Source organism: Pseudophryne corroboree, chromosome 5 (genome assembly GCF_028390025.1).
Source record: "Pseudophryne corroboree isolate aPseCor3 chromosome 5, aPseCor3.hap2, whole genome shotgun sequence".
Taxonomy (NCBI): Eukaryota; Metazoa; Chordata; class Amphibia; order Anura; family Myobatrachidae; genus Pseudophryne; species Pseudophryne corroboree.
Genome location: NC_086448.1, coordinates 520688709 through 520760797, shown reverse-complemented (window position 1 = coordinate 520760797; position 72089 = coordinate 520688709). Strand labels below are relative to the sequence as shown.

Genomic DNA, 72089 nt, shown 5'->3' with positions numbered 1-72089 from the left:
GCTTGTGGCTACGCCAGTGGACTGCAGATGCGGATTCCAGGAAAGGCGTGGAAAACCTACCATTCACAGGTGAGGCCCTTTTTGGAGATGAACTGGATAAGTGGATATCCAAGGCTACAGCGGGTAAATCTACGTACCTTCCTTCCACAGCACCCCCAGCTAGAAAAACCTATTCTGCTCCAACTTTGCAGTCCTTTAGTACAGCGAGAGTCCAAAGGTTCTTCTACACCCTTCAAAGGTAATAGCGGTAAACCCAGTAAAGCAGCAGCTGCAGGTTCTCAGGAACAGACCTCCGGGTCTGCTTCCTCAAGGCCTTCTGCATGACTGTGGTCCGCACTGCCTAAAAGACAGGCAGGTGGGAGCTCGGTTATGTTTCGGCAACATCTTGGCAGGATCCCTGGGTCACAGACCTTATCACCCATTGGCTACAGACTGGAGTTTCAGGAACTCCCACCTCACAGATTCTTCAAATCAGGCTTACCAGCTTCTCCAGAAGCAAGTATGACTTTACGGGAAGCAATTAAAAAACTGGTACAGACTCAGGTCATTGTCCCAGTTCCACTTCAACTACAAAACAAGAGTTATTACTCCAAACATGTTTGTGGTACCGAAACCGGACGGTTCGATAAGGCCCATTTTAAACCTCAAATCACTGAACCCGTATTTAAGGGTGTTCAATTTCAAGATGGAGTCTCTGAGATCGGTGATCTCAGGTCTGGAGGAGGGGGAATTCCTGGTATCTCTGGACATGAAGGATGCGTACCTTCATATTCCGATTTGTCCGCCTCATCGGGCTTATCTAAGGTGTGCACTACAGGACTGTCACTACCAGTTTCAGGCCCTGCCATTTGGCCTCACCATGGCACCGAGGGTATTCACCATGGTAATGGCAGAGATGATGCTTATCCTTCGCAAGCAGGGAGTGAACATAATACCGTACCTGGACGACCTGCTGATAAAAGGGCCTTCCAGAGAGAGGTTGTTGGACAGCATTGCCCTCTCAACCCAGCGACTTCAGGATCACGGATGGATTCTGAACCTACCAAAATCCCACCTGGAACCAACACAGAGGCTTCCATTTCTGGGGATGATACTGGATACGGACGAACAGAAGGTATTCCTTCCATTGGAAAAGGCATTGGTGATCCAGTTGATGGTGCGGGATGTCCTAAAACCAGACCGGATATTGGTGCATCTATGCATTTGCCTTCTGGGGAAGATGGTCACCTCTTACGAGGCTCTGCAGTACGGAAGGTTTCATGCGAGGCCCTTCCAGCTGGATCTGCTGGACAAATGGTCCGGATCGCATCTTCACATGCACCAGAGGATACGTCTGTCACCAAAAGCCAGGATTTCTCTTCTGTGGTGGCTTCAGACTTCTCACCTGACTGAGGGTTGAAGGTTCAGGATTCAAAAATGGGTTCTGCTAACCACAGACGCAAGCCTCAGAGGTTGGGGAGCAGTCACCCAGGGGGAACAGTTCCAAGGAAAATGGTCAAGTCAGGAAACCATTCTTCTGATCAACATTCTGGAACTAAGGGCCATATACAACGCCCTGCTACGTGCATCACATCTTTTTAAAAATCACGGCATTCAGGTTCAGTTGGACAATGTGACGGCAGTAACGTACATAAACCAGCAATGTCAGAGGTAACAAAAAATGCAAATTAACCAAAAGGTTAAAAGGTCAGGCGCTTACTATGGGCTGGTTCACTAATCAGCTGCTACCAAAGTGGGATTAGTCACTCCTACAAAATGTTTGCAACAGAAAAAAAGGGAAAAGTGGCAGCGCTAATAATTTAAGTAAAACTGGATTGTCTGTACCGGTGCATTTAATTTAATAAAAATTCATAAATACACATAACACATATACATAGAAAAATTAGAATTAAAAAGGTCACCCCAAATTGACGCAAATTGGCCAGTTGATTATTGGATGGCTTATCACTGCAAAGGACAGTTTTTATCTCCTTTAGAACTGATGGCACAGTCCATTATGTCATACCGACTGCATAACATCCGCTAGAGGATAATCCCAAGGATAAATTTAATAAGGGTCCTCACCAAAGCTACGGTTGTCTTCAGTATTGCAGTCTGTGGTAGATAGATGATAGGAGATGGTCCATAAATTGGTTAAGTCCAATCCAAAAAGAAGGTCAGCATGTACATCAATAGGGGATCCTCAAAATAAGGGTGACCAAATGCAAACCGACGCATTTCGCTGCCTGGCTCAGCAGCTTTTTCAAGGTGATATTTTGGCTCAGTAAACAGTGTATTTGTACCTTACTAATTATCTTATCACAAACACCTGACAGACCAATCCAGTACAATAAAATAACGTAATACACTTCAAATTCTTACATCCTTATTTAATATTAAGACTCAATAAAAGACAGACCGAACTCATTTACTAGTTTCTTAAAATTCATTATATTTACAAAGTTTATTTCGTAAAACTGAAGCATACTTCCGGGTGGTGAGACGCATATAAGCACGTGACTTCCGTTCGGTGACGTCATTTCCTTGGAAGGTCACGCTTTTACACTCACTCCCAAATAGTCAAAGCGTCCGTACGATCACGTGACTTCTGGCCGCTAAGATCACTTCCGGGGTGTGACACGCATTGCGCGTCTCACTCCTAACATTTACCGGAAGGCAGCATCTATATTTCCGTGTGCGCCACTTGTTTATGTAGCGCACCTATAGTTACGAGACTCTCGTCCAATGACGTCACTTCCGGACTTGGCACGCATTGCGTCTCAACACCCCAGCTCTTACCGGAAGTAGACAGATCATATATATGTTGTATCCATTCATCATACATATATAAATTATCAACAAAATCTATATAATAGACACAAAGTTTCTCCCTATTAATAACAGAAGACATAATAATAAAAGAATCCCAAAACGAAGTCAGGTGGCTTCAAATGGTTAAATTATATCCGGACCGTGACACACATCTTACATTTCAATAAAGGATTTTCTTTATCTATCTAATTTCAAGGTAAAAACGTGAGAAATATGTAAACATTCAAAAAATCTCACTAGCCTACATCCATTAGCATAACTAATCGAATAATTGTGTTCTCAACCCAGGAGGAGGGAGGGAGATATGCCGGCGGTCGGGCTCCCGGCGACCAGCATACCGGCGCCGGGAGCCCGACCGCCGGCTTACCAACAGTGTGGCGAGCGCAAATGAGCCCCTTGCGGGCTCGCTGCGCTCGCCACGCTACGGGCACGGTGGACCCCCACGAGGGAGAGTAAGTGTCGGTATGCCGGCTGTCGGGATCCCGGCGCCGGTATACTGTGCGCCGGGATCCCGTCAGTCGGCATACTGAAGACCACCTAGGGAGGGGTTCACTACGATATGGAGCCACGGAAGAAGCAGGGGGGAAGATAAAAAAGAGAAAAGTGGAAAACAACAGTTAGTACTGATCCTTAACCGGTCTTAGAGAACTACATTCAATTCTACAGATTCATTCAAGCCGGCAGGATATATACAATTCATCTTCAGCATCCAGAACACCTCTTGTTTACATAATTTTTCAGCAGAGGGTTCTAATAAACCTGTTCAGTTCCACGAACAAGTCAAAAATATTTGGGGGAGTAGATGGACAAAATTTAAGTCCCTTTCTTAATAACTGTAATTCGTTATCTGATAATTACCTAGATGATAAATTAAAAACATTCTTTATCTGGCCAGCTAGTTTTAATTTCTTTAGTTTCTTTTTAAAGAAAGAAAGTACTGGCACATAGCATTTCAAAGCATTATAATGATGTTCATGACAGTAACCCAAGATGTTTAAGATTGCTAGGTGTTGAACATATTCCCAAGACCTTTAGAGGTGGGGATCGTTATACGAAATTATGTAAACAAGAGGTGTTCTGGATGCTGAAGATGAATTGTATATATCCTGCCGGCTTGAATGAATCTGTAGAATTGAATGTAGTTCTCTAAGACCGGTTTAGGATCAGTACTAACTGTTGATTTCCACTTTTCTCTTTTTTATCTTCCTCCCTGCCTCTTCCGTGGCTCTCTCCCTCCCTCCCCCTGGGTTGAGAACACAATTATTCGATTAGTTATGCTAATGGATGTAGGCTAGTGAGATTTTTTTAATGTTTACATATTTCTCACGTTTTTACCTTGAAATTAGATAGATAAAGAAAATCCTTTGTTGAAATGTAAGATGTGTGTCACGATCCGGATATAATTTAACCATTTGAAGCCACCTGACTTCGTTTTGGGATTCTTTTATTATTGTCTTCTGTTATTAATAGGGAGAAACTTTGTGTCTATTATATAGATTTTGTTGATAATTTATATATGTATGATGAATGGATACAACATATATATGATCTGTCTACTTCCGGTAAGAGCTGGGGTGTTGAGACGCAATGCGTGCCAAAGTCCGGAAGTGACGTCATTGGACGAGAGTCTCGTAACTATAGGTGCGCTACATAAACAAGTGGCGCACACGGAAATATAGATGCTGCCTTCCGGTAAATGTTAGGAGTGAGACGCGCAATGCGTGTCACACCTCGGAAGTGATCTTAGCGGCCGGAAGTCACGTGATCGTACGGACGCTTTGACTATTTGGGAGTGAGTGTAAAAGCGTGACCTTCCAAGGAAATGACGTCACCGAACGGAAGTCACGTGCTTATATGCGTCTCACCACCCGGAAGTATGCTCCAGTTTTACGAAACAAACTTTGTAAATATAATGAATTTTAAGAAACTAGTAAATGAGTTCGGTCTGTCTTTTTCTGAGTCTTAATATTAAATAAGGATGTAAGAATTTGAAGTGTATTACGTTATTTTATTGTACTGGATTGGTCTGTCAGGTGTTTGTGATAAGATAATTAGTAAGGTATAAATACACTGTTTACTGAGCCAAAATATCACCTTGAAAAAGCTGCTGAGCCAGGCAGCGAAACGCGTTGGGGGGCATTTGGTCACCCTTATTTTGAGGATCCCCTATTGATGTACATGCTGACCTTCTTTTTGGATTGGACTTAACCAATTTATGGACCATCTCCTATCATCTATCTACCACAGACTGCAATACTGAAGACAACCGTAGCTTTGGTGAGGACCCTTATTGAATTTATCCTTGGGACTATCCTCTAGCGGATGTTATGCAGTCGGTATGACATAATGGACTGTGCCATCAGTTCTAAAGGAGATAAAAACTGTCCTTTGCTGTGATAAGCCATCCAATAATCAACTGGCCAATTTGCGTTAATTTGGGGTGACCTTTTTAATTCTAATTTTTCTATGTATATGTGTTATGTGTATTTATGAATTTTTATTAAATTAAATGCACTGGTACAGACAATCCAGTTTTACTTAAATTATTAGCGCTGCCACTTTTCCCTTTTTTAATGTCAGAGGTAACAAGAATTCTCCTCTGGGCAGAAAGACACGCGGTGGCGCTGTCGGTAATCTTCGTTCCAGGAGTAGACAACTGGGAAGCGGACTTCCTCAGCAGACACGACCTCCACCCGGGAGAGTGGGGCCTTCACCCGCAGGTGTTTGAGTCCTTAAAACGTCAGTGGGGAATTCCACAGATAGACATGATGGCCTCTCGTCTCAACAAGAAGCTAAAGCGGTATTGTTCCAGGTCGAGGGACCCGCAAGCAGTGGTGACTCCATGTGTCTACCAAATGGTTTACGTGTTTCCACCTCTTCCACTGATCCCTAGAATTCTCAAAAGAATAAAAAGGGAAAAGGTTCAAGCAATTCTCATTGCTCCGGATTGTCCAAGAAGGGCCTGGTACGCGGATCTACTGGGGATGCTCCTAGAGGACCCGTGGCCTCTACCACTTTAAGAGCATCTTCTACAACAGGGGCCGTTCGTCTATCAAGACTTACCATGGCTACGTTTGACAGCATGGAAGTTGAGCATTACATTTTAGCCTGGAAAGGCATTCCGAACAAGGTTGTTCCAACCCTGATACAAGCAAGGAAAGGGGTGACGTCTAAAATTACCCCCGTATTTGGAAAAAATATGTCTCGTGGTATGAAAACAGGAAATTTCCTGCAGTGGAATTTCAACTGGGACATTTTCTCCTTTTTGTACAGTCGGGTGTGGATTTGGGCGTACGTTTGGGCTCCTTGAAGATCCAGATTTCGGCCTTGTTCATTTTCTTCCAGAAAAAATTGGCTTCCCTCACTGAGGTTCACACATTGTTGAAGGGGGTTCTGCACATCCAACCGCCCTTTGTGCCTCCCACGGCACCTTGGGATCTGAACGTGGTGTTGCAGTTCCTACAATCGGAATGGTACGTGAAGCGGACAGCTCGTCACAGGAGATCTGACTCACTGTTTGTTCTCTATGATCCTAAAAAAATTGGGTGTCCTGCTTCAAAGCAGTCTATTGCTCGCTGGATCAGGCTTACTATCCAGCATGCTTATTCATTGGCAGGATTGCCGGTTCCTAAAGTACAAGCCCACTCTACTGGGTTGGTGGTTTCTTCCTGGGCGGCTGCCCGTGGTGTCTCGGCTTTACAACTCTGCCGAGCAGTTACTTGGTCGGGTTCGAACACGTTTGCTAAGTTCTACAAGTTCGATACTTTGGCCTCTGAGGACTTTCAGTTTGGTCAATCAGTTCTGCAGGAACCTCAGCACTCTCCCACCGGGTTTGGGAGCTTTGGTACATCCCTATGGTACTAATGTGGACCCCAGTATCCTCTAGGACGTAACAGAAAATACAATCTTAATTACCTTCCGGTAAATCCTTTTCTCGTAGTCTGTAGAGGATACTGGACACCCGTCCAGTTCTTCGTTTTTCCTGCACTGTTACTTTGTTAAGTAATGTTGTTGGTTCAGCTGTTGCTGTTCTTGTTCAAGTTGGTTAGTATGGCTTTCCTCTTGTGTGTGTGTGCTAGTTCGAATCTCACCACTGTTCTGTTACATCTTTACTCAGGATATGTCCGTCTCCTCGGGCACAGTTTCTAGACTGAGTCTGGTAGGAGGGGCATAAAGGGAGGAGCCAGAGCACACTATTGATTTCTTAAAGTACCCAAGGCTCCTAGTGGACCCGTCTATACTCCATGGTACTAATGTGGATCCCAGTATCCTCTACGGACTACGAGAAAATGATTTATCGGTAGGTAATTAAAATCCTATTTCTCTGACGTCCTAGTGGATGCTGGGTACTCCGTAAGGACCATGGGGAATAGACGGGCTCCGCAGGAGACTGGGCACTCTTTAAAGAAAGATTAGGTACTACATCTGGTGTGCACTGGCTCCTCCCTCTATGCCCCTCCTCCAGACCTCAGTTAGAATCTGTGCCAGGCCAGAGCTGGATGCAGTTAGTGGGCTCTCCTGAGTTCACTATAAAGAAAGTATTTGTTAGGTTTTTTATTTTCAGTGAGATCTGCTGGCAACAGACTCACTGCTACGTGGGACTTAGGGGAGAGAAGCAAACCTACCTGCTTGCAGCTAGCTTGTGCTTCTAAGGCTACTGGACACCATTAGCTCCAGAGGGATCGAACACAGGGCCCAACCTCGATCGTCCGTTCCCGGAGCCGCCGCCCCCCTTGCAGAGCCAGAAGACGGAAGATTCCGGAGAAAATCGGCGGCTGAAGACTCCGGTCTTCAATAAGGTAGCGCACAGCATTGCAGCTGTGCGCCATTGCTCCCACAGCACACCACACGCTCCGGTCACTGGTGGGTGCAGGGCGCTGGGGGGGGGGGGCGCCCTGGGCTGCAATTAGTATACCTTAAGTGGCAAAATGCACATAATACAGTTCTAAACTGTATATGTGCCTAATCCCCCGCCATAATTATTATTAAAAAAGCGTGAGAAGCCCGCCGCTGAAGGGGCGGGGCTATCTTCCTCAGCACAGCCAGCACCATTTTCTCTTCACAGCTCCGCTGGAAGGACGCTCCCCAGGCTCTCCCCTGCAGTATACACTACAGAAAGGGTAAAAAAGAGAGGGGGGGCACATAAATTTAGGCGCAAATTGTGATATAAGCAGCTATTGGGGGAAAATTCACTTTGTGTATAGTGTAAATCCCTCTGTTATATAGCGCTCTGGTGTGTGCTGGCATACTCTCTCTCTGTCTCCCCAAAGGACTTTGTGGGGTCCTGTCCTCAGTCAGAGCATTCCCTGTGTGTGTGTGCGGTGTGTCGGTACGGCTGTGTCGACATGTTTGATGAGGACGCTTACGTGGAGGCGGAGCAGGTGCCGATAAGTGTGATGTCGCCCCCTGCGGGGCCGACACCAGAGTGGATGGATATGTGGAAGGTATTAACCGACGGTGTCAACTCCTTGCATAAAAGGTTCGATGACGCAGCTTTGGGACAGCCGGCATCTCAGCCCGCGCCTGCCCAGGCATCTCAGAGGCCATCAGGGGCTCAAAAACGCCCGCTACCTCAGATGGCAGACACAGATGTCGACACGGAGTCTGACTCCAGTGTCGACGAGGATGAGACAAATGTACAATCCACAAGGGCCATCCGATGCATGATTACGGCAATGAAAAATGTGTTGCACATTTCTGACATTAACCCGGTTACCACAAAAAAGGGTATTATGTTTGGGGACAAAAAGCAGCCAGTGGCTTTTCCCCCATCTGATGAATTAAATGAATTGTGTGAAGAAGCGTGGGGTTCCCCAGATAAGAAACTAGTGATTTCTAAGCGGTTACTAATGGCGTACCCTTTCCCGCCAACGGATAGGTTACGCTGGGAGACATCCCCTAGGGTGGACAAGGCGCTCACACGCTTATCAAAAAAGGTGGCACTGCCGTCTCAGGATACGGCCGCCTTAAAGGAGCCTGCAGATAGAAAGCAGGAGGCTATCCTGAAGTCTGTGTATACACACTCAGGTACTATACTGAGACCTGCTATTGCTTCAGCATGGATGTGTAGTACTGCAGCAGCATGGTCTGATTCCCTGTCTGATAACATTGATTCCCTTGACAGGGACACTATTTTGCTAACCATAGAGCATATTAAAGACGTAGTCTTATATATCCCTCATATATAAGACTACGTCTTTAATATGCTCTATGGTTAGCAAAATAGTGTCCCTGTCAAGGGAATCAATGTTATCAGACAGGGAATCAGACCATGCTGCTGCAGTACTACACATCCATGCTGAAGCAATAGCAGGTCTCAGTATAGTACCTGAGTGTGTATACACAGACTTCAGGAATTAATGCAATGTCCATTTCTGCCAGGAGAGTATTATGGACTCGGCAGTGGACAGGTGATGCTGATTCTAAAAGGCACATGGAGGTTTTGCCTTATAAGGGTGAGGAATTGTTTGGGGACGGTCTCTCGGACCTCGTATCCACAGCAACAGCTGGGAAGTCGACTTTTTTACCTCAGGTTCCCTCACAGCCTAAGAAAGCACCGTATTATCAAGTACAGTCATTTAGCCTCAGAAAGGCAAGCGGGTTAGAGGCGCGTCCTTTCTGCTCAGAGGCAGGGGTAGAGGGAAAAAGCTGCACCAGACAGCCAGTTCCCAGGAACAAAAATCCTCCCCTGCTTCCACTAAGTCCACCGCATGACGCTGGGTCTCCACAGGTGGAGCCAGGTGCGGTGGGGGCCCGTCTCCGGAACTTCAGCGACCAGTGGGTTCGCTCACAGGTGTATCTCTGGGTTCTACAAGTGGTATCTCAGGGATACAAGCTGGACTTCGAGACGTCTCCCCCTCGCCGTTACCTCATGGTATCACTGGACATCAAGGATGCTTACCTACATGTCCCCATTTACCCACCTCACCAGGAGTACCTCCGATTTGTGGTACAGGACTGCCATTACCAATTCCAGACGTTGCCGTTTGGTCTGTCCACGGCACCGAGGGTATTTACCAAGGTAATGGCCAAAATGATGATACTCCTTCGAAAGAAGGGAGTTATAATTATCCCGTACTTGGATGATCTCCTTATAAAGGCGAGGTCCATGGAGCAGTTGTTGGTCGGAGTAGCACTATCTCAGGAAGTGCTGCAACAGCACGGCTGGATTCTGAATATCCCAAAGTCGCAGCTGGTTCCTACGATGCGTCTGCTGTTCTTGGGTATGATTCTGGACACAGAACAGAAGAAGGTGTTTCTCCCGGAGGAGAAGGCCAAGGAGTTGTCATCTCTGGTCAGAGACCTCCTGAAACCAAAACAGGTGTCGGTGCATCACTGCACGCGAGTCCTGGGAAAGATGGTAGCTTCTTACGAAGCTATTCCCTTCAGCAGGTTCCATGCAAGGATCTTTCAGTGGGATCTGTTGGACAAGTGGTCCGGATCGCATCTTCAGATGCATCGGCTGATCACCCTGTCCCCGAGGGCCAGGGTGTCTCTGCTGTGGTGGCAGCAGAGTGCTCATCTTCTCGAGGGCAGATTCGGCATACAGGACTGGGTCCTGGTGACCACAGATGCAAGCCTCCGAGGTTGGGGGGCAGTCACTCAGGGAAGAAACTTCTAAGGACAATGGTCGAGTCAGGAGACTTCCCTACACATAAATATTCTGGAACTAAGGGCCATTTACAATGCCCTAAGTCAAGCAAAACCCCTGCTTCAAAACCAGCCGGTGCTGATTCAGTCAGACAACATCACGGCGGTCGCCCATGTAAACCGACAGGGCGGCACCCGAAGCAGGATGGCAATGGCAGAAGCCACAAGGATTCTCCGATGGGCGGAGAATCACGTGATAGCACTGTCAGCAGTGTTCATTCCGGGAGTGGACAACTGGGAAGCAGACTTCCTCAGCAGGCACGACCTCCACCCGGGAGAGTGGGGACTTCATCCAGAAGTCTTCCAGCTGATTGTAAATCGTTGGGAAAGGCCACAGGTGGACATGATGGCGTCCCGCCTCAACAAAAAGCTAAAAAGATATTGCGTCAGGTCAAGGGACCCTCAGGCGATAGCTGTGCACGCTCTAGTGACACCGTGGGTGTACCAGTCGGTTTATGTGTTCCCTCCTCTTCCTCTCATACCAAAGGTACTGAGGATAATAAGAAAGAGAGGAGTAAGAACTATACTCATCGGTCCGGATTGGCCAAGAAGAACTTGGTACCCGGAACTACAAGAAATGATCTCAGAGGACCCTTGGCCTCTGCCGCTCCGACAGGACCTGCTACAGCAGGGGCCCTGTCTGTTCCAAGACTTACCGCGGCTGCGTTTGACGGCATGTCGGTTGAACGCCGGATCCTGATGGAAAAGGGCATTCCGGTTGAAGTCATTCCTACGCTGATAAAAGCTAGGAAGGATGTGACAGCAAAACATTATCACCGCATATGGCGAAAATATGTTGCTTGGTGTGAGGCTATGAAGGCCCCAACAGAGGAATTTCAGCTGGGTCGATTTCTGCACTTCCTACAGTCAGGAGTGACTATGGGCCTAAAATTGGGATCCATAAAAGTCCAGATTTCGGCCCTGTCTATTTTCGTTCAAAAAGAACTGGCTTCACTGCCTGAAGTTCAGACGTTTGTTAAGGGAGTGCTGCATATTCAGCCCCCTTTTGTGCCTCCAGTGGCACCTTGGGATCTCAACGTTGTGTTGGATTTCCTAAAATCACATTGGTTTGAGCCACTTCAGACCGTGGAGTTGAAATATCTCACGTGGAAAGTGGTCATGCTTTTGGCCTTGGCTTCGGCTAGGCGTGTGTCAGAATTGGCGGCTTTGTCATGTAAAAGCCCCTATCTGATCTTCCATATGGACAGGACAGAATTGAGGACTCGTCCCCAATTTCTCCCTAAGGTGGTATCAGCGTTTCATTTGAACCAACCTATTGTGGTGCCTGCGGCTACTCGGGACTTGGAGGCTTCCAAGTTGCTGGACATAGTCCGGGCCCTGAAAATCTATGTTTCCAGGACGGCTAGAGTCAGAAAAACTGACTCGCTGTTTATCCTGCATGCACCCAACAAGCTGGGTGCTCCTGCTTCTAAGCAGACTATTGCTCGCTGGATCTGTAACACGATTCAACTTGCACATTCTGCGGCTGGAATGCCGCATCCTAAATCAGTAAAAGCCCATTCCACGAGGAAGGTGGGCTCTTCTTGGGCGGCTGCCCGAGGGGTCTCGGCTTTACAACTTTGCCGAGCTGCTACCTGGTCGGGATCAAAACACGTTTGCAAAATTCTACAAGTTTGATACCCTGGCTGAGGAGGACCTTGAGTTTGCTCATTCGGTGCTGCAGAGTCATCCGCACTCTCCCGCCAGTTTGGGAGCTTTGGTATAATCCCTATGGTCCTTACGGAGTACCCAGCATCCACTAGGACGTCAGAGAAAATAAGAATTTACTCACCGGTAATTCTATTTCTCGTAGTCCGTAGTGGATGCTGGGAGCCCGTCCCAAGTGCGGACTTCTGCAATACTTGTATATAGTTATTGCTTAACTATAGGGTTATTGTTCTGAGCCATCAGTTTAATGAGGCTCAGCTGTTGTTCATACTGTTAACTGGGTATAGTTATCACAAGTTGTACGGTGTGATTGGTGTGGCTGGTATGAGTCTTACCCTGGATTCCAAATCCTTTCCTAGTAATGTCAGCTCTTCCGGGCACAGTTTCCCTAACTGAGGTCTGGAGGAGGGGCATAGAGGGAGGAGCCAGTGCACACCAGATGTAGTACCTAATCTTTCTTTAAAGAGTGCACAGTCTCCTGCGGAGCCCGTCTATTCCCCATGGTCCTTACGGAGTACCCAGCATCCACTACGGACTACGAGAAATAGAATTACCGGTGAGTAAATTCTTATTTTTTTACTAAAATAATGTGAAAATTGTTATTTTTACACCCTTTTCAAATTATTTAGTTTAACTAAAATGCATTAATTGGCTTTTGGAGCAATTTTTGTGAAAAACTACTAATTTTTTAATAATCAGATACATAGGGCAGTACGGATGGTGTAATGGTTACACCATCCGTACTGCCTCACGGCTGTAGTAGGGTATGCCGGCGGCCGGGCTCCCGGTGACCAGCTTACCGGCGCCGGATTCCTTACCGCCGGCATACCGACAGCTGGGTGAGCACAATTGAGCCCCTTGCGGGCTCGCTGCGGGTGCGGTGGCGTGCTACGCTCGCCACACTATCTATTCTCCCTCCAGGGGGGGTCGTGGACCCCCAAGAGGGAGAAAAAGTGTCGGTATGCCGGGTGTCGGGATTCTGGCGCCGGTATACTGTGTGCAGGGATCCTGACAGCCGGCAAATTGAAGACCACCCCTGCCTCACAGCACTGAGCTCATGGGTTCGATTCCCACCATGGCCCTAACTGTGCGGAGTTTGTATATTCTTCCCGTACTTGCATGGGTTTATTCCGGGTTCTCCAGTTTCCTCCTACAATCCAAAAATATACTGATCGGTTAATTGGCTCCCAACAAAATTAACACTAGTAAATGTGTCTGTGTGTACATGTGAAAGGGAATCTAGATTATAAACTCCACTGGGGCAGGGACTGATGTGAATGGGCAAATAATCTCTGTAAAGCACTGCAGAATCTGTGTTTGCTATATAAATAACTGGTAATAAATAAATTATAAATAATACTTGTAATGGGAAATGCAAACTGGCTGAAAAAAATTAGAAAAAATAGCGGAGGCATTCCTGTAATAATAATCTTCAGACAGTGTTGTCTTCAGGTTCCCAGCTTCGTTCTCTGCTCTGACAGGCAGAGCAGAGTCTGGATCTGGCGCTAGTGATCAGGGGTCCTGATCACACGGTGCGGTGATGAGGACCCGGTGAGCTTCTTGGTTCATTGGCTGATACTTTATCACAGTGTAATTTATCACTCTCCACGGCTTGATAAATCTGGGCCTAAATCTGGACAAACCAAGCATGAAGAAATTTTTGGACTGCTATAATCAAGCATTGACACCTGCACATTTTCACGCTTACTTAATGGACCCAAGTTACTGTGGTAGTTGTCTAACTGCAAAAGAAAAATATCCACATTCAAATACCCTTCTACTAACACTAGTCAAGTTCCAAGCAAAAGCAATCCCGTTTAATGACCTTTTATTTGACCACGATGTTGTATCAACAGTGGCACCAATCGTTCGGTGGAAAATGCACCTTGGTTCAGAAACGGTCCTGGTAATGACAATGGGTCATTCCGAGTTGATCGCTCGCTAGCTACTTTTTGCAGCGCTGCGATCAGATAGTCGCCGCCTATAGGGGAGTGTAGCCGAGCCGAGCAGTACAAAAAAGTTTTGTGCAGTTTCTGAGTAGGTTTGAACTTACTCAGCCGCTGCGATCACTTCAGCCGTGTCTGGAATTGACGTCAGACACCCACCCTGCAAACGCTTGGACACGCCTGCGGTTTTCCTAACTCTCCCAGAAAACAGTCAGTTGACACCCACAAACCTGTCAATCTCCTTGCGATCGGCTGTGCGAATGGATTCTTCAATAAATCCATCGCTCAGCAACGATCCGCTTTGTACCAGTATGATGCGCCTGCGCATTGCGGTGCATACGCATGCGCGCACCGCAGCGAAAAAACCTAGCGTGCGATCAGGTCAGAATGACCCCCTATATCATGGTAGCAGTAGAGCAATTGCTAACATGATGCTGCATCATGAGCTTCAGTATAAAGAATATTTTCCACATTTGGTTTGGTGCAGTCAGAACTGAGAAATCACTTGGGTACTGACATAGCTACAAATCTTGTGTTTCTTTTTAAGGTGTTCATTAAACCTAATGTGTAGGATTATTCAGATTTACAAATCAGGCAAGGCAATTGCCAACTATTGTAACTTTTTACCATCATTGCTGTTTCTTTCCTTTTGCAGCTTGTGTGATTTGTGTGTAGTTTGCTGTACCGTGCTCTGACTCAGGGTGACACTCTCAAGTCATTTAAATTAAATATATTAAAGTTATAGTATTTTAAATTAACTTTATATTATTGTTTTTTACGTGGTTTATTTGTTTACTTGATCATTTCGATAAAAATCCAATAAAAAAAAACCCAATTAAAATAAAAAAATATTTAAAAAAAATTCTGATTTAAATAAAAAAAGATCCCTTTTTCTTTTTTAATCATGATTTTTTTCACACCCTCATTCGCGGGGACAGAGCTTTCTCGCAAGCTCTGTCCCTGCTTGTGATAATTGATATATCCCTGCAATGTATTTAATTATTGCATTGCAGATTGGGGCAATTTTATCACATCACGGAGGTCATTCCGAGTTGTTCGCTCGTTGCCGATTTTCGTTATACTGCGATTAGTCGCTTACTGCGCATGCGCAAGGTTCGCAGAGCGCATGCGCTTAGTTATTTTACACAAAAGTTAGGTATTTTACTCACGGCATAACGAAGCTTTTTCATCGCTGTGCTGATCGTAGTGTGATTGACAGGAAGTGGGTGTTTCTGGGCCGAAAATGGCCGTTTTATGGGAGTGTGCGGAAAAACGCAGGCGTTCGAGTTGCAAAACGCAGGAGTGGCTGGAGAAATGGGGGAGTGGTTGGGCAAACGCTGGGTGTGTTTGTGACGTCAAACCAGGAACAAAAAGGACTGAGCTGGTCGCAATGGCTGAGTAAGTCTGGAGCTACTCAGAAACTGCTAAGAAATTTCTATTCGCAATTCTGCTAATCTTTCGTTCGCACTTCTGCTAAGCTAAGATACACTCCCAGAGGGCGGCGGCTTAGCGTGTGCAATGCTGCTAAAAGCAGCTAGCGAGCGAACAACTCGAAATCACCCCCCACATCTGCATTGGAGATGCGAATTGTGATAAAACTGCCCCATAGAGAGTAATGGATAGTTTCTCTACCCATATGCTGTTTGTAATACATTTTATATGTTTTTCACTATATATTACATACTTATATAGTACCTTGCCTACCGATACTGCATACTTGCACACAGCAGCAGCCTGATAACCTCTGTCCATATTCAAATAAAAGAGGACTTTGTTCTAGTTAGTTTCATAGCAACATACTGTAAAACACTCTGCTTGATGAAACTGTTGGCTGAGCTCTGAGCTCTAGTATTACTTACAGAGCAGCAAGCCACACAGCTATGTTGGTATGCAATTGGTGTACTAAACTTTTAGCGTTTTCTGTGTGTTTCAAACTTACTTTCTCTTACGTCCTAGAGGATGCTGGGGTCCACATTACTTCCATGGGGTATAGACGGGTCCACCAGGAGCCATTGGCCCTTTAAGAGTTTGAGAGTGTGGGCTGGCTCCTCCCCCTATGCCCCTCCTACCAGACTCAGTTTAGAAAATGTCCCCGGAGGAGCCGATCACAGCTAGGGAAGCTCTCCTGAGTTTTTCTAGAAAAGTTTTATTTAGAGTTTATTATTTTACAGGGAGGCTGCTGGCAACAGCCTCCCTGCTTCGTGGGACTAAAAGGGGGAGTAGTGTCCGCCATGCGGGGTCTGAGTCACTTACTCCGCTGACAGGACACTGAGCTCCTGAGGGGGTCAGATCGCTCCCTGCCGCAGGGGATTGCTTGCCCCAGCAGCATGCCGCCACCCCCTTACAGAGCTGAAGAATCGTTGGCGAGTGAGATACCGACTCCCCTAGCAAGCGAGGGGTCGGTGTGAAGATGGCGGCAGCAGGGTTGCCACGGACATTTAACTTATTTCTGCGCCCTTTTTCCCCTCTACAAAATACAGCCTGGCTAAATGCTTTGAGACTTCAGCAAGGAAAGGGTTAAGAACATTTTCTATGCTATAGCTGTCATGCGCTTGGACAGTTAACAGCCGTGTGCCGAGTCTGTTGGCAGTTGGGCGGCGGCCATCAGGAGGATGGGCAGAGTGAAACAGGACCTAGGAGCAGAAGGTGCTGAGCTGATTTGGTGGTGTACATGGTGACCAAAGGAGACTCCTTACCTGATCTTCAATAAATCAGAGTCCAGCAGCTGACAAAGAGAGTGTCTATGGAGTGGTGAGCAGACTACGTCAGCCCTGAAGCAAAATAGCCACTTCTAGTGAGATCCAGGAGCCCCATTGCAGACTATACATTATCACACTCCCTGTCACAGACTCCCTGGTATACAAGAGATCACAGTTTTATACAGTAAATTAGCCAGTTTCTATAGTACTAACACTCTTTATGAGACTGGTAAGAGCCATCAAATAGCAGTAAGCACCTCTGTGCAGAAGCAAACAGTCATGTGCTGCAGTTTTCTCAGCACACAGCCAGAACTTTGTAGCGCAGTAAGGAACAATACTGTCTTAGTTACACAGACAGCTTAAAGGATTCAGGACTCAATATCACAGGGGCCTGCAGCTGATGTACTGCTCTCAGTCAGACAGTGTAAATGTAACAATTGAGTACAGTAACCTTTTTGGAGTACAGGTCAGTAACCCTGTTTCACCAACTATTCATTGCAAGCCCTTCCAGATATAGAGAGACTGCTCATAACAGGGACAGAGACACCTTAGCTGCCTACAGAGCCGGCCATACGCATAGGCAAACTAGGCAATTGCCTAGGGCTTTTGATATGCCTAGGGGCATCAGCAGCTTCTGCTGATTAAAATGATATGCGGCATACCTATATTCTGTGTGTAGCATTTCATATGCAGATACAGCCACAGTCTCACACAGTATATAGGCATGCTGCATATCATTTTAATCAGCAGAAGCTGCTTGTGCATCCTAGCCACATACCAATGCAAATAAGATGCATTTTCATAAAAAAAGGTGCCAGATGTTAGCATTGAGGCAAGATTTATGAGGACATATCTGTAGCCAAGCAGAGGTCACAGTGTTAATGGCAGTGGGAGTGCTGTGTGCATGTGAGTGGGTTGGTTGTGCAGTAGTGTTCAGAATATGTGTAAGGAGCTTTATGTTTGTCATGTAAAAATGCATTAATAATGTGCAAGGGGCACTATGTGTGTCATTATGTGTATAAGGGCATTAATAATGTGCGGCATATGTGTAAGGGACATTATGTGTAAAAGGGCATTAATAAAGGTTGTCATAATGTGTAAGGTGCATTATGATTATAAGGCCATTAATAATGTTTCTCATATGTGTAAGGGGCATTACTGTGTGGCATTATGTGTATAAGGTGCTCTACTATGTGGTGTTGCGTATAGAAAGGGCACTACTGTGTCATCTAATGTGAATAAAGAGCAATAGGGTGTGGTGTAATGTGAATAAGGAGCAATTCAGTGTGATGCAGGGACGTGCGGTGAGCTAATTAGCTCAGGAGGCACTGACTAGCACCAGAGCCAGATTTACATACAATATATGAGCCAAAGCGTACATCTGCGCATTATACACAGGTGCAGCAGTATAAACTCCTTGAAATTTGGTGAGTTTTGATCAGAAATGTGCGGAAAAGTTAGTCAGGTGAGGCACTGCCTCACCAGCCATAGACTTTTTACTCCAGCATTTTGGCTATAAAAATTCTTAGAATAATGCAAAGAAGATATTTCAAACATATTCTTTGTATTTTTCATATACTTTATGCAGTCAAAACTCTGGCACAAACATTAGTATGACAGGAAAGGCTCTGCCTCACCTGCCTCACCCCACCGCACGTCACTGTGATGTAATGTGAATAAGGGGCTCTACTGTGAGGAGTAACATTTATAAGGTAAAGTGATACTACTGTGGGATGTAAAATTAATTATGGACACTATCGCATGATCAAATGTGAATAAAGTTGCAGTACTGTGTGGCGTAATTGGGGTTACTATTGTGTGGCCATGCCCCTTGTCAGCAAAAACACACCCCTTTTTGGGGCTGTGCGCCAAATGTGCGAACTGTTCTTATTTAAAATATAGGGGGCTACAAACACCAAAATAAGGACTGCTATGGGTGAGGGGTGGTGATGCTGGGAAAGAGGTGCAAGCTCAGTGGCGGAACCAGCGGTGGTGCTAGGGGGCACCAGCCAAAATCGTGCCTAGGGCATCATATTGGTTAGGGCCGGCTCTGGCTGCCTATATTGCATTTAAGGATGAGTCAGGATTAAGTGGCACAGTTGTAAACCTAGTTATTGCCTGACACAGCCATGTGGATATCGCAGAGAGCCTCCTTTAAGAAAATAGCACCTACAGTACAATCAATTAATATTACATCCAGACTAGTAAGATAGACTCACAGTTGCCTAGAAATAGTGTGCTGCACCATATTAGAAGTTGTAAAACTGCCTGGTTGGACAGAACCAGCTACACTTCATTTGTTGTAATCCATCCATTGCTACCTTCATCCAAGACTTGTATTAACTATTCTCAGGATATAACTTTCCTAGAAAGGTGCACTATACTCAATGTAGCTAGCTACAAAACTAAAGGTTTTTACGGGGCCCCAATTATAAGAGTATTTTCAGGTGATTGCTTAAAACTGTATATTAGTGTGTAAGGATTGTCAAATGTGGATATTGTTTCTTGTGCTTTATTGTTCTTTGCATGAAAATGGTATGTGACTAGCATAGACATTGAGGTTAATCTAAATTGCCATTATATGAGATAATCTTAAATTTCTACAGCTGAGAAAAACTTATAGCAGTGTTTCAGTAGAATAAAAATTCATATAGAGAAATTGTGTAATCAATGCCTGTGTGCAATATATCCTGAACTATATTGTAAGTTGCTGGTGAAACTTATGCCTGTTAGAAGCTACAGACACTAGGTCCAGGTGAGGAACACCAGAAAAGATAAAGTAACACATTAAACCAGAGGGTTAGACTTCCTAATACTTACCTGTAAATTGTTGACTTCAGTGATACCTACTTTAAGGTGTCACAGAGGGCGGCGGCTTAGCGTGTGCAATGCTGCTAAAAGCAGCTAGCGAGCGAACAACTCGGAATCACCCCCCACATCTGCATTGAAGATGCAAATTGTGATAAAACTGACCCCTAGAGAGTAATGGATAGTTTCTCTACCCATATGCTGTTTGTAATACATTTTATATGTTTTTCACTATATATTACATACTTATATATAGTACCTTGCCTACCGATACTGCATACTTGCACACAGCAGCAGCCTGATAACCTCTGTCCATATTCAAATAAAAGAGGACTTTGTTTTAGTTAGTTTCTCTAACGTCATAAGTGGATGCTGGGACTCCGTAAGGACCATGGGGAATAGCGGCTCCGCAGGAGACTAGGCACAACTAAAAGAAAGCTTTAGACTACTGGTGTGCACTGGCTCCTCCCACTATGACCCTCCTCCAGACTTCAGTTAGATTCTTGTGCCCGGCTGAGCTGGATGCACACTAGGGGCTCTCCTGAGCTCCTAGAAAGAAAGTATATTTAGGTTTTTTATTTTACAGTGAGATCTGCTGGCAACAGACTCACTGCAGCGAGGGACTAAGGGGAGAAGAAGCGAACCTACCTAACAGGTGGTAGTTTGGGCTTCTTAGGCTACTGGACACCATTAGCTCCAGAGGGACCGACCGCAGGACCCGACCTTGGTGTTCGTTCCCGGAGCCGCGCCGCCGGCCCCCTTACAGAGCCAGAAGCAAGAAGTGGTCCGGAAAATCGGTGGCAGAAGACTTCAGTCTTCAACAAGGTAGCGCACAGCACTGCAGCTGTGCACCATTGCTCCTCATGCACACTTCACACTCCGGTCACTGATGGGTGCAGGGCGCTGGGGGGGGGGGGGGGGCGCCCTGAGGGCAATATAAGACACCATGGCTGGCAAATCATCACAATATATAGTCCCAGGGCTATATATGTGATAAATTACCCCTGCCAGAATCCATGAAAAAGCGGGAGAAAAGTTTGCCGAAAAAGGGGCGGGGCTATCTCCCTCAGCACACTGGCGCCATTTTATCTTCACAGTGCAGCTGGAAGATAGCTCCCCAGGCTCTCCCCTGTAGTTTTCAGGCTCAAAGGGTTAAAAAGAGAGGGTGGGCACTAAATTTAGGCGCAATATATGTATACAAGCAGCTATTAGGGGAAAAAATCACTCAGTTATAGTGTTAATCCCTGCATTATATAGCGCTCTGGTGTGTGCTGGCATACTCTCTCTCTGTCTCCCCAAAGGACTTTGTGGGGTCCTGTCCTCAGTCAGAGCATTCCCTGTGTGTGTGCGGTGTGTCGGTACGGCTGTGTCGACATGTTGGATGAGGAAGGTTACGTGGAGGCGGAGCAGAGGCCGATAAATGGGATGTCGCCCCCTGTGGGGCCGACACCGGAGTGGATGGATAGGTGGAAGGTATTAACCGACAATGTCAACTCCTTACATAAAAGGCTGGATGACGTAACAGCTGTGGGACAGCCGGCTTCTCAGCCCGCGTCTGCCCAGGCGTCTCAAAGGCCATCAGGGGCTCAAAAAAAAAAAAACCGCCTGTTACCTCAGATGGCAGACACAGATGTCGACACGGAGTCTGACTCCAGTGTCGACGAGGTTGAGATATATATACACAATCCACTAGGAACATCCGTTGCATGATCTCGGCAATAAATAATGTGTTACACATTTCTGACATGAACCCAAATACCACATAAAAGGGGTTTTATTTTTGGGGAGAAAAAGCAGCCAGTGTTTTGTTCCCCCATCAGATGAGTGAATGAAGTCTGTAAAGAAGCATGGGTTCCCCCGATAAGAAACTGGTAATTTCTAAAAAGTTACTGATGGCGTACCCTTTCCCGCCAGAGGATAGGTCACGTTGGGAGATATCCCCTAGGGTGGATAAGGCGCTCACACGTTTGTTAAAAAAAGGTGGCACTGCCGTCCTAGGATACGGCCACCTTGAAGGAGCCTGCTGATAAAAAGCAGGAGGCTATCCTGAAGTCTGTATATACACACTCGGGTACTATACTAAGACCTGCAATTGCCTCAGCATAAATAGTGCTGCTGCAGCGTGGTCTGATACCCTGTCAGATAATATTAATACCCTAGACAAGGATAATATTTTGCTAACATAGAGCATATTAAAGACGTCGTCTTATATGAAGGATGCACAGAGGGATATTTGCCAGCTGGCATCCAGAATTAATGCAATGTCCAAGGGTATTAGAGACCCGGCAGTGGACGGGTGATGCTGCCTTTAAAAGGCACATGGAGATTCTGCCTTATAAGGGTGAGGAATTGTTTGGGGATGGTCTCTGGGACCTCGTATCCACAGCAACAGCTGGGAAGAAAATTTTTTACCTCAGGTTTCCTCACAGCCTAAGAAAGCACAGTATTTTCAGGTACAGTCCTTTCGGCTTCAGAAAAGCAAGCGGGTCAAAGGCGCTTCCTTTCTGCACAGAGACAAGGGAAGAAGGAAAAAGCTGCACCAGACAGCCAGTTCCCAGGATCAAAAATCTTCCCCCGCTTCCTCTGAGTCCACCGCATGACGCTGGGGCTCCACAGGTGGAGACAGGTGCGGTGGGGGCGCGTCTCGGGAACTTCAGGGACCAGTGGGCTTGCCCACAGGTGGATCCCTAGGTTCTGCAAGTAGTATCACAGGGATACAGGCTGGAGTTCGAGGCGACTCCCCCTCGCCGTTACCTCACATCAGCCTTGCCTGCTGCCCTCGGAGAAAGGTAGTACTGGCGGCAATTCACAAGCTGTACTTCCAGCAGGTGAAATCAAGGTACCCCTCCTTCAACAAGGCCGGGGTTACTATTCCAAAATGTTGTGGTACCGTAACCAGACAGTTCGGTGAGACCCATTCTAAAATTGAAATCCTTGAACACTTATATACGAAGGTTCAAGTTCAAAATGGAATCGCTCAGGGCGATTATTGCAAGCCTGGAGAATTTCAGGGTATCACTGGACATCAAGGATGCTTACCTGCATGTCCCTATTTACCCTCTTCACCAGGAGTACCTCAAAATTGTGGTACAGGATTGTCATTTCCAATACCAGACGTTGCCGTTGGTCTGTCCCCGGCACCGAGGGTATTTACCAAGGTAATGGCCGAAGTACTTATCCCGTACTTGGACGATCTCCTTATAAAGGCGAGGTCCAGGGAGCAGTTGTTCGTCGGAGTAGCACTATCTCGGGAAGTGCTACAACAGCACGGCTGGATTCTGAATATTCCAAAGTCGCAGCTGGTTCCTACGACGCGTCTACTGTTCCTGGGTATGGTTCTGGACACAGAACAGGTTAAAAAGAGTTTCTCCCGGAGGAGAAGTCCAAGAAGTTGGCGTCTCTAGACAGAGACCTCCTAATACAAATACAGGTGTCAGTGCATCAATGCACGCGAGCCCTGGGAAAGATGGTAGCTTCTTACAAAGAATTTCCATTCGCCAGGCCTCATGCAAGGATCTTCCAGTGGGATCTGTTGGACAAGTGGTCCGGGTCGCATCTTCAGATGCATTGGCGGATAACCCTGTCTCCAAGGGCCAGGGTGTCGCTGTGGTGGTGGCTGCAGAGTGCTCATCTTCTAGGGGGCCGCAGATTCGGCATACAGGACTGGGTCCTGGTGACCACGGATGCCAGCCTTCGAGGCTGGGGGGCAGTCACACAGGGAAGAAACTTCCAAGGCCTATGGAAAAGTCAGGAGACTTCCCTACACATAAATGTTCTGGAACTAAGGGCCATTTACAATGCCCTAAGTCAGGCTAGACCCCTGCTTCAACACCGGCCGGTGCTGATCCAGTCAGACAACATCACGGCGGTCGCTCATGTAAACCGACAATGGCGGCACAAGAAGCAGGATGGCGATGGCAGAAGCCACAAGGATTCTCCGATGGGCGGAAAATCATGTGTTAGCACTGTCAGCAGTGTTCATTCCCGGAGTGGACAACTGAGAAGCAGACTTTCTCAGCAGATACGACCTCCACCCGGGAGAGTGGGGACTTCATCCAGAAGTCTTCCAAATGATTGTACACCGTTGGGAAAGGCCACAGGTGGACATGATGGCGTCCCGCCTCAATAAAAAGCTACAAAGATATTGCGCCAGGTCAAGGGACCCTCAGGCGATAGCTGTGGACGCTCTGGTAACACCGTGGGTGTACCAGTCGGTGTATGTGTTACCTTCTCTGCCTCTCTTACCCAGGGTAATGAGAATAATAAGAAGGAGAGGAGTAAGAACTATACTCATTGTTCCAGATTGGCCAAGAAGAGCTTGGTACCCAGAACTCCAAGAGATGATCTCAGAGGACCCATGGCCTCTGCCGTTCAGACAGGACCTGCTGCAGCAGGGGGCCTGTCTGTTCCAAGACGTACCGCGGCTGTGTTTGACAGCATGGCGGTTGAACGCCGGATCCTGAAGGAAAAGGGCATTCCGGAGGAAGTTATCCCTACGCTAATTAAAGCTAGGAAAGAAGTGAACGCAAACCATTATCACCGCATATGGCGGAAATATGTTGCGTGCTATGAGGCCAGGAAGGCCCCAAAGGAGGAATTTCAGCTAGGTCGATTTCTGCACTTCCTACAGTCAGAGGTGACTATGGGCCTAAAATTGGGTTCCATTAAGGTCCAGATTTCGGCTCTATCGATTTTCTTCCAAAATAGAACTGGCTTCACTGCCTGAAGTTCAGACTTTTGTTAAGGGAGTGCTGCATAGTCAGCCCCCGTTTGTGCCTCCAGTGGCACCGTGGGATCTCAACGTGGTGTTGGATTTCCTGAAGTCGCATTGGGTTGAGCCACTTAAATCCGTGGAGCTACAATACCTCACGTGGAAAGTGGTCATGCTGTGGGCCTTGGCGTCGGCCAGTCGTGTATCAGAATTGGCCCTTATCTGTATTTTATATGGATAAGGCGGAATTGAGGACTCGTTCCCAATTCCTTCCTAAGGTGGTATCAGTTTTTCATGTGAACCAACCTATTGTGGTGCCTGCGGCTACTTGGGACTTGGAGGATTCCAAGTTACTGGACGTAGTCAGGGCCCTGAAAAGTATATGTTTCCAGGACGGCTGGAGTCAGAAAGACTGACTCGCTATTTATCCTGTATGCGCCCAACAAGTTGGGTGCACCTGCTTCAAAGCAGACTATTGCTCGCTGGATCTGTAGTACGATTCAGCTTGCACATTCTGCGGCTGGACTGCTGCATCCTAAATCAGTAAAAGCCCATTCCACGAGGAAGGTGGGCTCTTCTTGGGCGGCTGCCCGAGGGGTCTCGGCTCTACAACTTTGCCGAGCAGCTACTTGGTCGGGGTCAAACAAGTTTGCTAAATTCTACAAGCTTGACACCCTGGCTGAGGAGGACCTAGAGTTTGCCCATTCGGTGCTGCAGAGTCATCCGCACTCTCCCGCCCGTTTGGGAGCTTTGGTATAATCCCCATGGTCCTTACGGAGTCCCAGCATCCACTTAGGACGTTAGAGAAAATAAGAAATTACTCACCGGTAATTCTATTTCTCGTAGTCCGTAGTGGATGCTGGGCGCCCATCCCAAGTGCGGATTGTCTGCAATACTTGTATATAGTTATTGCCTAACTAAAGGGTTATTGTTGAGCCATCTGTTGAGAGGCTCAGTTGTTGTCATACTGTTAACTGGGTATTGTATCACGAGTTATACGGTGTGATGGGTGTGGCTGGTATGAGTCTTACCCGGGATTCAAAATCCTTCCTTATTGTGTCAGCTCTTCCGGGCACAGTATCCTAACTGAAGTCTGGAGGAGGGTCATAGTGGGAGGAGCCAGTGCACACCAGTAGTCTAAAGCTTTCTTTTAGTTGTGCCCAGTCTCCTGCGGAGCCGCTATTCCCCATGGTCCTTACGGAGTCCCAGCATCCACTACGGACTACGAGAAATAGAATTACCGGTGAGTAAATTCTTATTTTCATAGCAACATACTGTAAAACACTCTGCTTGATGAAACTGTTGGCTGAGCTCTGAGCTCTAGTATTACTTACAGAGCAGCAAGCCACACAGCTATGTTGGTATGCAATTGGTGTACTAAACTTTTAGCGTTTTCTGTGTGTTTCAAACTTACTTTCTCTTACGTCCTAGAGGATGCTGGGGTCCACATTACTTCCATGGGGTATAGATGGGTCCACCAGGAGCCATTGGCACTTTAAGAGTTTGAGAGTGTGGGCTGGCTCCTCCCCCTATGCCCCTCCTACCAGACTCAGTTTAAAAAATGTCCCCGGAGAAGCCGGTCACAGCTAGGGAAGCTCTCCTGAGTTTTCCTAGAAAAGTTTTATTTAGAGTTTATTATTTTACAGGGAGGCTGCTGGCAACAGCCTCCCTGCTTCGTGGGAGGGGGAGTAGTGTCCGCCATGCGGGGTCTGAGTCACTTACTCCGCTGACAGGACACTGAGCTCCTGAGGGGTCAGATCGCTCCCTGCCGCAGGGGATCGCTTGCCCCAGCAGCATGCCGCCACCCCATTACAGAGCTGAAGAATCGTTGGCGAGTGAGATACCGACTCCCCTAGCAAGCGAGGGGTCGGTGTGAAGATGGCGGCAGCAGGGTAGGAGCGCAGTATTAACTGTGGTCCGAGAGGCTCAGCGGTACATGGTGTGGCGCTGTGAGGGGTGCCCTGAGCCAGCGCTACACCCTACACTGGTCACACAGCCTGTCGGTGTCCTCGGATCTCAGCCAGCACTCAATCCTCAGGCCAGTATAATCAGTGGAAAAGCGGGAAGACAGTGCCATTTTGGGGGCGGAGCTTCTCCTTAGAGCGGACCCAGCAGTGTTCAGCGCCATTTTCCTGCCTGCACAGCGCTGATCAGGAGAAATAGGTCCTTCCACAGCAACTCCAGCTATCTGTAAACGGTACCAGGAGGTTGTAAAAGGAGGGGAGAGGCTGCAATACGACTGTGTATCCTATTAAAGTGCACAGTCAGCGCTGACAACGGGTCTCCCTTTGGTTAGAAGCGCTGTGTGTGGGTTGGCTCCAATCTCTGTGTCTCTCTTGCCATTCTTGGGGGGGAAACTCTGTCTGCCCTCCCCTGTGTGTGGAGTGTTTGGTGGTCTCCTTTAGCTATGTCCAGGGACACTGTGTCATATGCTGCGGAGGATATGTCCTCCCAGGATGATCCCATTCCATGTAATCAGGATAGTACTGGTTTAGCACAGATTCCAGCAAGGGAACCTGAGTGGTTTTTCTCTACCAAATCTTGGATTTCTCAGATTTCAGACAGGGTTGCAAGTAATGAATCTGCAACTCAGGTATTACAGGACTCTATGGCAGTATGGCCCGATTCTGGTACCTCAGGACGCTCCGCTATATACCCCCACAAACGTGCGTTTGTTCATGACATGCTAGATGACACGGATACCGATTCTGACACCACAGACGGTAATGGGGATGTTTTGCGGGGGTCTGCCTCTCTTGCAAAGGGGATGCAATTGATGATAGAGGCTATCAGGGATGTGTTGAATATTATTGATACCACACCTGAGCAGGTTGAGGAGGCTTTTTTTACTGAAAATAAGAAAGCCTCGCTAACCTTCCCTGCGTCAAAGGAATTAAATGCTATATTTGAGAAAGTATGGGAAAACCCTGAGAAAAAATTCCACATCTCTAAAAGGGTCCAGGTGGCGTTCCCTTTTCCTGAGGAGGATAGAAAAAAATGAGAAAACCCGCCAATTGTTGACGCATCTGTGTCCAGACTCTCAAAAAAGGTGGTTTTACCTGTTCCGGGATCTACCGCCTTAAAGGAGCCGGCTGATCGTAACATTGATAATACACTTAAATCAATGTACACCGCTTTGGGGGCCATATTACGTCCCACTATTGCTAGTGCATGGATTGCAAAAGCTATAGTAAAGTGGTCAGTAACCTTACTTGGGGATTTGGATACGATGGATAAGGGTGATGTTGAAGTGTTTTTGCGTAACATTCACGATTCAGCAGGTTTTATGGTAGAATCCATGAAAGACCTGGGTTCCATGGCTGCGGGAATCTCTTCCATGTCTGTTTCAGCTCGTCGGAGACTGTGGCTGCGCCAGTGGTCGGCCGACACGGAATCCAGGAAAAGTATGGAGTCCCTACCCTGCACAGGTCATGCTCTGTTTGGAAAGGCTTTGGATGCATGGATATCCACGGCTACAGCGGGTAAGTCTCCATTTCTTCCCTCAGCTGCACCTGCTCCGAAGAAATCCTTCTCTTCATCAGCATCACAGGCCTTTCGGCCTAACAAGCCTAGAAAGGCCAGACCGTCCAATACCTTCTTTAGGGGAGGTCGAGTTAAATCCAAGAAACCTGCTGCTGCAGGTTCCCAGGAACAAAAGCCTGTTTCAGGTACGCCAAAGTCCTCCGCATGACGGTTGACCACGCGGCCTGGAGGTGGGGCCAGTGGGAGCGAGACTCAGACAGTTAAGTCACGTATGGGTATCATCCGGCCTGGATCCCTGGGTGATAGATATTGTGTCCCAGGGATACAGGCTGGAATTTCAGAATCTCCCTTCTCACCAATTTTTCAAATCAGGCTTGCCAGTTCTACTGGCAGACAGAACTGTCCTACAAGAGGCTGTCCAGAAGTTGGTGGAGGCACAGGTCATTGTGCCAGTACCTCCTCATTTGCAAACCACAGGTTACTATTCGAACCTTTTTGTGGTACCGAAACCGGATGATTCGGTCAGGCCCATTCTGAACCTAAAATCACTGAACCCCTTTCTAAAGGAGTTCAAGTTCAAAATGAGTCTCTCCGGGCGATGATATCAGGTTTGGAAGAGGGGTAATTCCTGGTCTCTCTGGATTAGGGAAGCCAACCCCAGGCCATTTTTTCAATCCCGGGTATCGGGATTGAAAAATGGCCATTCCCGGGATACCCGGGATTGGCTTTTAGCTATGTGGCCGCCCCCTCGCCCCACCCCATCCCACCCCGCCCGCCCGCCCCGCACACATAACTCACCATATACCGGGGACAGGCAGGTGGGGAACATCCTCTGGCGGCTCCCAGCAGCGTGCAACAGTGCAGCGTGACCTCTCATGCTGCGCTGGGGAGCCGGAAGGAGAAAGCCGGCCAGCGTCTGAGCATCCTGTGTATGCTCAACGCTGATCCCTCAATCCCCGGGATTAGAGTTTCCAATCCTGGGATTGAATCCCGGCCATTTTTGGCCCTAAATCCCGGGATCCCACCGATCCCGGGATTGGCCACCATACTCTGGATATCAAGGATGCGTACCTCCACATTCCGATTTGGCTGCCGCATCAGTCTTATCTCCATTTCGCATTACTGGACTGTCATTTCCAGTTCCAGGCCCTGCCATTCGGCCTCTCAACAGCACCGAGGGTGTTCACCATGATGATGATGATGATGATTCTCCTCTGCAAACAAGGGGTGACCAGCATTCCATATCTGGATGATCTGCTCATAAAGGCATCGTCCAAGGAGATGCTGTTGCAGTCCATTGTTCTCACAACCCACCTACTCCACGGTTGGATTCTGAACCTTCCAAAATCACATTTGGAACCAACCCAGAGGTTGTCTTTTCTGGGGATGATCCTCGACACAGAAGTGCAGAGGGTGTTTCTTCCGTAGTAAAAGGCGTTGGTGATACAAACAATGGTCCGGGATATTCTGAAGCCAGCCCGGGTGTCGGTTCATCAATGCATTCAGCTTTTGGGAAAGATTGTGGCCTCTTACGATGCTCTCCAGTACGGGAGGTTCCATGCTCGGGCCTTCCAACTGGATCTCCTAGACAAGTGGTCAGGATCTCATCTCCACATGCACCAGAGAATTTGTCTGTCGCCAAAGGCCAGGATTTCACTCCTCTGGTGGCTCCAATTGCCTCACCTTCTGGAGGGCCGCAGGTTCGGGATTTAGGACTGGGTCCTTCTAACCACAGATGCGAGCCTTCGGGGCTGGGGTGCAGTCACTCAAGGGGAAACCTTCCAAGGAAGGTGGTCAAGTCTGGAAGCCGGCCTGGCGATCAACCTCCTGGAACTAAGAGCCGGCTACAACGGTCTTCTTCAGGCGGCCCATCTTCTAAGAGATCGGCCATTCAAGTACAGTTGGACAATATAACGATGGTGGCTTACATAAACCGACAGGGCGGAACGAAGAGCAGAGCTGCAATGTCAGAGGTGACGAGAATCATCCTCTGGGCAGAAAAACACATGTTGGCACTTTCAGCAATCTTCATTCCGGGAGTGGACAACTGGGAAGCAGACTTCCTCAGCAGACACGATCTCCATCCAGGGGAGTGGGATCTCCATCCGGAGGTGTTCAAGGAAATAACAGACCTTTGGGGGTACCCCAAATAGATATGATGGCCTCTCGTCTCAACAAGAAGCTTCAATGCTATTGTTCCAGGTTGAGGGACCCACAAGCAGTGGCAGTGAACGCCCTGGTGTCTCCGTGGGTGTTCCAGTCGGTGTACATGTTTCCACCACTTCCACTCATTCCAAGAGTTCTACCACTCATAAGGAGAACAAGAGTTCAAGCGATCCTCATTGCTCCAGACTGGCCAAGGCGGGCTTGGTACGTGGACCTTCTGAATCTCTTGCAGGAAGAGCTGAGGCCTCTTCCTCTTCGGGAGGACCTGCTGCAGCAGGGGCCGTTCGCCTATCAAGACTTACCGCGGCTATGTTTGATGGCATGGAAGTTGAGCGCCTGATACTTGCTCGGAAGGGCATTCCGAAGAAGGTCATTCCTACCCTGATACAGGCTAGGAAATGGGTAACGTCTAAGCATTACCATCGTATTTGGAAGAAATATGTCTCTTGGTGTGAGTGCAAAAAGTTTCCTACGGTGGAGTTTCAACTGGGACATTTCCTCCTTTTCCTGCAAGCAGGTGTGGATATGGGCCTGAGGTTGGGATCTGTGAAGGTCCAGATTTCGGCCCTGTCCATTTTCTTCCAGAAACAATTGGCTGCCTCCCTGAGGTTCAGACCTTTTTGAAGGGAGTTCTACACATTCAACCTCCCTTTGTACCGCCTACGGCGCCTTGGGACCTTAACATGGTGTTGCAGTTCCTCCAGTCGGACTGGTTTGAGCCTCTACAGGAGGTCGAGGTCAAATTTCTTACATGGAAGGCTCTCACGTTGTTGGCCTTAGCTTCTGCTAGACATGTGTCAGAATTGGGGGCTTTGTCCTGTAAAAGCCCTTACTTGATATTCCACGAAGATAGAGCTAAGCTCCGGACACGTCAGCAGTTTCTTCCAAAGGTTGTGTCGGCATTTCATATCAACCAGCCTGTTGTGGTGCCAGTGGCTGCTGACTCCTCAATTTCGTCAAAGTCCTTGGATGTTGTGAGGGCTTTGAAAATCTATGTGAAGAGGACTGCTCGTCACAGGAAATTGGACTCTTTGTCCTGTATGATCCCAAGAAAATTGGGTGCCCTGCTTCAAAGCAGACTATATCTCGCTGGATTAGGTTCACTATCCAGCATGCTTATTCTATGGCAGGATTGCCGTGTCCAAAATCGGTTAAGGCCCACTCTACTCGTAAGGTGGGGTCTTCCTGGGCGGCTGCCCAGGGTGTCTCGGCTTTACAACTTTGCCGAGCGGCAACTTCGTCTGGCTCGAACACGTTGGCTAAGTTCTACAAGTTTGATGATCTGAAGTTCAGTCAATCAGTTTTGCAGGAGCCTCCGCGCTCTCCCTCTTATTCTGGTAGCTTTGGTACATCCCCATGGTACTAATGTGGACCCCAGCATCCTCTAGGATGTAAGAGAAAATAGGATTTTGGTCAGACTGGCGCCCAAGATGGCTGCCTCACCTTTTGCATGCTCCTGATCATCTCCATAAAACAGCTTAAATTCACCACAACTGACCTATGAATCATCATAAATATCCAAGGACTTACCTTTACCTTATACTACTCTACGCGGACATTTCATCAAAACTAACGGATTGCATTCCTGCGCTGAGATACACACTGGATTGAATCCTGGATACTCTGCATTGGACATTACCCAGATAAGGTACTGTGGACTACAACCTATCTTTGGCTACATCCAGCCCTTTACTTAGACATCATCCACCTCTGTTCTCTGAGCAACAAATAACTGACTTATTGCATTAATCTACTAATATCAGTATATTCAGGCTCTGAATTGCTGAAGGCTCACTGTTTCAAATCAGGATCCATTTCCAGGACACGTTATCACTACCCCCACAAGAAATCTACTTCAAAGGCCTCTCACACTGAAACTTTTCACACCTACACAGTAGGAATTGGCTTCTAACACCTTTCCAAAAGTCTGCCTATCCTAGGATAATTGACTAAATCAGCAGTTATTTTATTTTTCAGTTGCTTCAAATATACCCAATAGGTTATAGCAATAACTTTGTTCATAAACCCATTATAATTTTGGATCACAAACCGAATTGGGGGAAAACAAAACACAAAAAGGAAAAAAAGAAAGAAAAAACAAACCCACTGCTTTCTCTCCCTCTCTCATCATCATATGCAGCTCCAACTTATAGTAATCTGTCATTGATGACCAAATGTATACGTATTGCTCCAGCTTCATTCTTTCACTCCGCCTACCACGTTCTGCAGTTCCTATCACACCATCACAGGCTTCTATTCTCCAATCCCTTGGCATTTTAAAAAGAAAACACAGGCGCATTCGTGGGAAGCGAGCAGGCCGGAAATTTATTTCCCCCAGTAACCATCTAAGTCCTTTGCCCACCTGCTCACCCCCATATTCAAAGAACAATCAAATAGAAGTGATACTCAAAAGACGGCCCTGTGTTTGGAAGAACAGAACTGTCAACTCTCGCTTTGTGACCCCCATACCCAGAGCTCCTGCACTTAACATAAAGAAAACTAAAGGCCCTCTGGTATGCCCAATCAGGTCAGTCCTTTGTAATGCCAGATCTATAAGAAACAAGACTGCAACAATTGCTGACCTTATTGAATCTGCAGATCTAGCCTGTATTACAGAGACCTGGCTAGATGAAAATGCAGCACCTATATTGGAGGCTGCAGTACCAACAAACTACTCTGTCATCCACAACCCAAGACTGGACCGCAGGGGTGGCGGAGTGGCTATCTGCTTCAAAAAAGAACTTTAAACTTAGGGTCCACCCTACTGAAATGACTCGCTCATTCGAGTGCATTGCTGCCCGGAGTTCGACAGGATTAGGTTTCAGAGTACTTCTCATTTACCGGCCACCTGGAGATGGAAAGATATTTCTACAAGAAATTGCAGACACTGTTGCTGGCCTAGTTCTGGAACATCAAAGATGGCTCCTCCTCTGGGATTTCAATGCATGGGTGGATGATGAGCTCTCACGCCTTGGCCAAGACGTCCTGTGCACAACGAATGGTCTGGGCTTCACACAGGTCATTCCCTCTGCCACACATAAAAGTGATCACACTCTCGATCTTGTCTTTCAGATTGGATTAGAAGTCACTGACCTAAAAATAAACCCTGTCATCTGGTTAGAACACTACTCCCTTTGGTTCTCAGTTGCAACCCCTCAAATAAGATCTCTGCCCGTGCAGTTGACCAGGTATCGTCCAAGGAGGGGTATGACTCCCCAGGCTCTTGCAGCAAATCTGGATCTCTCTGCTATACTGGGTGCCTGTGAAGATCCCTGTTCCCTAGTCCGTTATTATAATAGGGATGTTATGGCTGCAATTGATATTATCGCCCCTGTGCGTATAAGACCTCGTAAACCACAACGTCAAGCTCCATGGTTCGACAACAGTGTTAGTGAGCTCAAGAAAAGGGAGCGTAGACTGGAAAGACGATGGAGGAAGACTAACCTAGTGGATGACAAAATAAAACTAATAAAGCATAACGAAGAATATCAATCGACAATCACTCGTAAGAAATCACAGTTCCTGTCAAATGAGATCACAGCAGCAAACAATAGGCCAGCTCAACTTTTCCGCACAGTGGAGATGCTTTGCAAGCCAGCATGCCTGCTGACTGATGAGACCCTCTCCCAGGCAAGATGCAACGAGTTTGCAAACTTCCTTGTAGATAAAATATCCACCATCCGGGCTGGAATCTCCACAGTGCCATCAAAGGGGTGCCAAACTACAAAGCCTGCCAATATAAGCTTCCTGCCTTCATGGACCAGCTTTGACCCAGTGGATGTAAAGGACACTGCTGAAATTGCTCGGATTTTGCGTCCCACCACCTGTGATCTGGACCCAGCCTCAACCAAGCTTCTAATAGGTTGTATGGATATAATTGGTCCTGTCTTTGCAAAAATTGTTCAATGCTCTTTGCAGACAGGCATTTTTCCTGGACCCCTAAAGGAAGCAATTGTTAGACCGCTTCTTAAAAAAACCTAATTTAGATCCCGACTGCATGACCAACTACAGACTGGTATCAAACCTTCCTTTCCTAGGAAAGGTTATTGAGAAAGTGGTTGCAAATCAACTGGAAACCCGCCTGACAACCCATGATATTTATGATCCATTTCAATCAGGATTCATGAGAAGACATAGCATTGAAACAGCCCTGGTGTGTGTGTTAAATGATCTTCTGATGGCAAGAGACAGAGGTGACTGTTCAATATTAATCCTTCTAGATCTCTCGGCAGCAGTTGATACCGTGGACCATGGGCTTCTGATTGAGCGACTGATACATTTCTGTGGTCTGGATGGCACAGTCCTAAGCTGGTTCAAATCATTTCTCACAGGCAGGTCACAGAGAGTATCGTCTGGATTATACTCATCACCAACAGTGCCATTGCCATGTGGTATCCCACAAGGTTCTATACTATCCCCCATGCTTTTTGCAGTATACATGCTCCCATTGGGCGAAATAATCAGGCGCCATAGCCTGGTCTACCACTGCTATGCAGATGATACACAACTGTACTTGTCCTTTGCTCCAGGCACTGATAACCCAATAGCAACCCTAAATGGCTGTCTAGCTGAACTACAGGAGTGGATGAGCGCCAGTTGGCTGCGACTGAACCCGGATAAAACAGAGGTCCTTATGATACGACCGCAACATCAAAGGACAAGACTGCAGCATAGCCAACCAACTGGAATTACACTCGGGGATTCAGAATTACAGACCAGTGATCATGTGCGGAATCTTGGCGTTGTCCTGGATGGTGGCTTGACACTTAAACATCAGATATCAGCCACAATCAAATCCTCATTCTTTCACATGAGGAACATAGCCAGAATCAAGCACTTAATTCCCTCAGATGATATGCCAAAAGTCATACATGCATTTGTATCATCTCGATTAGACTACTGTAATGCCCTCTACCTTGGTCTCCCAGCAAAAGAATTGCAACGCTTACAGCTGGTGCAAAACACCCCGTTCTAGCCACGTAACACCCATCCTCTACTCCCTACACTGGCTGCCTGTAAGATGGCGAATCATCTTTAAGATTGGCTTACTGAGTTTCAAAGCATTACATGACCAGGGCCCAAGGTACCTGAAACAGCTTCTGACCCCATACTGCCCCACTCGATTACTGCGATCTATAGATGAAGGACTTTTAGCAGTACCTAGAATCTACCGTAATTCATCTGGGGGTCGAGCTTTTAGTCATGTACTATATTATGCTGTGTATCTGTTAAGTGCCTTGAGTCCTATTGGAGAAAGAGCGCTATATAAATAAAATTATTATTATTATTATTATTATTATTACCTACCGGTAAATCCTTTTCTCGTAGTCCGTAGAGGATGCTGGGCACCCGCCCAATGCTTCGTTTTCCTGCAACCGTTATCTGGTTCAGTACAACTTTGTTTAGTTATGTACTGCATTGTTACTTGGTAAGTAATGTTTCAGCAATTGCTGAGTTTTTCAAGCTAGTTAGCTTGAGGTGCCTTGTATGTGTGAGCTGGTATGAATCTCGCCACTATCTGGGTTAAATCCTTCTCTCGAAGATGTCCGTCTCCTCGGGTACAGTTTCTAGACTGAGTCTGGTAGGAGGGGCATAGGAGGAGGAGCCAGCCCACACTCTCAAACTCTTAAAGTGTCAATGGCTCCTGGTGGACCCGTCTATACCCCATGGTACTAATGTGGACCCCAGCATCCTCTACGAGAAAAGGATTTACCGGTAGGTAACCAAAATCCTATTATTAACTAATTTGCATGGTAAATCATAGCAAACAGCAGATTTATTTTATTTATCTCTATTTGAATGTATGTATGTATGTATGTATGTATGTATGTATGTATGTATGTGTAGTCAACACAGATCCTTAACTAGAAATTTTGGTGACATGCCCCAGAAAGAAAATTTGTTGTAGACACCTTAACCCCCCCCCCATGTTCCAAATAAGGCATGCCAAAACATAAGGGCATGGCTTTGTAGGGAAGGGGCGTGGCCACAATAAAGTACCTATTCACATTACACCACACTGTAGTATCTGTTATTCACAATACACCACACAGTAGTGATCATTATTAACATTATACTACACAGTAGTACCCCTTATACACGTTATGCCACACAGTAGTATCTATTGCACACATTACACCACAGTAGAGCCCCTTATATACATTATACCACAGTAGAGCCCCTTATAAACATTACTTCACACAGTAGAGCTCCTTATGCACATTATGCCACAGTAGGGCCCATTATACATGTTATGCCGCACACTAGATCCCGTTATACGTTATGCCACAGAATAGAGCTGCTTATACACATTACTCCATAGTAGAGCCCTGTATACACATTATGCCATGGTAAAGCCACTCCTCGTTTTTTCTCCTCATTTCTCATCATCATTATGCCTCATCATCATTCCTCCTTCTCATTGCTCCTCATTATCATTCCTCCACCCCCTTCCCCCCCTCACAGGAGCAGCTCTTCTGATTACCTTTTTTGTTGCACCCAGAGGCTCCTCAGATCTTTGTTCCCGGCAGAAGTCCGGACTGCAGACTGCGGAAGCCAGGGAAAGATGGCACATTTCACAGAAAAAGAGTCTCTCCAAGCTGAGTCTCAGTTTCTGCCACCTCTTCTGCTGCCCTAACACCCACGCTACAAGCTGGTTGAGGTGGATGATTCCGCCCACAGGGTATGTGCACCAGAAGCACCATCTTAGTTATGGCTGTGAGTCAGTCTCTGATCCAGGCTAGCCATAAAAACTATAAATCTACAGTACTAGGTATTTATTTTATATTTTCTTGTGCATTTGACACTGTGTACTTATTATTATTATTATTATTATTATTCAATGCACTCCAGGGTCACCCAGTCATCAGGGATAATGTCGGTGTAACTTATTTCAATGCTGTTCCCCAAATCCATATAATACTGGTGATAGAGTCAAATATCTACCTTTTAACATAAGCTATTTACTAATACCGTGAAGCCGTAATGGCCGCTAAACCACGTGCACGTGCTACACACTTTGTACGCTATTTGCATACAAAGACTTCGCACGTGGTACGCAAGTTACATACACACGCTGCGCTGGGTGTACGGAGTACACACAGCGAGCGCACACACAGTCAATAACCTTTTAAACTTTAAACACAGAGTATGCTTATACTGTAAACCTTAGTACTGAGATACTGTAATGATATAACACTGGTTAACCTTGTTATTTAAGCAAGCTGTTTGAGCGATTTAGATGCTCAGAGACCCTTAGTAATAACTGGTGAAACACACAACACTTGGTGAGGTTCCAACACCTTCTAGATGATTTTAGTATAAAAAGGGGAAAAACAGTTACAGCTTATACACTGCAGACCTAACATCAATACCTAAACAGAATAACAAGAAATAAATGTGAACAATAGCGAACGATAGCAAACAGAATAAACGCAAAGAGAATAAAATGGCAAACACTTAAAGGATAACAAAATGAGAACGAATGGTGTACATATAGAATAACAAAATGGCTACAGAGAAACTTACACACGTGGGACTGATTCGCTTGCGCAACCCGGATCCAGTCCTCCAATTCTCAGGTAGATAAATGTTGATGAGAGAGAGAGAGTGAGAGCTGGTCCGGCTAGGGTGGCCTTTATTTACACATCATACAGTACAATACAATGGGCCCTACAATCTTATAGTTCATTGGACACAGGAATGTGTCTCTGCATTATAACAAAAGGTCATAGGTGGATTCGAACAGGTGGGCTGTGTCTATTTCCAACTGCTCAGGTGGGAGGTATCCTCAGGATTCCCGCCGCATGGATAATGAACAGTAAATACAGTAAATGTCTAGAAACTACTTTTAAACATAACTATACGCAGAAGCGAACAATCTCTTCCTAACCAACACCGAAATGTTACATTTAAAATACTCTACAGTTGGATACTAGACATCACCGTTCTACCTTTGTCTGACCCTTCATATCATGCAAAGAGGAATTTCTCTGTCCAAGAACCGTTTACACTAAACATACTTTCTCTGACGTCCTAGTGGATGCTGGGGACTCCGTCAGGACCATGGGGATATAGCGGCTCCGCAGGAGACAGGGCACAATAATAAAAGCTTTAGGATCAGGTGGTGTGCACTGGCTCCTCCCCCTATGACCCTCCTCCAAGCCTCAGTTAGATTTTTGTGCCCGACGAGAAGGGTGCAATCTAGGTGGCTCTCCTGAGCTGCTTAGAATAAAAGTTTAAGTTAGGTTTTTTATTTTCAGTGAGTCCTGCTGGCAACAGGCTCACTGCTACGAGGGACTTAGGGGAGAGAAGTAAACTCACCTGCGTGCAGGATGGATTTGCTTCTTAGGCTACTGGACACCATTAGCTCCAGAGGGATCGAACACAGGCCCAGCCATGGAGTCCGGTCCCGGAGCCGTGCCGCCGACCCCCCTTGCAGATGCCGAAGTTGAAGAGGTCCAGAAACAGGCGGCAGAAGACTTTCAGTCTTCATAAGGTAGCGCACAGCACTGCAGCTGTGCGCCATTGTTGTCAGCACACTTCACCAACAGTCACCAACTGTCACTGAGGGTGCAGGGCGCTGGGGGGGGCGCCCTGGGCAGCAATGTATAATACCTTTTTATGGCTAAAATACATCACATATAGCCCTTGAGGCTATATGGATGTATTTAACCCCTGCCAGATCTCACAAACTCCGGGAGAAGAGCCCGCCGAAAAGGGGGCGGGGCCTATTCTCCTCAGCACACGGCGCCATTTTCCTGCTCAGCTCTGCTGTGAGGAAGGCTCCCAGGCTCTCCCCTGCACTGCACTACAGAAACAGGGTTAAAACAGAGAGGGGGGGCACTTATTTGGCAATATGATTACATATATAAAAATGCTATAAGGGAAAACACTTGTATAAGGGGTTGTCCCTGTATAATTATAGCGTTTTTGGTGTGTGCTGGCAAACTCTCCCTCTGTCTCCCCAAAGGGCTAGTGGGGTCCTGTCCTCTGTCAGAGCATTCCCTGTGTGTGTGCGGTGTGTCGGTACGTGTGTGTCGACATGTAGGAGGACGATGTTGGTGAGGAGGTGGAGCAAATTGCCTGTATTGGTGATGTCACTCTCTAGGGAGTCGACACTGGAATGGATGGCTTATTTAGGAATTACGTGATAATGTCAACACGCTGCAAGGTCGGTTGACGACATGAGACGGCCGGCAAACAAATTAGTACCTGTCCAGGCGTCTCAGACACCGTCAGGGGCTTGTAAAAACGCCCATTTACCTCAGTCGGTCGACACAGACACAGACACGGACACTGACTCCAGTGTCGACGGTGAAGAAACAAACGTATTTTCCTTTAGGGCCACACGTTTCATGTTAAGGGCAATGAAGGAGGTGTTACATATTTCTGATACTACAAGTACCACAAATAAGGGTATTATGTAGGGTGTGAATAAACTACTTGTAGTTTTTCCTGAATCAGAAAAATTAAATGAAGTGTGTGATGATACGTGGGTTTCCTCCGATAGAAAATTATTGGCGGTATACCCTTTCCCGCCAGAAGTTAGGGCGAGTTGGGAAACACACCTTAGGGTGAATAAGGCGCTCACACGCTTATAAAAACAAGTGGCGTTACCGTCTCCAGATACGGCAGCCCTCAAGGAGCCAGCTGATAGGAAGCTGAAAAATATCCTAAAAGTATATACACATATACTGGTGTTATACTACGACCAGCAATCGCCTCAGCCTGGATGTGCAGCGCTGAGGGGGCTTGGTCGGATTTCCTGACTGAAAATATTGATACCCTTGACAGGGACAAGATTTTATTGACTATAGAGCATTTTAAGGATGCATTTCTATATATGCGAGATGCGCAGAGGGATATTTGCATTCTGGCATCAAGAGTAAATGTGATGTCCATATCTGCCAGACGACAGTGGTCAGGTGATGCAGATTCCAGACGGCACATGGAAGTATTGCCGTATAAAGGGGCGGTCCATCGGACCTGGTGGCCATGGCAACAGCTGAAAAATCCACTTTTTGTTACCCCAAGTCACATCTCAGCAGAAAAGGACACAGTCTTTTCAGTCTCAGTCCTTTCGTCCCCATAAGGGCAGGCGGGCAAAAGGGCCAGTCATATCTGCCCAGGGGTAGAGGAAAGGGAAGAAGACTGCAGCAGGCAGCCCATTCCCAGGAACAGAAGCCCTCCACAGCTTCTGCCAAGTCCGCAGCATGACGCTGGGGCCGTACAAGCGGACTCAGGTGCGGTAGGGGGTCATCTCAAGAGTTTCAGCACGCAGTGGGCTCACTCACAAGTGGACTCCTGGATCCTACACGTAGTATCCCAGGTGTACATTGGAAATTCGAGACGTCTTCCCCTCACAAGTTCCTGAAGTCTGCTTTACCAACGTCTCCCTCCGACAGGGAGGCAGTATTGGGAACAATTCACAGGCTGTATTCCCAGCAGGTGATAATCAAAGTACCCCTTCTACAACAAGGGAAGGGGTATTATTCCACACTATATTGTGGTACTGAAGCCAGAAGGCTAGGTGAGATCTGAAATATTTGAACACTTACATACAAGCGTTCAAATCAAGATGGAGTCACTCAGAGCAGTGATAGCGAACCAGGAAGAAGGGGACGATATGGTGTCACTGGATATCAGGGACGCTTACCTACATGTCCAAATTTGCCCTTCTCACCAAGGGTACCTCAGGTTCGTGGTACAGAACTGTCACTATCAGTTCAGACGCTGCCGTTTGGATTGTCCACGGCACCCCGGGTCTTTACCAAGGTAATGGCCGAAATTATGATTCTTCTTAAAAGAAATATGGACGCTTTCCTGATAAGGGCAAGGTCCAGAGAACAGTTGGAGGTCGGAGTAGCACTATCTTAAGTAGTTCTACGACAGCACGAGTGGATTCTAAATATTCCAAAATCGCAGTTTTTTCCGACGACACGTCTACTGTTCCTAGGGATGATTCTGGACACAGTCCAGAAAAGGATGTTTTCTCCCGGAGAAGAAAGCCAGGGAGTTATCCGAGCTAGTCAGGAACCTCCTAAAACCAGGAAAAGTATCAGTGCATCATTGCACAAGGATCCTGTGAAAAATGGTGGTTTCTTACAAAGCGATCCCATTCGGTAGATTTCACGCAAGAACCTTTACGTGGGATCTGCTGGAAAAATGGTCCGGATCGCATCTTCAGATGCATCAGCGGATAACCCTGTCTCCAAGGACAAGGGTGTTTCTTCTGCGGTGGCTGCAGAGTGCTCATCTATGAAAGGGCCGCAGATTCGGCATTCAGGACTGGGTCCTGGTGACCACGGATGCCAGCCTGAGTGGCTGGGGAGCAGTCACACAAGGAAAAAATTTCCAGAGAGTGTGATCGAGTCTGGAGACTTCTCTCCACATAAATATACTGGAGCTAAGGGCAATTTACAATGCTCTAAGCTTAGCAAGACCTCTGCTTCAAGGTCAGCCGGTATTGATCCAGTGGGACAACATCACGGCAGTCGCCCACGTAAACAGACAGGGCGGCACAAGAAGCAGGAGGGAAATGGCAGAAACTGCAAGGATTCTTCGCTGGGCGAAAAATCATGTGATAACACTCTCAGCAGTGTTCATTCCGGGAGTGGAAAACTGGGAAGCAGACTTCCTCAGCAGGCATGACCTCCACCCGGGAGAGTGGGGACTTCATCGGGAAGTCTTCCACATGATTGTAAACCGTTGTGAAAAACCAAAGGTGGACATGATGGCGTCCCGCCTGAACAAAAAACTAGATATTGCGCCAGGTCAAGGGACCCTCAGGCAATAGCGGTGGACGCTCTGGTAACACTGTGGATGTACCAGTCAGAGTATGTGTTCCCTCCTATGCCTCTCATACAAAAAGTACTGAGAATCATAAGAGGGAGATGAGTAAGAATGATACTCGTGGTTCCGGATTGGCCAAGAAGGACTTGGTACCCGAAACTTCAAGAGATGTTCACGGAAGACCCGTGGCCTCTACCTTTAAGAAAGGACCTGCTCCAGCAGGGGCCTTGTCTGTTCCAAGACTTACCGCGGCCGCGTTTGACGGCATGGCGGTTGAACGCCGGATCCTGAAAGGGCATTCCAGATGAAGTCATCCCTACCCTGGTCGAAGACAGGAAGGATGTAACCGCAAAACATTTTCACCGCATTTGGCGAAGATATGTTGCGTGGTGTGAGGCCAAGAAGGCCCCTACAGAGGAATTCCAACTGGGTCGTTTCCTACATTTCCTGAAAACAGGACTGTCTATGGGCCTAAAATTGGGTCCATTAAGGTTCAAATTTCGGCCCTGTCGAATTTCTTCCAGAAAGAACTGGCTTTAGTGCCTGACGTTCAGATGTTTGTAAAAGGGGTACTGCATATACAGCCTCCTTTTGTGCCCCAGTGGCACCTTGGGATCTCAATGTTGTTTTGAGTTTCCTAAAGTCACATTGGTTTGAACCACTCACCACTGTGGACTTAAAATATCTCACATGGAAGGTGACGATGCTATTAGCCCTGGCTTCAGCCAGGCGTGTGTCAGAATTGGCGGCTTTATCATATATAAAGACCTTACTTAATTTTTCATTCTGACAGGGCAGAATTGAGGACTCGTCCTCAATTTCTCCTTAAGGTGTTTTCTGTTTTTCACATGAACCAACCTATTGTGGTACCTGCGGGTACTAGGGACTTGGAGGACTCCAAGTTACTTGACGTTGTCAGGGCCCTGAAAAATATGTTTCCAGGAAGGCTGGAGTCAGAAAATCTGACTCGCTGTTTAGCCTGTATGCACCCAACAAGATGGGTGCTCCTGCTTCTAAGCAGACGATTGCTCGCTGGATTTGTAATACAATTCAGTTTACACATTCTGTGGCAGGCCTGCCACAGCCAAAATCGGTAAAAGCCCATTCCAAAAGGAAGGGGGCTCATCTTGGGCGACTGCCCGAGGGGTCTCGGCTTTACAACTTTGCCGAGCAGTTACTTGGTCAGGGGCAAACACGTTTGCTAAATTCTACAAATTTGATACCCTGGCTGAGGAGGACATGGAGTTCTCTCATTCGGTGCTGCAGGGTCATCCGCACTCTCCCGCCCGTTTGGGAGCTTTGGTATAATCCCCATGGTCCTGACGGAGTCCCCAGCATCCACTAGGACGTCAGAGAAAATAAGATTTTACTTACCGATAAATCTATTTCTCGTAGTCCGTAGTGGATGCTGGGCGCCCATCCCAAGTGCGGATTGTCTGCAATACTTGTACATAGTTATTGTTACAAAAATCGGGTTATTCTTGTTGTGAGCCATCTTTTCAGAGGCTCCTTCGTTGTTATCATACTGTTAACTGGGTTCAGATCACAGGTTGTACGGTGTGATTGGTATGGCTGGTATGAGTCTTACCCGGGATTCAATATCCTTCCTTATTATGCACGCTCGTCCGGGCACAGTATCCTAACTGAGGCTTGGAGGAGGGTCATAGGGGGAGGAGCCAGTGCACACCACCTGATCCTAAAGCTTTTATTATTGTGCCCTGTCTCCTGCGGAGCCGCTATATCCCCATGGTCCTGACGGAGTCCCCAGCATCCACTACGGACTACGAGAAATAGATTTATCGGTAAGTAAAATCTTATTTTCTGACATTGTTAAGGGAAATACTATCTATAAAACACACTATTTAGGTTAAATATGTTGCGATCGAGTCGCCCGCTACACGCTCACAAACTCTACCGTAAATGCGCATAACATGCGCGTGATCGCAGGAGCGATCTTACGCAATTTGCGGATATGCATACGCACGGCAGAGCGCGTGCACACGCAGCGGGCACGTGCATGGGGTTAGTACAAGGCATTGTGAATCACGATATTTTTCGACTTTGACAGTCCACCCTTTGGCAGTCAACAATAACTGCCACTTTCTAAACAATTCAAACAGAAAAATATATATGTCATCATGGAATACCTTATTATGATTGGGTAGAGGGAGGAGAGGAGAAGGTGGGAAAGATATGACCTAGTGAGATAGTAAAAGCATGTGTGTATGAAATCCATGTCTGAGGGGTCATGTATCATCGTGCCGTACGTGTTCTAAATCAAGCTTCGAGGTATTGCGAAGTATACATTGAATCCTTCTTATCCCGTATTAAGGATCTGTGGATGGGCTGTCAAACTCTACCGAGCTCTTTTCGGCTTTTGGTTATAACAAATGGGGTGCACATTAGTTGATGATACATGAAAGGGGAAAATATGTGAGTGCTAATATATGTGCCTATATTACCTGTCGACTATGTGTGTCACTACCTGAAGATAGTAGAGATGAAGATAAGAAACATGCGTTATAAATGCATTCGTATGATTATGTATGTGGTCACCGATTGGGGTCTTGTTGATGTCTTGTCTGATGTCTTGTCCGGATTGTCGTATCTTTACTGTAGCTTTGCGGTTATTGGCAAACAAAGCTTCTTCAAGTGTCCATAATAAGAATTACAGTCTCTAAAAGCTCATCAGGTGTTTATAAAATTACAGTCTCTAAGGGTCCATCAGGTGTCGGTGACACAGTTCATCAGTGGTCTGTATAAAGGGTCATCAAATTCTTCTTCCAGGTGGATTTCTTGGTACCTCGGAGAAAATCAAAGGAGAAACGGGTGAAAGAAACGGACCGTGGAATCATATTTCATCACATCATTGTCTCGATTGACGGGTCATAAATTAAACTAGTTGTTGTTACAATGCCCTCGCTCCTCAAACTCATCAATTTGGTACTACGCTTGCAATTCATTAAAATCCAAACACATCTGAATACGAGACCAATCAGTATGATAACTCCCAGGATACACAAGAGGAATTTTCCTACATCCATGATAATGCCTTGAGCCCATTCTCCTAAACCTGAAAACCAATTCCGTGGGTTCAACCATGATACCCAGCCGGTCAATTCATTACCCACAGAAGCAAGGGTAAGGTTGTGTCTCCTTCGGAACTCCCACTTCAATTGCAAGATATCGTCCATCTTTTGATCTATGACCTCGGTTGGGTCCTCAGTGCTGTTTGTGATATACGTACAACACTTCACTCCATACTGAGTTGCTAGGGTGACACAATACCCTCCTGTCACTGCTGTGAGGTAATTTAGAACCATCCTGTGCTGGATCAGTTCCGTTTTGTAAGCTTGCAATTCTCTTCCAGTATACCTGAAGGTGTCATCATACATCTCGGTGATATTGTCTATCAGGTTCGCTAGCGCGGTAATATACCTATAATTTATAACTCCTCTGGTGGTACGGGTGATATCTAACGCGAGTAGGAATTGAATCCCGGTGGATTCGTGAATTAAATCAGAGGCTGCATGCTCTGTCCTATCTATAAGGTGTCTTTTTACAATGTGTTCGTAATGGGTGTGAGTGTAAGGTGCTTGAGCATTGCGGTGAACATCTTTCATCTTTTCATGGGTAATGGTCATTACTTCCGGTAACACTCTTCCAATGTAACACAATCCCTCTGAGTTTGGGGCAAGCCACTTATACGCCTTCCTCCCACATATGAAATGTGCATCATCGGGGAGGACATATGGGACAGAATATGACATCACCATAATACAAACCTTCCAGGTGAAAATTCCTATTCCTAACTCTATCATCTGACTAGTACACGTATCAGTTTGTATGATATGCGCACAGTATCCTGGTGATACTTCTCCAACTCGCATGGGCCTACTTCCTAGAGCAGGCCTGGCCAACCTGTGGCTCTCCAGCTGTTGTAAAACTACAAGTCCCATCATGCTTTGCTACAGTTTTGCTATTAGGGAAGGCTAAAACTGTGGCAGGGCATGCTAGGATGTGTAGTTTCACAACATCTGGAGAGCCACAGGTTGGCCAGGCCTGTCCTAGAGTGTACCTATATTGGACATATCTTCCACTGTTGGCTATTTGGCGTATAAGCTCTGAGTCGACGGGCATTCTATCGGCTCTGTGTGAAAATGTCATGGTTTGGTTGTTCCATGTCACTTCCCAATTTCCCGGCTTTCGGGTATTGGAAATGTTAAAACATATTAGGGACCTATCTACATGGTATTGGTGGAGCTTCAAACTAGGAGGGAAAGAAATATTACATTTCTTGTCCACCGGTCTCCCAACCTTTAACTCAAGTACCTCATCTACCGTTAAAGGATATGGCACTAGTCCTGACTTTCTATGACCTTGAGGTACTTGTGAGCACACCCAGCATTCCGTTTGGTTTAAAACCTTACCCACTAATGAGTGATAGTCACTCAATGGATGACGGTCCATATTGATATTAATGCTGGACTGACATCTCTGGATGCACCCGTCCTCAACTATGTTATCACAATTTCTACATATACAATTTTCTTCAGCTAACAATCCTTCACAATGTCTACTAATGTCATGGCTACCAGATCGTTTTCTGATACTCGCCTTTACTCAGTGATTGTGTTGCTCTTGATACAATTTCCTCTACCGTCTGTTCTTTGTCACGGGACCTCTCTGGATCAGCGACCTTCTTACAGTGAGACGAATGGACCCAAGTCTCTCTCTCGGCAACCTTTAACGCTGTAGTGCTGGTCAATAAGACTTGGTATGGTCCTTCCCATCTGTCAATAAGGCAACCTGAGCGTAGAAAGTTTCGAATCATTACATAATCCCCAGGTTCAATGTCATGACAATTACTGTCTGGCAGATCAGGAATCACCAGCTTTAGATTGCTATTCTGATTCCTCAACTGCTTGCTCATCTTAACCAAATACTTTACGGTTACTTCATTGTTACATTTCAAATCATCCTGGGGGTCAATCATAACATGGGGTTGTCGACCAAAAAGAATTTCAAAGGGGGACAGATTAAGAGGGGACCTGGGAGTGGTTCTGATGCTGTACAATACAAGTGGCAAAGCTTCTGGGCACAACAATCCAGTTTCAGCCATTACTTTGCTCAACTTGTTCTTAATAGTGCTGTTTACTCTTTCCACTTTCGCACTCGCCTGTGGGCGGTACGGAGTATGCAGCTTACTATTAATTCCCATTAATTTGCACATTACCTGAAAGACTTCACCTGTAAAATGGGTACCCCTATCACTTTCAATTATCCTAGGGATACCATACCTGCACACAAATTCCTGCACAATTTTCTTTGCGGTAAACGTAGCGGTATTTGTGGCAGCGGGGAACGCTTCAACCCAATTTGAAAACACATCAATACAAACCAATATATACTTCAAATTTCTACAAGGTGGCAATTGTATGAAATTAATCTGTATTACCTGAAAAGGGCCGTCCGTTGGTGGAATATGGGATGGTTCTGTTGGTATTGCCTTTCCAATGTTCTTCCTCAAGCAGGTAAGGCATGTCATTGCCCTCTTGCTCGCATGAGAAGAAAATCCTGGTGCGCACCAGTAGGCTCTTACCAACTTGCACATACCTTCTTTACCTAGATGAGTCAGCCCATGTGCCGCCTCTGCTAAACTCGGAAGGTATGCTCTGGGTGCCACTGGCTTACCCTGTCCATCTGTCCAGAGTCCTGAGGACTCCTGGCCATATCCTTTTGACCTCCAAACTGCCTTCTCCTGGGGTTGAACACAAATTTTACATTTCACTCCATTTCTGTGTGTTGACGGTATTGAATACCATCAGTTGTGTGATGTCTGTCTGTCTGGGGGTATTGGCTGCTGATTTAGCAGCTTCGTCTGCTCGGCTGTTACCAAGTGACACTGGGTCTTGACTGTACGTGTGGGCTTTACACTTGATAACAGTCACTCTGTCAGGTTCCTGTATCGCTGCTAAAAGTCTTTTGATGTGGGTTGCATGTGCCACAGGTGTGCCAGCTGCCGTCATGAAATTTCTGAGGCGCCATAGGGCCCTGAAATCATGCACTACTCCAAAGGCATACCTAGAATCCGTGTAGATATTGGCTGACTTTCCTTTAGCCAATTCACGCGCTCTGGTTAGGGCAACCAGCTCAGCAACTTGTGCTGAGTGAGGTGGGCCCAGGGGTTCCGCTTCTATGGTGCCTTTGTCATCTACGACTGCGTATCCAGTACACAAGTCTCCCGAGTCCGTCTGTCTGTGGCAACTACCGTCAGTGTAGAAAGTAAAATCTACACCGTCCAGTGGGTTGTCACTGATGTCAGGCCTTGCAGTGAAATTTTGGGTCAAATATTCCATACAATCATGCGTGTCAGTGTCTGTACTAAATCCTCCTTCACCATTACTCTCATCCCCCACCCTTTGTGCCTGTCCAGGCACACCTGGGAGATACGTTGCAGGATTTAGTGTGCTGCATCTCCTTATGGTGATGTTTACAGGGGCCATTAGTGCTAATTCCCACCTTGTAAACCGTGCGGATGAGACGTGTCTGGTTTGGGCAGAATTCAGTAAGGCTGACACTGCATGAGGTGTGTGTATGGTCAGGTTGTGTCCTAGCACTACATCTTCGCTTTTACTCACTAGCAATGCTATCGTTGCAACACTTCGCAAGCATGTGGGGAGGGATCGCGCTACCGTATCTAGCTGAGCGCTATAGTAGGCTACCGGCCTGCTGGCATCACCATGCTTCTGGGTTAAGACACCTGCCGCACATCCAGCACTTTCCGTACCATACAGTTCAAAGGGTTTTCCATAATCTGGCATACCTAATGCTGGTGCCTGCGTTAGGCACTGTTTTAGTCTCTCAAATGCCAGTTCGGACTCATCTGTGTGCGAAATCCGATCTGGTTTGTTTGATGAGACCATCTCTTGCAAAGGTAAGGCCAGTATGGAAAATCCTGGGATCCAGTTGCGACAGTACCCACACATTCCTAGGAACGTGCAAATCTGTTGCTGAGTCTGTGGCAGAGTCATGTTGCGAATTGCCTGTACTCTATCAGTGGTGAGGTGTCTTAGTCCTTGTGTCAAACAATGCCCCAAATATTTTACCTTGGTCTGGCATAATTGCAACTTATCCTTTGAAACCTTGTGTCCCGTATCAGAAAGATGAAACAGAAGCTGTTTCGTGTCTCTCAAGGACGATTCGAGTGAATCAGAACACAGCAGTAAGTCGTCTACATACTGTATTAATATTGATCCGCTCTCAGGTTGAAAGAATTGTAAACAATCATGCAAAGCCTGCGAGAAAATACTTGGGCTGTCAATGAAACCTTGTGGTAAGCGAGTCCAGGTGTACTGTACTCCTCTGTATGTAAATGCAAACAAATATTGGCTGTCAGGGTGCAGAGGTACCGAGAAGAAGGCGGAGCAGAGGTCAATTACAGTGAAAAATTTCGCAGTGGGGGGGATTTGCATAAGGATGACAGGTGGATTTGGCACTACGGGGAATTGTCTCTCAACTATTTTGTTGATCCCCCTTAGATCCTGCACTAGCCTATAACCCCTCCCCCCGCTCTTCTTCACAGGGAAGATGGGACTATTGGCAGTGCTGGACGTCCTAACCAGAATGCCCTGTTGTAGTTAGCGCTCTATTACTGGGTAAACTCCTAACTCCACCTCTGGCTTCAGAGGATACTGTGGGATTTTTGGAGCTATCCTACCATCTTTTACTTGGACTACTACAGGAGCTACATTTGCCATTAATCCAGTGTCTTGTCCATCCTTGGTCCAAAGTGACTCCGGTATCTGGGAAATCATTTTCTCTACCTTGGACGGACACCTATCTGTAACAGCAGTATGCGTCATTAACTTTTGTGGGGAATCTAGCATATCCTGCACTTCCTGAGCGTGATTCTCGGGTATATCTAAGAACACACCTTCAGGAGTACAATATATGACACACCCCATCTTGCACAGTAAATCTCTCCCAAGTAGATTAGTCGGAGCCGATGCAGCTAGCAAAAAGGAATGCTTGGTCTGCAAAGGCCCTATTGTAATCTCTGCTGGTTTGCTTAACGGGTAGTGTTGTACTACTCCTGTTACTCCCATGGCTGGAATTGTTCTACCAGTGGTCTTCATACCCACTGTTGAATTTATCACTGACTTGGCCGCCCCCGTATCTACAAGGAAAGGTAGAGATCTACCAGCTACATCAATTGTGACCTCAGGTTCATTTCCAAGGCTCGCAATTAATTTCACTGGCTGCAGACTACAGGTGTGGCCCCACCCCTATTGTGTGTGGTGACCTCCCCGCAGCGCGCTGGCTGCTACTACATGTGAGAGGGGTAACTGGGAATTATCAGAGACTTGCCAGTCTCTTTTTGGTGGGTACCTTTTTGTTTCCCCTGCATGTGGCTCATAACTCCGTCTCTGCGGTCCCTGATCCCAATTACGTGTGTCATGTCGTTGTCTAGGGGGCTGGTATACCTTATATGGGTCGTTAAACATACAATTCCGTGCAATATGTCCTTCTCTGCTACAGTTATAACATTTTATCACAGTTGACTTACCCACAGGGGTCTGGGGCTTTGGCTGAGGTGGCTTTGTTGTAAGGGCTTGTATACTTACTGCCATCAGCTTATCGTCCTGTGACTCCCTGTGTCTCATGATGTTCCGATCATGTTCAATAGCGGTCTCTCTCAAAGCAGCCACCGACAGACCTCGCCAACTTGGTTGAGTGGTCTGTACCCTTGTCCTTAACACTTCCTTTAAACCATCCATTAACACAGAAACTGCTACTTCCCTAAGATGCACATTTGTCTTAATGTCTTCTATTCCAGTATACTTAGCCATTTCCTGCAGTGCCCGATGGAAATAATCAGAAGCTATTTCACCCTCTTTTTGTCTTATGGGAAAGATTTTGTTCCACTTGACAACAGCTGGGAAATATACTCCTAATTGCATGTTGATCTGCTTAACATTTTCCTGATTGTATGCATCTGTGAGAGGCATCTCTTCATCTAACCTACAATCAGTGATAAATTTCGCAGAGTCGATATTGGGGGGCAAACATGCCCTCAGCACTGTCCGCCAATCTTTGTTATTGGGTTCTGCGGAGTTACCTAGTTCTCTAACGAACCTTTGGCATGCAACTAGATCTTTCCTAGGATCAGGGAATTCAGACATAATTGCTCTTAATTCTGTCCGGGAAAAGGGACAATGCATTGCAATGTTCCTGACGGGAGTGACTCCCGAAGTGTCAGTTTTCCCATTTGGGACCGCAATTACCCTGACAGGATTAAGTTCAATGACATCACTCTGGGTTGATTCTACAATATGTGGTGTAATTGTTTCTGCGTAGTGTACAGTGCCGTACTTACCTGCCGACACGACCTGACCTGTCCCTCCACTAGGGGCCTTTGCTACTCCTCTTACTGGTTGGGCCGTGCCCACTGTAGTCTCTGCTATGGTGGCTGCTAGAGAGAGTGCCGATATTGTGGTAGGCTCATCTTCCTGCTCGCAATCCTGGGGGAAGTTTAAGACGGGATACAACTTGCACGGGTTAGTATTAACATCAATACACTTATCTACTTTATTCTTATTACTAATACATTTATTAAGTGCATTTTTATCATATACCAGTGTGCCATTCTCTGCAGCCATTTTCTCTCCTGTTATGTATGGTGGTGGTGGTGCGGTAGCTATCAGTTTCCTGATAGGATTGGAACCAGCTGCTTGAGCTAATCCTCTTTGTATCTCACCTTCCTGTTGCCATAACTGTAAATAATCATAATGTCTAATCCGTTGCTTGCCAGATTTTATTAGACATATCCTTCTCATTAAATTTTGCAAAACCTCAGGACTAAAACTGCCTACCCTGGGAAACTTCTCCCCATCATTCACAGTCATACGTTCCCACTCATTGCATAAAACCTCGGCGTGTGATCCATATTTCTCACACATGATATACCTGGCCGACCCAACTGGTCGCGGTACTGAATCAACCTGAACCCTGGTTGATCGCCCCTTACTTGAACAACTGGACCCCATTATTTGCAGGTATTGCCTTCTTTGCGAATTCCTACAAAAAAACAAGTTCCCAGAGGTAAGGCGACAGTGAAAGTTCAACGAGTGCCTTCACTTAACTCTCGCCCACGTCGACCAATACGCCCACACACTGCCTTAGCGCTGGTGTACTCAACCCAGGGCCCCTGCAACCTGAACCTCTATTTACTGGGGTGTGTGGGAGTATGCTACCATCCCCAGTAAGTATCAGTTGCTGGAGAATTCCTGAGTGATCAGCGAACCTCCCTTAAAATAAAAAAAAACCTACACAAATCACGTTAGAATGTACAAATAGCGTTTATGATCCCGCAAGAATGGGTATCAAGGTAACAAACTAATGCACACAATTATGTGCGGTACAGTCGCAATGCGTATAAGTAACTATTACTTATCTGCAGAACGACCAGCGGAATCGGTTGTTTAGGCTGCGAATCCTTCAGCCGGAGCGTATTCTCAATACGGGCCTATATGGGTTTTGCGCCAACCTCCCTCTGGGTTGCGCTCTCTACCTCTGACCTTTCTTAAGTCAGGGTCTTCAGATTTCTAACTTTCGCGGACCTCCTGGTCTGCTGTAACACTAATTGCTCCTCTTACCTTATGGACTTTTAACGTGAGATGGCCTTCTCCCACGCCACCACGTGTTCACTTCATGGGTATCCTTCTACGAGATCTCGATTTTTCTCAAGGTTCACCCAAAGAAAAAATTCACTTGCATACACACGCTTCTTTCACTTCAAATATACTTTGATTTTTCTATACAGAAAATTTCTTTCATTCAGGTAACACAGGCTAATCCCAGAGGTAATGCAACGAGAGAAGGACCTTTTTCCTTTAAACTAAATTTTGGAAACTGAACAAATTTGTGCTATTATCTTGTGGCTTCCGTATCTACTACTAAACAATGCTATCGTGTGATTTGTATTTAGTGGGCGTATCTGTACGCACGTTACGTAATTTACGCCACGTGTGTAGGCTTTTGCGTTGCGTACGCTTGACTCGCACTCGGTGAGAGACACGTGTACACAAGCCGGATACGTCCGCAGTAACACAAATAACACGCTTCTATAAATGTAAGCGATCTTTCACTATAAACGCTTACCAAACATCACACAGTGTCTTCTATGCTGCGTGCGTGTTTTTACAATTACTCCCTTAAGTATTACTCTTTACTTTTAACTAAAATAGCAGCAAATTTCCTCAGCACGTTATCAATGCAAATGGCAAACAGGAATGTTAGATAGGTGAAAATACACAAATGAAAATACAGGTGTGTGTGTGTGTTGCGTATGCAATTTGCACAAAACAGAAATTAAAACAGTTTAAAAAGACAATAGCTTAACGTTCTTACCTTTCGGTTCCGGATCCCACCAGCATCCCTACAAACCAAGTGGAGCAGACGCTTATCTAATCAGCACTGCCGTATCCCCAACCATAAACACGAATACAGGGGATACTACCTTCCCGCCCTTTGCTGATGGATAAAAGTCTGCCTGGTTCCGCTTGACTGCGGATATGAGGAGGCCCGGACGATGCCCCCAATTGATAGAGTCAAATATCTACCTTTTAACATAAGCTATTTACTAATACCGTGAAGCCGTAATGGCCGCTAAACCACGTGCACGTGCTACGCACTTTGTACGCTATTTGCGTACAAAGACTTTGCACGTGGTACGCAAGTTACATACACACGCTGCGCTGGGTGTACGGAGTACACACAGCGAGCGCACACACAGTCAATAACCTTTTAAACTTTAAACACAGAGTATGCTTATACTGTAAACCTTAGTACTGAGATACTGTAATTATATAACACTGGTTAACCTTGTTATTTAAGCAAGCTGTTTGAGCGATTTAGATGCTCAGAGACCCTTAGTAATAACTGGTGAAACACACAACACTTGGTGAGGTTCCAACACCTTCTAGATGATTTTAGTATAAAAAGGGAAAAAACAGTTACAGCTTATACACTACAGACCTAACATCAATACCTAAACAGAATAACAAGAAATAAATGTGAACAATAGCGAACGATAGCAAACAGAATAAATGCAAAGAGAATAAAATGGCAAACACTTAAAGGATAACAAAATGAGAACGAATGGTGTACATATAGAATAACAAAATGGCTACAGAGAAACTTACACACGTGGGAATGATTCGCTTGCGCAACCCGGATCCAGTCCTCCAATTATCAGGTAGATAAATGTTGATGAGAGAGAGAGTGAGAGCTGGTCCGGCTAGGGTGGCCTTTATATACACATCATACAGTACAATACAATGGGCCCTACAATCTTATAGTTCATTGGACACAGGAATGTGTCTCTGCATTATAACAAAAGGTCATAGGTGGATTCGAACAGGTGGGCTGTGTCTATTTCCAACTGCTCAGGTGGGAGGTATCCTCAGGATTCCCGCCGCATGGATAATGAACAATACAGTAAATGTCTAGAAACTACTTTTAAACATAACTATACGCAGGAGCGAACAATCTCTTCCTAACCAACACCGAAATGTTACATTTAAAAATACTCTACAGTTGGATACTAGACATCACCGTTCTACCTTTGTCTGACCCTTCATATCATGCAAAGAGGAATTTCTCTGTCCAAGAACCGTTTACACTAAACATACTTTCTGACATTGTTAAGGGAAATACTATCTATAAAACACACTATTTAGGTTAAATATGTTGCGATCGAGTCGCCCGCTACACGCTCACAAACTCTACCGTAAATGCGCATAACACGCGCGTGATCGCAGGAGCGATCTTCCGCAATTTGCGGATATGCATACGCACGGCAGAGCGCGTGCACACGCAGCGGGCACGTGCATGGGGTTAGTACAAGGCATTGTGAATCACGATATTTTTCGACTTTGACACTGGTAAATCCGCTATGTAGAGCATTCATACTCTAACCCTCACCCTAGTACCCTAACCTAACCCTCAACCTAAACATTAACTCTGATACCCTATCCCTGGCCCTAATACCCTAACAATCTTTTCCACTGACCCTAACCCAACCCTATCTTTAGACCTTACCCTACCTGAACCCTAAAGGGGCAGACTAACTGGGCCAAGTGGTTCCTATCTGCTGTCAAATTCTATGTTTCTACACCACTCCTGCACCCCGGAACGCCCTTTCTTTTTTAAAATACCAGACCCAAATGGCCAGTCAGTTTTTACCAGAAATGCCAAATGACTTGTACCTAGAATAGATGAAAAGACAACAATGGTTAAATCTGTGAGGGAGCCACGATCTGTATCTCAATTAATAATACACCTTTGCTGCAGTACCATTGTAGGCCTGATGCAAAGTTGGAAGCAAAATTGTGTGTATGTTGCTGCCAAACTGTGTGCACATTTGCCCATATGCAGAGCTGTTAATCTTGCAATACCCCGCCCCCTATGGGTATGATTTGATTTCTACTAGTCATAGTCAGTGCACTCTTTCATCTACCCTATTTTAGGTGCAAAAGATGCTGTACTTTGGGAAACAGGCATATGTTCACTGACCTCTAACTCTGCATAGGCCAAATATACATCGAGATGCTCTCACTGTTACCCCTCTTCAATAGTATATGTAGGTGCGATTGAAATTCGTATGACTCTGCAGTGCAGGGGTGTAGCCAGAACTTTGAGAGCCCCATAGCAACATTTTGAAGGGCCCCCGTCCCAATGGTTCCAGAGAAGCTCCTTTCCACAGCAGTTGTTAATTTTATGCCCCATAATAGTGGCCTACAGTAGTTCATTTTCTAATCCATAGTAGTGCCTTAGTTAATGTAGTCCCCATAATAGTGCACTAGTTTATTTTATGAACATTAGCAATGCTCTAGTTCATATTATGTCACATTTGTAGGGCTGCCAATTCACATTATGTAACACAGTACCCCAATTCACATTATGACATAGAGTCCCCAGTTCATATTACGCCACATCACAGTGCGCTCAGTTCATATTATGCCACAGTAGAGTTTTCCCACTTCCTATTATGCTACACTATATTTGTCCGCAGTGCAGGGCCGCCGCCATGGGACTCCGATGGGGTAAGTATATAAGTATAATATATGGGTGCACTCAGGGGTGTATGTTTATCCCACACTTGCCTGGAGGCATGTTGGAGTTTGGTGCGCACCCCCCCCCCCCCCCCGCCTTAAACATCAGGCAAAACAAATATGGGGGGTCATTCCGAGTTGTTCGCTCGCTAGCAGTTTTTAGCAGCCGTGCAAATGCTATGATGCCTCCCACTGGGAGTGTATTTTAGCTTAACAGAAGTGCGAACGAAAGGATCGCAGAGCGGCTACAAAATAATTTTGTGCAGTTTCAGAGTAGCTTCAGACCTACTCAGCGCTTGCGATCACTTCAGACTGTTCAGTTCCTGTTTTGACGTCATGAACACGCCCTGCGTTCGCCCAGCCACGCCTGCGTTTTTCCTGGCATGCCTGCGTTTTTTCGAACACTCCCTGAAAACGGTCAGTTGACACCAGAAACGCCCACTTCATGTCAATCACTCTGCGGCCAGCAGTGCGACTGATAAGCTTCGCTAGACCTTGTGTGAAACTACATCGGCCGTTGTGAAAGTACGTTGCGTGTGCGCATTGCGCCGCATACGCATGCGCATTGCGCCGCATACGCATGCGCAGAAGTGCCTTTTTTGCATCATCGCTGCGCAGCAAACATTTTCAGCTAGCGATCAACTCGGAATGACCCCCATGGTGCATGTTTATATTATAATATATATATACACATACACACATGACTTACACAATTATATAGATAGTGATCTCAGCCAGTCTACAGGGACTGGAGCCTGCAGTGAATTGGCAGGGCTCCAGCTACGCTGTGATTCAGCTGTCTGTAGCATGTAGAATCAGCATTCACCGGCGGGTCCCACTATATAAACCAGCAGCAGCGGTGGGTGGGTAGCAAAGGCTGAGTGGTACAAACTGGGAGCCGTCCTGTCCCCTATTGCAGGTGTTAGCAGGGTTTCTGGGACAGAGCTGATTAACTCTGCAGTAACATCAGCAGCGGGTGCACCTCAAAGCTCCATTGGAAGAGCAAAAGTCACCCTTGGATCCTGGTGCTGTGAATCGCACAGGTGCTGCTGTACATGCAGGTGCCCCTTCTGAGCTTGGAGCCCGGAGGCAGGTGACTCCATTGCCTCTGAGAGTTATGCCCCTGGGTGCAGGGTGTGCGGTGTGGGCTGCCCTGGACCCAGGATCCCATGTGCACCGCACACACTGCACCCATCGAAGAAATGCCTATGGATCAAAAGTAATTGGACAGTTGACTCAAAAGCTGTGTCATGGACAGGTGTGGGCTATTCTGTTCTTCATCTGTTCTTCATCAATTACACAGGCAAAAGGTCTGGAGTTGAAGTGTTGTATTTGCATTTGGAAACTGTTGCTCTGAACCCACAACATTCTGTCAGAAGAGCTCTCAATGCAAGTGAAACAGGCCATCCAAAGGCTACAGAAAGAAAAACAATCCAACAGAGAGATAGCAGGAACCTTAGAGGTGGCCAAATCAACAGTTTGGTACATTCTGAGGGAAAAAAGAATGCACAGGTGGACTTGGCAACACAAAAAGGGCTGGACTTCCATGGAAGACAACAATGGTGGATGATTGCAGGATGCTTTCCAAGGTAAAGAAAAAGCCTTTCACAACATCCAGCCAAATGGAGTAAGGTAGACATATAGGGGGTTATTCAGAGTTGGTCCTAGATTTTGCTTAAATAGCGGAATCTGCGACCACTAAAATCTCATGCTGGGGGGCCGCCCAGCCCAGGGCAAGGCCACCCAGCATGTATGGTGCTGCTCAGTGCTGCAATCATAATTAGATTGCGATCGCATCGCACATTCAGAATATAGAGGATGATATCTGCCTGCGCAGCCTGGCTGCATATGCAGGTGCACTGCCTCCATGTTTGCAGGCGCAGGAAATGCAAGCAACGAAAACGGCCATGACACGCCTGCATTTCCTGATCCACTCCCCCCCAATTGCCGTGTCACCCCCCCCCCCCCCACCGTCTGTCCATCAAAATAAAACCCATAATTATCCAAGCCTACCATAAAGAGAAGACTTCACAAGAGCAAAATACAGAGGGTTCACCATAATGTGCATACCATTCATTAGCCTCAAGAATAGAAAGGCCAGAATAGACTTTGCCAAAAAAAAACATCTAAAACATCCAGCCAGTTTCTGGAACAGCATACTGAAACTAATATCAATCTGTGCCAGAATGACAGGAATAGGTTGAAGAATAAAGTATAGAGAAGGCTTGGGATCTAAAACATGACACATTATCTGTTAATTCTGAAGTGTATATACTGTCTGCTTAAATTCAGCAAAGTTCATTTGACTGTGCTTCACAATATAGATGGACAATGACCCAAAACATACTGCGAAAGCAACCAAGGAGTTATTTTAAGACAACGCAGTGGCCAAGTCAATTACCTCATCTCAATCCAACTGAACAAGCATTTTACTTGCTGAAGACAACACTAAAGGCAGAAGGACCCACGAACAAACAACTGAATACATCTGCAGTAAAAGCCTGGAAAAGTATAACAAGGAAGGAAATCCAGCATTTGGCAATGTCTGTGGGTTCCAGACATCAATGCAGTCAATGACTGCAAAGAATTCTTGAAAAGTATTAAAAATAAACATTTTATAAATGTCCATGTTAATTTGTCAAATTACATTTCAGCCCCTGAAAATAGTGGACTGTGTATAAAAATGGTTGCAATTCCTTAACGTTTCATACAATATTTTTGTTCAACTCCTTCAGTTAAACCTGAAAGTCATCACAGCCATGCTCCCTGCCCTGTCTAGGACTCCTGCCATTGCCGTGAAGAAGCGGCACCTGTCTGGCCTCACTGTCTGCCAGATCACTGTCATACAGGTAAGGGCAGCTACCAGTGACCGGAGTGGGGAGAAATAGAGGGGGAGGATGCTGAAAGACACAGAGTGAAGCGGGAGCAGGCTGTGAGACACAGAGTGAAGGGGGAGCAGTAGGGTTGCCACCTCATACCTTTAATCCTGGAGACCCATGAATAATACAGGTTCTGTGGCTGATTAAATTCAAGCCTGCATTCCACCTGGTTTTAATCAGCCACAAAACCTGTGTAAATCACAGGTCTCCAGGACTAAAGGGATGATCTGGCAACCCTAGGGAGCAGGCTGTGAGACAAAGAGTGAAGGGGAGCAGGCTGTGAGACACCGAGTGAAGCGGAAGCAGGCTGAGAGACACAGAGTGAAGGGTGAGCAGACTGAGAGACAGAGTGAAGGGGGAGCAGGCTGTGAGGCACAGAGTGAAGGGAAGCAGGCTGAGAGACACAGAGTGAAGGGTGAGCAGACTGAGAGACACAGAGTGAAGGGGAGCAGACTGAGAGACACTGAGTGAAGGGGGAGTATGCTGGGAGACACAGAGTGAAGGGGAGCAGGCTGAGAGACACAGAGTGAAGGTGGAGTATGCGGAGAGACACAGAGTGAAGGGGAGCAGGCTGAGAGACACAGAGTGAAGGGGGAGCAGGCTGAGAGACACAGAGTGAAGGGGGAGCAGCCTGAGAGACACAGAATGAAGTGGGAGCAGGCTGAGAGACACAGAGTGATGGGGGAGTATGCTGAGAGACAGAGTGAAGTGGGAGTATGCTGAGAGGCACAGAGTGAAGGGGAGCAGGCTGAGAGACACAGAGTGAAGGGGGAGCAGGCTGAGAGACACAGAGTGAAGGGGGAGCAGGCTGAGAGACACAGAATGAAGTGGGAGCAGTTTGTGAGACACAGAGTGAAGGGGGAGCAGGCTGTGAGACACAGAGTGAAGAGAGATCAGGCTGTGAGACACAGAGTAAAGGGGGAGCAGGCTCTGAGACACAGAGTAAAGGGGGAGCCAGCTGAGAGACAAAGAGTGAAGGGGGAGCAGGCTAAGAGACACAGAGTGAAGGAGAAGTATGCTGTGAGACACAGAGTAAAGGGGGAGCAGGCTGTGAGACACAGAGTAAAGGGGAGCAGGCTGAGTGACACAGAGTGAAGGGGGAGCAGACTGAGAGACACAGAGTGAAGGAGTATGCTGTGAAAGACAGAGTAAAGGGGGAGCAGGCTGTGAGACACAGAGTAAAAGGGAATCAGGCTGTGAGACAGAGTGAAGGGGGAGCAGGCTGAGTGACACAGAGTGAAGGAGGAGTATGCTGTGAGACACAGAGTAAAGGGGGAGCAGGCTGTGAGACAGAGTAAAGGGGGAGCAGGCTGAGATACACAGAGTGAAAGGGAGCAGACAGAGACAGAGTATGCTGTGAGACACAGAGTAAAGGGGGAGCAGGCTGTGAGACAGAGTAAAAGGGGATCAGGCTGTGAGACACAGAGTGAAGGGGGAGCAGGCTGAGTGACAGAGTGAAGGGGGAACAAACTGAGAGACACAGGGGTATATTCAATTAGCAGTGATAACGGACTTTTCACGTGAAAAGTCCAGTTTTCGGGTGAAAAAACGGACTTTTCACGTGAAACGCAATTACAGCCTATTCAATTTTCCGTGAAAACTTATCGGTGATCATTTTTTCACTAATTTCACTTCACCTACTCTGAGCAGGTGAAAAGTTGGGAAAAGTCACTATTTTAAGGTAAAAATGTTTGGATATTGTCCAGAACTCCTGGGACACCCCCCTTAATAACTAATTAGGCACGTTGAAGTTTTTAATTATTTTTAATTGGCCAATAATGACATGTCATTTTTGGGGTGAAAAAGTTCAAAGTGATGGAAATTGGGGTTCAAGGTATGGGACAGGTATATTGGGGTGCTTTATGAGTGGGACAGGTGTTTTTAGGCTTGCAGATGGGAGTAATCAGTCTGTTTCCACTTTTTTTTAAAGTACCCTAAAATGACCCAAATATATACTTATACCCATTTTTATGTACCCCAAATTTAATGAGAGCATTTATTTTGCTCAAAAAAATAGCTTTCTATCATTTTTTTGCATTTTTAAAAAAATGCATATAACAGCCATTTCACACAATTTAAGTCCCCAAAAACTCTCTAATGTGATCTCTAACACACTTCTCTTCTGTTTTCCTATGTTAGTTTAGCATTTTTTGGGGTACAGGCTGATTTCCCCATTTTCACCTGCACTTTTCACTGCAAGAATTTTCACGTGAAACCCGTTTGAAATTGAATAGATCGAAAAACGGAGCGTTTTCGCGGCAATTTTCGGCCGATTGCCGCGAAAAATTTTCGGGCGAAAAATTGCAGCGAATTTGCGGATAATTGAATACCCTAGACAGAGTGAAAGAGGAGTATGCTGTGAGACACAGAGTGAAGGGGGATCAGGCTGGGAGACACAGTGAAGGGTGGGAGGCTGTGAGACACAGGGGTATATTCAATTAGCAGTGATAATGGACTTTTCACGTGAAAAGTCCGGTTTTCGGGTAAAAAAACTGACTTTTCACGTGAAACGCAATTACAGCCTATTCAATTATCCTGGGAAATTTATCGGTGATCATTTTTTCACTAATTTCACTTCACCTTCTCTGAAGCAGGTGAAAAGTTGGGAAAAGTCACTATTTTAAGGTAAAAATGTTTGGATATGGTACAGAACACCTGGGACACCCCCCTTAATGACTAATTAGGCACGTTGAAGTTTTTAATTATTTTTAATTGGCCAATAATGACATGTCATTTTTGGGGTGAAAAAGTAAAAAGTGATGGAAATTGGGGTTCAAGGTATGGGACAGGTATATTGGGGTGCTTTATGAGTGGGACAGGTGTTTTTTAGGCTTGCAGATGGGAGTAATCGGTCTGTTTCCACTTTTTTTTAAAGTACCCTAAAATGACCCAAATATATACTTATACCCATTTTCATGTACAGAGAATAAATTGAGGGGCAGACTGAGAGGCACAGAGAAGGGGGCAGGCTGTGAGGCACAGAGTGAAGGATTGGAGGCTATTAGAGGCACAGAGTGAAGGGGGGAGGCTGTGAGGCATAAAGTGAAGGGGGAAGCTGTCTTGTTTCAGTGTATCTTTATTGCTTCAGTGTTTCTCGCCCCCAGTGTGACAAAAAATGGGGGTGTGACATATGGTCATACTCCTACAAATGTCATACTGAAGTCAGATGCACAAAAATGGGGCATGGCCTTGTGCCAGGCCCCATTTTTTGCATGCACACCTTCGGCGCACGCATAATACTGGTTCTTTGAGTTGACTACAGATATTTTTGGGCTCTTTCCCTCTGACTGATTGGCCACCACTGATATACAGAGACAAAATTAAGATAAATGAGTCAGTGTCAAATATATATAGACCTAAGGGCATAGCTACCATAGGTGCAGGGAATGCAGCTGCTATGGGGCCCTTCCCTGTCAAAGTTACATGTGTTATATAAATTTTTCGCCATTTGGTGGTATGTTGGGGTCCTTTCAAATGTTTTCCTTAAGGCCTGCAATATATGTATATGTAGTCCCTGGACCTGCTCATTGTAGTGTGGTATAAAATGAAGTGGATGACATTTTATATAATATGAACCGGGGCACTGTAATGAGCAGGGGTGTATCCAGTGGTCCGAGCACCCCTAGCAAAGTAAAGTATAGGACTGGCGCCCCCCATATTTGAAATATGGAAGGCATGTGTGTCAACAAGAGGGCGTGGCCACACAATAGTACTCCAAATTCAAATGACACCACACAGTAGTGTCCCTTACTCACATTACACTGCACAGTAATGTCAATTATTCAAGTTATGCTACACAGCTGTACCCCTCATAGGCATTAGAGATGAGCGCCGGAAATTTTTCAGGTTTTGTGTTTTGGTTTTGGGTTCGGTTCCGCGGCCGTGTTTTGGGTTCGACCGCGTTTTGGCAAAACCTCACCGAATTTTTTTTGTCGGATTCGGGTGTGTTTTGGATTCGGGTGTTTTTTTTAAAAAACACTAAAAAACAGCTTAAATCATAGAATTTGGGGGTCATTTTGATCCCAAAGTATTATTAACCTCAAAAACCATAATTTACACTCATTTTCAGTCTATTCTGAATACCTCACACCTCACAATATTATTTTTAGTCCTAAAATTTGCACCTAGGTCGCTGGATGACTAAGCTAAGCGACCCTAGTGGCCGACACAAACACCGGGCCCATCTAGGAGTGGCACTGCAGTGTCACGCAGGATGTCCCTTCCAAAAAACCCTCCCCAAACAGCACATGACGCAAAGAAAAAAAGAGGCGCAATGAGGTAGCTGTGTGAGTAAGATAAGCGACCCTAGTGGCCGACACAAACACCGGGCCCATCTAGGAGTGTCACTGCAGTGTCACGCAGGATGTCCCTTCCAAAAAACCCTCCCCAAACAGCACATGACGCAAAGAAAAAAAGAGGCGCAATGAGGTAGCTGTGTGAGTAAGATAAGCGACCCTAGTGGCCGACACAAACACCGGGCCCATCTAGGAGTGTCACTGCAGTGTCACGCAGGATGTCCCTTCCAAAAAACCCTCCCCAAACAGCACATGACGCAAAGAAAAAAAGAGGCGCAATGAGGTAGCTGTGTGAGTAAGATAAGCGACCCTAGTGGCCGACACAAACACCGGGCCCATCTAGGAGTGTCACTGCAGTGTCACGCAGGATGTCCCTTCCAAAAAACCCTCCCCAAACAGCACATGACGCAAAGAAAAAAAGAGGCGCAATGAGGTAGCTGTGTGAGTAAGATAAGCGACCCTAGTGGCCGACACAAACACCGGGCCCATCTAGGAGTGGCACTGCAGTGTCACGCAGGATGTCCCTTCCAAAAAACCCTCCCCAAACAGCACATGACGCAAAGAAAAATTAAAGAAAAAAGAGGTGCAAGATGGAATTGTCCTTGGGCCCTCCCACCCACCCTTATGTTGTATAAACAGGACATGCACACTTTAACCAACCCATCATTTCAGTGACAGGGTCTGCCACACGACTGTGACTGAAATGACGGGTTGGTTTGGACCCCCACCAAAAAAGAAGCAATTAATCTCTCCTTGCACAAACTGGCTCTACAGAGGCAAGATGTCCACCTCATCATCATCCTCCGATATATCACCGTGTACATCCCCCTCCTCACAGATTATCAATTCGTCCCCACTGGAATCCACCATCTCAGCTCCCTGTGTACTTTGTGGAGGCAATTGCTGCTGGTCAATGTCTCCACGGAGGAATTGATTATAATTCATTTTAATGAACATCATCTTCTCCACATTTTCTGGATGTAACCTCGTACGCCGATTGCTGACAAGGTGAGCGGCGGCACTAAACACTCTTTCGGAGTACACACTTGTGGGAGGGCAACTTAGGTAGAATAAAGCCAGTTTGTGCAAGGGCCTCCAAATTGCCTCTTTTTCCTGCCAGTATAAGTACGGACTGTGTGACGTGCCTACTTGGATGCGGTCACTCATATAATCCTCCACCATTCTTTCAATGGTAAGAGAATCATATGCAGTGACAGTAGACGACATGTCCGTAATCGTTGTCAGGTCCTTCAGTCCGGACCAGATGTCAGCATCAGCAGTCGCTCCAGACTGCCCTGCATCACCGCCAGCGGGTGGGCTCGGAATTCTGAGCCTTTTCCTCGCACCCCCAGTTGCGGGAGAATGTGAAGGAGGAGATGTTGACAGGTCGCGTTCCGCTTGACTTGACAATTTTCTCACCAGCAGGTCTTTCAACCCCAGCAGACTTGTGTCTGCCGGAAAGAGAGATCCAAGGTAGGCTTTAAATCTAGGATCGAGCACGGTGGCCAAAATGTAGTGCTCTGATTTCAACAGATTGACCACCCGTGAATCCTTGTTAAGCGAATTAAGGGCTCCATCCACAAGTCCCACATGCCTAGCGGAATCGCTCCGTGTTAGCTCCTCCTTCAATGTCTCCAGCTTCTTCTGCAAAAGCCTGATGAGGGGAATGACCTGACTCAGGCTGGCAGTGTCTGAACTGACTTCACGTGTGGCAAGTTCAAAGGGCATCAGAACCTTGCACAACGTTGAAATCATTCTCCACTGCACTTGAGACAGGTGCATTCCACCTCCTATATCGTGCTCAATTGTATAGGCTTGAATGGCCTTTTGCTGCTCCTCCAACCTCTGAAGCATATAGAGGGTTGAATTCCACCTCGTTACCACTTCTTGCTTCAGATGATGGCAGGGCAGGTTCAGTAGTTTTTGGTGGTGCTCCAGTCTTCTGTACGTGGTGCCTGTACGCCGAAAGTGTCCCGCAATTCTTCTGGCCACCGACAGCATCTCTTGCACGCCCCTGTAGTTTTTTAAAAAATTCTGCACCACCAAATTCAAGGTATGTGCAAAACATGGGACGTGCTGGAATTTGCCCATATTTAATGCACACACAATATTGCTGGCGTTGTCCGATGCCACAAATCCACAGGAGAGTCCAATTGGGGTAAGCCATTCTGCGATGATCTTCCTCAGTTGCCGTAAGAGGTTTTTAGCTGTGTGCGTATTCTGGAAAGCGGTGATACAAAGCGTAGCCTGCCTAGGAAAGAGTTGGCGTTTGCGAGATGCTGCTACTGGTGCCGCCGCTGCTGTTCTTGCGGCGGGAGTCCATACATCTACCCAGTGGGCTGTCACAGTCATATAGTCCTGACCCTGCCCTGCTCCACTTGTCCACATGTCCGTGGTTAAGTGGACATTGGGTACAACTGCATTTTTTAGGACACTGGTGAGTCTTTTTCTGACGTCCGTGTACATTCTCGGTATCGCCTGCCTAGAGAAGTGGAACCTAGATGGTATTTGGTAACGGGGGCACACTGCCTCAATAAATTGTCTAGTTCCCTGTGAACTAACGGCGGATACCGGACGCACGTCTAACACCAACATAGTTGTCAAGGCCTCAGTTATCCGCTTTGCAGCAGGATGACTGCTGTGATATTTCATCTTCCTCGCAAAGGACTGTTGGACAGTCAATTGCTTACTGGAAGTAGTACAAGTGGGCTTACGACTTCCCCTCTGGGATGACCATCGACTTCCAGCAGCAACAACAGCAGCGCCAGCAGCAGTAGGCGTTACACGCAAGGATGCATCGGAGGAATCCCAGGCAGGAGAGGACTCATCAGAATTGCCAGTGACATGGCCTGCAGGACTATTGGCATTCCTGGGGAAGGAGGAAATTGACACTGAGGGAGTTGGTGGGGTGGTTTGCGTGAGCTTGGTTACAAGAGGAAGGGATTTACTGGTCAGTGGACTGCTTCCGCTGTCGCCCAAAGTTTTTGAACTTGTCACTGACTTATTATGAATGCGCTGCAGGTGACGTATAAGGGAGGATGTTCCGAGGTGGTTAACATCCTTACCCCTACTTATTACAGCTTGACAAAGGCAACACACGGCTTGACACCTGTTGTCCGCTTTTCTGTTGAAATACCTCCACACTGAAGAGCTGATTTTTTTGGTATTTTCACCAGGCATGTCAACGGCCATATTCCTCCCACGGACAACAGGTGTCTCCCCGGGTGCCTGACTTAAACAAACCACCTCACCATCAGAATCCTCCTGGTCAATTTCCTCCCCAGCGCCAGCAACACCCATATCCTCCTCATCCTGGTGTACTTCAACACTGACATCTTCAATCTGACTATCAGGAACTGGACTGCGGGTGCTCCTTCCAGCACTTGCAGGGGGCGTGCAAATGGTGGAAGGCGCATGCTCTTCACGTCCAGTGTTGGGAAGGTCAGGCATCGCAACCGACACAATTGGACTCTCCTTGTGGATTTGGGATTTCGAAGAACGCACAGTTCTTTGCGGTGCTTTTGCCAGCTTGAGTCTTTTCAGTTTTCTAGCGAGAGGCTGAGTGCTTCCATCCTCATGTGAAGCTGAACCACTAGCCATGAACATAGGCCAGGGCCTCAGCCGTTCCTTGCCACCTCGTGTGGTAAATGGCATATTGGCAAGTTTACGCTTCTCCTCCGACAATTTTATTTTAGGTTTTGGAGTCCTTTTTTTACTGATATTTGGTGTTTTGGATTTGACATGCTCTGTACTATGACATTGGGCATCGGCCTTGGCAGACGACGTTGCTGGCATTTCATCGTCTCGGCCATGACTAGTGGCAGCAGCTTCAGCACGAGGTGGAAGTGGATCTTGATCTTTCCCTAATTTTGGAACCTCAACATTTTTGTTCTCCATATTTTAATAGGCACAACTAAAAGGCACCTCAGGTAAACAATGGAGATGGATGGATACTAGTATACTTATGGATGGACTGCCGAGTGCCGACACAGAGGTAGATACAGCCGTGGACTACCGTACTGTACTGTGTCTGCTGCTAATATAGACTGGATGATAATGAGATGTAGTATGTATAAAGAAGAAAGAAAAAAAAAACCACGGGTAGGTGGTATACAATTATGGATGGACTGCCGAGTGCCGACACAGAGGTAGCTACAGCCGTGGACTACCGTACTGTACTGTGTCTGCTGCTAATATAGACTGGATGATAATGAGATGTAGTATGTATGTATAAAGAAGAAAGAAAGAAAAAACCACGGGTAGGTGGTATACAATTATGGATGGACTGCCGAGTGCCGACACAGAGGTAGCTACAGCCGTGAACTACCGTACTGTGTCTGCTGCTAATATAGACTGGTTGATAATGAGATGTAGTATGTATAAAGAAGAAAGAAAGAAAAAAACACGGGTAGGTGGTATACAATTATGGATGGACTGCCGAGTGCCGACACAGAGGTAGCTACAGCCGTGGACTACCGTACTGTACTGTGTCTGCTGCTAATATAGACTGGTTGATAATGAGATGTAGTATGTATAAAGAAGAAAGAAAAAAAAAACACGGGTAGGTGGTATACAATTATGGATGGACTGCCGAGTGCCGACACAGAGGTAGCTACAGCCGTGGACTACCGTACTGTACTGTGTCTGCTGCTAATATAGACTGGATGATAATGAGATGTAGTATGTATAAAGAAGAAAGAAAAAAAAACCACGGGTAGGTGGTATACAATTATGGATGGACTGCCGAGTGCCGACACAGAGGTAGCTACAGCCGTGGACTACCGTACTGTACTGTGTCTGCTGCTAATATAGACTGGTTGATAATGAGATGTAGTATGTATAAAGAAGAAAGAAAAAAAAAACCACGGGTAGGTGGTATACAATTATGGATGGACTGCCGAGTGCCGAGTGCCGACACAGAGGTAGCTACAGCCGTGGACTACCGTACTGTACTGTGTCTGCTGCTAATATAGACTGGATGATAATGAGATGTAGTATGTATAAAGAAGAAAGAAAGAAAAAACCACGGGTAGGTGGTATACAATTATGGATGGACTGCCGAGTGCCGACACAGAGGTAGCTACAGCCGTGGACTACCGTACTGTACTGTGTCTGCTGCTAATATAGACTGGATGATAATGAGATGTAGTATGTATGTATAAAGAAGAAAGAAAGAAAAAACCACGGGTAGGTGGTATACAATTATGGATGGACTGCCGAGTGCCGACACAGAGGTAGCTACAGCCGTGAACTACCGTACTGTGTCTGCTGCTAATATAGACTGGTTGATAATGAGATGTAGTATGTATAAAGAAGAAAGAAAAAAAAAAAACACGGGTAGGTGGTATACAATTATGGATGGACTGCCGAGTGCCGACACAGAGGTAGCTACAGCCATGGACTACCGTACTGTACTGTGTCTGCTGCTAATATAGACTGGATGATAATGAGATGTAGTATGTATAAAGAAGAAAGAAAAAAAAAACCACGGGTAGGTGGTATACAATTATGGATGGACTGCCGAGTGCCGACACAGAGGTAGCTACAGCCGTGAACTACCATACTGTGTCTGCTGCTAGTAGACTGGATGATAAATAATGATATAAAAAATATATATATATCACTACTGCAGCCGGACAGGTATATATTATATAATGACGGACCTGCTGGAGTGGACACTGTTTGTCAGCAGAATGAGTTTTTTAATTTTTATAGAATAAAAAAACACCACACAAGTCACACGACGAATGTACTTTTTCAGGCAGACATTCAATCACAATACACTATACTGGTGGTCAGTGTGGTCAGGTCACTGGTCACAGTGGTCAGTGGTCAGTCACACTGGCAGTGGCACTCTGGCAGCAAAAGTGTGCACTGTTTAATATGTACTCCTGGCTCCTGCTATAACCTATAACTGCTCCCCAGTCTCCCCCACAATTAAGCTGTGTGAGCACAGTCAGATATTATACATAGATGATGCAGCACACTGGGCTGAGCACAGATATGGTATGTGAGTGTGACTGAGTCACTGTGTATCGTTTTTTTCAGGCAGAGAACAAGAACAGAACGGATTATTAAATAATAATAAATTATAAAACTGCACTGGTGGTCAGGTCACTGGTCATCAGTCACTAGTATAACTCCTCCTAAGCTCCAGTAAGTAAATGAAGTGTCTCACTCTCACTCTCCTATCTATTTTAATTTCTAAACGGAGAGGACGCCAGCCACGTCCTCTCCCTATCAATCTCAATGCACGTGTGAAAATGGCCGCGACGCGCGGCTCCTTATATAGAATCCGAGTCTCGCGATAGAATCCGAGCCTCGCGAGAATCCGACAGCGTGATGATGACGTTCGGGCGCGCTCGGGTTAACCGAGCAAGGCGGGAAGATCCGAGTCGCTCGGACCCGTGTAAAAAAACATGAAGTTCGGGCGGGTTCGGATTCAGAGAAACCGAACCCGCTCATCTCTAATAGGCATTACACCACACACTAGAGCCCCTTATTAACATTATGCTATACAGTAGTGCCCCTTACACACCGTGTGTGCCCTCCAGCTTCCGCTGGGATGTTGACACCTCCGGTACATGCTGGAACATAGGAAGTGTCATTACCATGTTCTCCCTTCCCATGCCACATTTTATATATATATATTTATATATCTATATGTGTGTGTGTGTGTGTGTGTGTGTGTGTGTGTATGTGTATATATATTTATATAAAATTATATATGCATATACGTATTATATATATATATATATATATACACACATATACATATGTATATATACACACATACATATGGCCTCAATCTGGCACTCTGGCAATTTGTACTAGTGGAATCGTAGTTGCCCTGGTGCCCTCCTTACGTATATGTGTATATGTACATGTATGTATATATATATATATATATATATATATATCACCACAAGGTGCAGCACTCCAGGCGATTTAAGAATATGCAGTTACAGCAGCATATGCTTTGGTAATGTTTCAGTGCCATTTATGTATACAGTATATGCCACGTGTGTCTGTGTTCATATATATAATATATGCCTATATTTCCATATATAATAATGGCATCAGTCAGAGTGCCATACATTGCAAATAAATATATATATATATATACACAGTACATACAGAGAGAGAGAGAGAGAGAGATTTATATATATATATATATATATATATATATATATATATACGTAGACCATTGCAGGCAGCACTCGGATAAAAATGCAGATTCTAAGCAGGTTTATGTCAACATTTCAAAGTATTTATTCACTTTGTGTCTGCTTCCTTGCGTGCGGTTCCGGCATGCAGATGCGTCTGCATACCGGACCCGCACGCCTGGAAGCCAACACATGCGGTTCTATAAAGGTATGTTTTGTATGTTCCATTATTGTCCCGAAAACAAAGTTAATAAATACTTAGAAACGTTGACATAAACCAACCTGCTTTGGTTCTGCATTTTTATCTGAGTGCCGCCTGCAATGGTCTACGTATATGTGTAACCCTGCCAGGTTACTAAGGAGGGCACAGGTAAAGTTACTCTGCCAGCACTTGGGAGTGTTGGCAGTATGTATATATATATATATATATATATATATATCTCAAACAGGGTCCTTATACAGCAGTACTGAAAGCGGGACAGTTGGGAGGTATGGTCTCAGTGCTCAGAGCGCTAACAGCGGCACTGCCGGCTACGGGAAAGGAGGGACCCACACACGGAGACTGCACACGGGTCCCCTCCTCTCTAGATATGCCTCTGCGGGAGGCTCTTCAAAATGTTGCTATGGGGCCTACAAAGTTCTGGCTACGCCCCTATATGGACTTAACACATACATATGTAGATATATATATATATATATTTTTTTTTTTTTAATACACACACATGCACTCTGGCCCTCATTCCGAGTTGTTCGCTCGTTTTTTTCCTTCGCATCGGTGCTATTTTCCGCTAACTGCGCATGCGCAATATTCGCACTGCGGCTGCTCCAAGTAAATTTGCTAAGAAGTTTGGTATTTTACTCACGGCATTACGAGGTTTTTTCTTCGCTCTGGTGATCGTAGTGTGATTGACAGGAAGTGGGTGTTTCTGGGCGGAAACTGGCCGTTTTATGGGAGTGTGTGAAAAAACGCTGCCATTTCTGGGAAAAACGCGGGAGTGGCTGGAGAAACGGGGGAGTGTCTGGGCGAACGCTGGGTGTGTTTGTGATGTCAAACCAGGAACGACAAGCACTGAACTGATCGCACTGGAAGAGTAAGTCTCGAGCTACTCAGAAACTGCAAAGAAAAATCTTTTCGCAATATTGCGAATACTTCGTTCGCAATTCTGCTAAGCTAAGATTCACTCCCAGAGGGCGGCGGCTTAGTGTGTGCACTGCTGCGAAAAGCGGCTAGCGAGCGAACAACTCGGAATGAGGGCCTATGTACACAGAGCCAGAGTTTTGCGATAATGCATGGCTGAAAGGGCTAGTTGCTTCAAGGAGTTTCAAATGAAAAGAATTTCACAATGAGATTAAAATATGTGTTAAGTTGGCTATTTAGTTTCATGGTAATGTTTTTCCCTCATTCCAATTTTACTCAAAAGCATCCAGAATGAAATTGTAGCAATTGGAGATACACATACACAGCACTTTCATGGGAATGTGTCTTCGGACAAACCTGTTGCAACAAGACAAAAATGAATTTGTGCAAGCAAACAATTTAACATCCACAGGTGGCAGCTTTCCAAGAGGTGTGGTTAGACGGGTAAAGTCTGTAAATGAGTCAAGCCACCTTCATGCGTTATCTACATAGCATAGTGACATACTCAGCAAGTGTCATTCTTCCCCATTATCAGAAAAGAAACACGAGCCCCTCTTGTGCTCGCTGCTTCACACAAAACAGTACAATATTGTACCAGTCATCCACGAAAGCAAAAGCAATGACTGATCTTGGAGCCCAGCCAGCTGGGATGAGAATGCCAGTGAAGAGTTAGTGTTCGTTTGGGAATTAGTAAAGCTTTGGGTGTGTGTGTTTGTTCCGACGTACACACTGTGCTGATATGCCACTGAGTTTATAGAC

At 46.3% G+C, this 72089-nt stretch overlaps 1 long non-coding RNA gene across 3 annotated transcripts; it reads left to right on the top strand.

Moving 5' to 3' along the window:
• Positions 1-16431: 16431 nt before the first annotated feature.
• On the top strand, positions 16432-58478 carry LOC134929178 (uncharacterized). 3 transcript variants are annotated; one of them, XR_010178350.1, is made up of 3 exons: positions 16485-16826; positions 57156-57441; positions 58177-58478. It is a non-coding gene; the product is annotated as an uncharacterized LOC134929178 (long non-coding RNA). The 3 variants fall into 3 exon arrangements; XR_010178351.1 differs by lacking the exon at positions 57156-57441 and adding an exon at positions 36445-36714; XR_010178352.1 differs by lacking the exon at positions 57156-57441 and having other exon boundaries at positions 16432-16826.
• The last annotated feature ends 13611 nt before the right edge of the window (positions 58479-72089 follow it).